This window comes from Vicia villosa, linkage group LG7, assembly GCF_029867415.1.
Source record: "Vicia villosa cultivar HV-30 ecotype Madison, WI linkage group LG7, Vvil1.0, whole genome shotgun sequence".
Lineage (NCBI taxonomy): Eukaryota > Viridiplantae > Streptophyta > Magnoliopsida > Fabales > Fabaceae > Vicia > Vicia villosa.
The window spans coordinates 81,992,287-82,064,375 of record NC_081186.1 but is presented as its reverse complement, the minus strand read 5'-3'; the positions used below and the strand labels follow the sequence as shown (position 1 = coordinate 82,064,375).

The 72,089-nt window shown below is 34.9% G+C and overlaps 6 protein-coding genes across 6 annotated transcripts in view; all 6 read right to left on the bottom strand.

The window, feature by feature from the left end:
- LOC131617603 (cucumisin-like) overlaps positions 1 to 3,481 on the bottom strand; it is a 4,625-nt gene extending 1,144 nt beyond the window's left edge. Inside the window, exons 1-9 of the mRNA XM_058888867.1 lie at positions 3,366 to 3,481; positions 2,575 to 2,577; positions 2,273 to 2,364; positions 1,936 to 2,176; positions 1,335 to 1,845; positions 1,085 to 1,188; positions 761 to 982; positions 568 to 679; positions 282 to 477 (exon numbers count right to left, since the gene is read on the bottom strand). Of these exons, the coding sequence (XP_058744850.1) occupies positions 282 to 477; positions 568 to 679; positions 761 to 982; positions 1,085 to 1,188; positions 1,335 to 1,845; positions 1,936 to 2,176; positions 2,273 to 2,364; positions 2,575 to 2,577; positions 3,366 to 3,457 (1,573 nt within the window). The 5' untranslated portion in view covers positions 3,458 to 3,481. The remainder of the gene's footprint in view (positions 1 to 281; positions 478 to 567; positions 680 to 760; positions 983 to 1,084; positions 1,189 to 1,334; positions 1,846 to 1,935; positions 2,177 to 2,272; positions 2,365 to 2,574; positions 2,578 to 3,365) is intronic.
- Positions 3,482 to 11,152: 7,671 nt separating this feature from the next.
- On the bottom strand, positions 11,153 to 18,394 carry LOC131619487 (uncharacterized). Its single transcript, XM_058890576.1, has 4 exons — positions 18,175 to 18,394; positions 16,958 to 18,074; positions 12,315 to 12,637; positions 11,153 to 12,072 (listed from the first exon to the last, which is right to left on the bottom strand). The coding sequence occupies exons 1-4, from the start codon at positions 18,392 to 18,394 to the stop codon at positions 11,153 to 11,155; spliced, it is 2,580 nt and encodes an 859-aa protein (XP_058746559.1).
- Positions 18,395 to 26,416: 8,022 nt separating this feature from the next.
- On the bottom strand, positions 26,417 to 27,769 carry LOC131619486 (uncharacterized). The gene is made up of 3 exons (XM_058890575.1): positions 27,272 to 27,769; positions 26,912 to 27,211; positions 26,417 to 26,809 (listed from the first exon to the last, which is right to left on the bottom strand). The coding sequence occupies exons 1-3, from the start codon at positions 27,767 to 27,769 to the stop codon at positions 26,417 to 26,419; spliced, it is 1,191 nt and encodes a 396-aa protein (XP_058746558.1).
- A 23,304-nt stretch (positions 27,770 to 51,073) lies between these two features.
- Positions 51,074 to 52,561, bottom strand: LOC131619485 (uncharacterized). The gene is made up of 2 exons (XM_058890574.1): positions 51,428 to 52,561; positions 51,074 to 51,367 (listed from the first exon to the last, which is right to left on the bottom strand). The coding sequence occupies exons 1-2, from the start codon at positions 52,559 to 52,561 to the stop codon at positions 51,074 to 51,076; spliced, it is 1,428 nt and encodes a 475-aa protein (XP_058746557.1).
- A 1,384-nt stretch (positions 52,562 to 53,945) lies between these two features.
- Positions 53,946 to 55,433, bottom strand: LOC131619484 (uncharacterized). The gene is made up of 2 exons (XM_058890572.1): positions 54,300 to 55,433; positions 53,946 to 54,239 (listed from the first exon to the last, which is right to left on the bottom strand). Exons 1-2 carry the CDS (start codon positions 55,431 to 55,433, stop codon positions 53,946 to 53,948), a joined length of 1,428 nt encoding a protein of 475 aa, XP_058746555.1.
- Positions 55,434 to 56,817: 1,384 nt separating this feature from the next.
- Positions 56,818 to 58,305, bottom strand: LOC131619483 (uncharacterized). The gene is made up of 2 exons (XM_058890571.1): positions 57,172 to 58,305; positions 56,818 to 57,111 (listed from the first exon to the last, which is right to left on the bottom strand). Exons 1-2 carry the CDS (start codon positions 58,303 to 58,305, stop codon positions 56,818 to 56,820), a joined length of 1,428 nt encoding a protein of 475 aa, XP_058746554.1.
- Positions 58,306 to 72,089: the final 13,784 nt, after the last annotated feature.

The window sequence follows — 72,089 nt, the reverse complement described above, 5'->3', positions numbered from 1 at the left end:
TCGGTAATATATATTCGACAATAAAAAAATAATTGAAACATAGATAAAAGTTTAATTTTATAAAAATGAAGTGAAGTATATAAGTATAAAAAAAAAAGAGAAGAAAAAGTGTAATTCAATCTCCACATGGATAACTTTCTTAATTGGTTACGATAAATATTCACTTTAAAAAGGACAATTTGTTTTAAAAACAATAATCAAAATTAAATATGTGCTAACTTTATTTTCAATTTATTGATGCAAATGTATATCAGTATGCACTCCAAGTGTGATCGTATTACCTGTTGTCATCAGTGTTGATCGGATAGCAGCAGGTGACCAAGTAGGATGGAAGGATTTGATGTATCCTGCTGCACCGGATACATGTGGACATGCCATTGATGTTCCGGACACAATGTTAAATCCAGAATTTCTTCCTTCGAGAGAAATTGGAGACCAACTAGCCATGATATATACACCGGGAGCAATTAGGTCCGGCTACAACATTAATCAATAGGAAAAGAGTTAATCATAATATTTAAAATCAAATAGTTGTTTTTAATTTAGTGGTGAATAAAAAAAACAAACCTTAAGAATATCAGGGGTAACTAGATTTGGACCTCTCGATGAAAAGGATGCAACAACAGGTGCTAAAGTATTTTCTAATTCATCCGATTTAAATATTGTTGCTATAGGAGTTCTGCAAAATAATTTATTGAAAGAAGTTAAAATTTTTAAAATGATTGTAAGTAAGTGGATATAGAAATTGCAGTACATTTACCTCACAGAATTTATGTACTTGTGTATCCTAGAGGCATCTTTTGAATGAAGGTAACTTGCAGCTAAAGGGTAAGAGTCAGCAACATCTCTAAAACTTTCCCCTTGCGTCAAAACACCAATAGCACCAACTCTTAATGCCTCTAAGGCTCCTTTGCTGCCGCCTTCGCATAGGACAATTTTTCCTTTCGCCAACTTAGTATCAAGGGAATTGCTAGTACAAAACCTACATTTTTAATTACAGTATTTTTGTTAACAAATTATAAACTAAGTTTTCATCTGTATTTAATAATACGTTGTTATACAACTATGAATTTAAATTAGTTACCTGGATTCATCGCCATTTAAGTGAGCTTCTTTATTTGGAACATCTCCACTGTAGACAATAGGATACATTTTTCCCAAGAGGTCAAATGTATTCACGGAGATCCCCTAACATTAAAAATTAAAAAGAAACATTAACATAGTATATTATTAATTTAGTTATGAAGTATGCATTACAAACCAAATTTTGAAGTCAGAGAAGATGAAATAAAAACTTATTTTAGAATATGATAGAAACAAAATTATAGATTTACCTCATAAACCTTGTTGTTTCCTAATTTCACCTTGGTTACAAATTTCCTATTTAAAGTTCCAGCTCCCACAATAATAGACCATGGTGAAAAATTCGATAATGAAGCAGGTTTTGGGCCATCGTTTCCTCCAGCAAATACAGTTAAAATTCCATGTGACATTGCATGAAAGGATCCAAGCGACAATTCATCATTAAAAATCATAAATTGAATTTCTGTTTCTCCACCAATGGACACTGATATTATGTCAACTCCATCTGCTACCGCATCATGGAATGCATCAAGAATACTCGTTGAGTAGCACGTTGAAGTTCCACATACCTTATATATAGCAATACAGGCTGATGGAACCACACCTCTAGATGTTCCTTCTCCTAAGCCAAACACACTTGCATGTTCGATAGGATTTCCAGCTGCGGTAGATGCTACATGCGTTCCATGACCGTAAACGTCAATGGGAGAGAGCATTGCATTATCATTCAGAACACCATAATATCTAGCCCCAATTAACTTACTACAAAAAAAAAATATTATATGAACAATTGTTTGTGATATACTCTCTTATAAATCAAATATTTTAATGAGTTCCAAAATTACTTCTTACTTGTTGCAAGTGAAGTTATAGATTTGACAAACACCCTTCCATTTCTTTGGAGGTGGTCCAAAGCCTTTATCATTAAAACTCTCGGATCCTGGCCAAATTCCAGAATCTATTATTCCAATGATAACATCGGATTCATATGATTCTCTCTTCACATTCATTGGAAAACCGATAAAATCCCAGGATTTTGTTGTAAGGAGATGTCTCTTTTTATTGGGAAATACAGCCACAACTCCATCCAATCCTACAATATCAATTTTCGTAATTAAACATAAAATTATTAAGTATAATGAATAAATATAATTTAGTTTTCAATAGTTAAAAATTAGTGTCTACACACCTTCCATTCTTTCTGCTTCTGCCTTGGTTAGTTTTGCAACAAACCCTCCAAAGCTAGGTTTGTAATGATGTAGTAAAGCTTTTGGCTCTTGACTGTTAAAATTGAAAATAAATATAATGAGTAACAAGCCAATTATTAATAATATAGTTTTATGACTAATTTCATATTTTGTTATGATCAAATAGAAGGGAGACCTAACAAAAAAAATAGTAAAAGTTTAAAATAAATTATCCGAGACCTATCAAAGAAAATATTAAATTGCATGTAACTGTAACAAACAAATATATCATAAACTAAATGACTTGCTTAACATATGTCACTTTATTCTACTGTATTATAATTTTAGACCATTATTTTAAGAGAAAACCACTAATATACCACTTTAAATTTTGAGTTTGTTTAAAAAATTATATAGGAGAAAAATCAAAAAGGTTAAATGATATATTATGAAAGGCAACAAATTTAAATAAGGGATAAAAATGAAATTAAATAAATAATTTTTTTTGAAAAGGCTAAATCATATATAATCAAGACCTTGCTTAAGAAATGCCAAGTCTAAAATGGTCCAAAGTGTCCAAAAAGATACCGGCCATAGAGATAACAAAAGCAGAATTAAGATGCCAAACACCCCAAAACAGAAAAAGGAAAACTGGAGCACTAAACCAGAACACAGAGCTAACAACCACCCAAACAAAACTCCCTAAATCAATTAATTCCTCATCTGGCAACTAATGAGCCTTTAAGACAGCACCCAAAAAACACAAAGGAACTCCAACAAATGGAAAGAATTCTTGCAACTGCTAAACACCAACCAAACCAGCAGTAACTAAAACCGACAACCGACCGGTCGCACTTGAGTTGCACGCTTAAAAATACCAACCAATTCGGTCTGTACAGCCCCCAAAAACGATAAAACTTAAGTTATAGAAATGACTTTAGCTTATCCATATTTGTTTTCCAGTTGGATTGTTAAAAACTCAAACCTAAATAGGTTTATGTGATGTTGGATGACTTAGAAAAATAATTTCTTCAACATCCTTACCCTTATTTATTGTACTATTAAAATTTTAAAACTCTAATTTAAATATGCAACCTATCAGAAGCTTGGTGTAGCATGTTTTTGTAGTGGACCAATGCTGAAACTTCATCTTTCATATATCCCGTATATACTATGTATGTCTGCATTTACAAAATAACATATATTTATTCGAAATATGAAAGATTGTTTTATTCTAGTCAACAAAAACATATATCATAAAACTTTTATAAAGAAAGATGAAGTGTATTTACCTTCAACTCATCTTGGGAAGATGAGTTAATAAAAAGCGAAGTAAGAGTAACAATGAAAGGCAGGAGACTGAACAAAAATCGGCTGTCCATTGTCAAGCTAAAAAAAGTTAAGAAGTTAATAATAATGCTGTGGTGAATGATTCGGAAGATTCTCACAAGTTCATTGATTCGGCAATAGAAACTTCACTTAGCTGTTTATATAAGCATTATGAGTAACTTACTTTAAATTCCTGACCTAGCTTTACCTCACTCCTAAGTAAGATGATTACTATTTTATCTTTTTTATTTTTTTAACCAACGATTAATTAGGCTACAAAAGGAGAAAATGACAAAAAACAAGAACATGCACCGAAAGCCGGTGGTACAAAATGGCCCCAAGCAGTGGTATCCGAATCACAACAAACCGTTTCTCACAGCTGTACACTCCAGTACTATGTGCCCTCACTCCCTCACCAAAATTTGAAAGCACCAAAATAATTATATCACCAAAATCAAAGTATAGATAATACAATGACTTACAAATTTTCAGTTGAGCTCATAAAAGAAAGATAGTTGGTTTTGTGGATGAGTAGCTAGCTTTTGCTTTTTCCTGTTTGCTTGCAACGGCAGTTTTGTTTTGTTTTGTGGCTTTTTCCTGTTCTGCTCTCAGTGTTATGATGTTGGGTATATGCTTATATAGGAGAATATTTGATCTTACTCTCAGTGTTGGATTCTAATGTGTTATGATATGCTTATGCTTATATAGTAGAATATTTGATCTTACTCTAGTGTTGGATTCTAATGTGTTATGATGTGGGACTTATTGTACTTTTTCATTGTTTGTACTCATGTTTCTTTTTGTTCAAAGATATTTTAGTGTTCACTTTAAGTTGAATAGTTTTATTTTTCCTTTATAAAAAGGTAATATGGAACATAAAAATTAGGTGCAATACTCCTCTAATTCATTAACTAAAATAATTTTAGTTTTCCTTTATAAAGGATATAGCAGAACTACATTAAAAAACAACTAGATTTTGACCATATAAATTATATAAGTATGTATTAGAATTTAATAAAAAATTATTATGAATAAGTAAACAAATTATATATTAAATTTTATTTTTAATAGTAATATGTAACTGATTCTATAATTTATGTTTAATGTCACAATATATATTTTTTTTATCACATGTCACAATATATTGTGTTCTAAGTATTTAACTTCTCTTATATTTTTATTTGGTGAACTATATAGCGCAAGACTTTTTGAAATATAAAGACAAAAGTGTCTTGAAACATTTTTAGAAGACTAAAAAAGAAGATTAAAAAAATTGAAAAATTAAAAAAGATAAAGAATAAGAAAATATAAAGAGAATTAAGATAAAATATCATATAAGAGATAAAACAAATTAATAAATGTTTCAATATAAGAAACATTTTAATAGAAAAATAACTTCATAGTATCAGTACCAACCCCTTATAAGAAACATTTTCAAGAATATAAAATCCAATGTGGATATTTTTACGTACGCGGCTTTGAAAACAGAAAATTAGAGCATATCATGTAGAGTACATTGAACTAATAATCTAAGAAATATATTTACTAACATGGCTTTGAAAAGGAAAAATTAGAATATAATGTGGAGCACATAGCACAAATGTTAGAAGAATTATATTTACAAACGTGCTTTGAAAAGGCAAAATTATAGTATATAATATGGAGTACGTAGCACAAATGATAGAAGCAGACAAATGATATAAGTTGCAGTTTTGAATGGGAAATGGTCAAATTAAATAATTAAAAACTTATTATAACAATTGTAACGGCTTGATGGTGAATGAATATTTAATATAAAGGTATAGAAATAATTGTCATGAGTATGTAACATATATCATTTTAAAAAAATTTAATCATTATGAAAATTATTTAAACCTTTAACATATATTTAATTTGACAGTTTCAAAACTTACTTAAATCTTCCACTTGAGTGTAACATTTTGTAAATATTTAGTAACTCTTATTTATTAATTTTATATATAAAATGAAACATATCAAGCTTAAGTATTTTTAATGCTTATAGTTCAATTGATAAATATATATTACATATGTTAAAAAATTTCTATTTAAAAAAAATATATTTTTTATTTAAAAGATATACGTAACAAAATTAAGTTCAAATATATATTTTTTGGTTGAAAAAATTGAAAGTTTCACATCAATAAAAATATTTAAAAGTTTTTCTTGATTTCAATCGTAACAAAATCTTCATAGTTGACTATAATGATTAAAATTAATATTTATAGTTAAATGATAAATATGTAAGCTTTTACCAATAAATCTACTTGGTGCAAAATCATGAAAAAATCTACTAAATAAAAAAAAAAACAAAAGTAAATGGTTTTTAATACAGTCTTTAATACGTGATTTTGTAAAGAATATGATATATATCGATCTAATTCTTGTGAAGGTATATTTGACAAACATATGCGTGTGTGCGTGTGTGTGAACCAACACTTCTAAAATAAATTGTTGCCTAAAGTGCACTTAAGCCAGCGTTTTAAACATAAATCGTTGTATAAAGTGCATTTAAGCCAACGCTTTTAACAAAGAGTGATGTTTGAAGTGCACTTAATCCATTGCTTTTAATAGGAAGTGCTGCCTCTAGTGCAATTAAGCCAACGTGTTTAACAGGAAGCGCTGCATAGAGTGCACTTAAGCCTGTTCTTTTACATTAAACAAAGTGTTGTCTATACAAATAACATCGCTAGAATAGACAACGCCTCTGGTAAAAAACGAGATGCCTAACGTGTTTGTTGGCATAGTGGAAATCAAAATTTTAATAATTTGTGGAGTGTGTAAATCATGGTTAAGGTTTAAGGGTTTGTGTTTGTGGATGTAGGATAAGTTGTGTAACTTGACATTTGAATTGAAATACCATGTCAACTTCAAACAATAAGTCTCTGATATAAATGAATCAAATTAGAATAAGACGAGATATTTCCTTGTAATGCTGTTGTATGGGTCGATGCTCTGGTGTCCATGTACCACATGTTATTTAGAGGATTACGGGACATGGTGGGCATAACAGTAACGATGTCAGTGGGAGCTAGAGAAGATGTGGATGTGTGAGACTGAGGCACGCTCCAAGAAGGTGGGTTCCATCCCTAAGGAGACGAGGGTGGATACTGCTTCTATGGCTGAGAGCTCGGAGATGGAGCACCTGATGGAGGACCATCATAGCACGAATTGTAACACCCACGTAAACCTATATATATATATATATATATATATATATATATATATATATATATATATATAATTTGCATATATTCTAATAATTAAATAAACACTAATCACCAACTAGAGTTTCACCTTCATAAAAACTTCATAATAAAACGGTCTCCTCCGTAACACTGGTTTTCAAATTATTTAAACAATATACTTCTTCAATGATAACAAATCTAATTCAAGTTCTCGTAGCGGAATTCATAATTCAAAACATCTTAAATACCACAGCAGGTAATCCAAACTTCAAAAGAAATAACAAAACGATATTATTCCAACTAAACGACCCCAACCCCGATATAACATATGAGAGAAAGACACTCTTTATTCAAAATAAAGAGCTAAAAGACTCCTTGAAGCTATCATGTAAGCTTCAATGATTAACAATACAAATCGCAAATCACCAAGCATCTTATTCATCATACTTTCATCATATCATCATCAATCAACCAAAACCCAAACCACAAACCCAACCTATAATTTTCTAACTCTTGTATTAATTATAAGAATTACGATAACTCCCCTTACCTTAGATTGCTAGCAATTGATTCGCGTTCCAGGTTCTACAGTTGGTTCTCTTCTCTCCTATTTGTGCCTTAGCTCTCTCTTTCATACTTCTCCCAATTTTTCCATTTCCCTTTTGTCAAACTTACACCTTGGGCCCCTAATATGATCTTTCTATTATGCCCAAATGGTATAGTAATCTTCCTCATATCTAGCACAAAGGGACTTTTGCTTTTGATATTAGTGATAACATGGGCTGGGTGAAACTTCTGTCTATTGGAAGAGAAGAGCAACTTGGTGGGGTAGTCAACCTTTGTAGAAGTATGCTCAGATTCATCAGTGAAAAAAACATGGTGATTGATATAGAGAGAGGGAAACGTAGCACAATGAGAGAGGGAGGGAGGCGCGGCGGTTGTTGAACGTCGTAATGGGAGACATGGCTGAAGAAGGTGGTGGCGCGGCTGACAGCACCGCGAAGAAGGCCTTGTGTTGAAGGAATGATTACCTCGTCAATGTATTATCGTTCAAAACTTCATATAAATATTTTTCTCTAAGCTTTATTGGAAAAGACATAAAGAAGAAGGTTGTTGGTGTAGTCATTTGTTTCCCACCATAACCTTCTCTAGCATTGTCCCAAGATTTACAATTGTTTGAAGATCTCTTTCCATGTTTCCAGCACCTGATGCCACCCTTCGTCTGCTGCTGATTCCATCTTAAAATTTAGACCTTAAGTTAACGATGATGATTGAAGTTGAGGATAGGTGATGAAATTTTCATAGGGTTAGGGTTATGGAAAGTTAGAGATACGGTAGTGTTTCTTTAACATAGTCATTTTTTGCAGGGATTCGTCCAAAGAAAAAAATAAAATTGAGTTATGTGTGTTCCACAAATAAAAGGGAACACGGGAAATAAAAATGAGTTAGTTTATTAACACGTCTTTGTTTTTAGACAAATTGAGGCTTGCCTTTTTCTCAAAAAAATAAATAGTATAAGCTGATTTTGTGTAATGTTAATCTATAATGTAATATAGTTATCTGTCAAATTCATTAAGTATGATTAAGTATGATTCATATAGAGATACTTTTAAAGAGAAAGAAAAAACAAATCAACCATGATATGAGTTGTCCGTAAAGTATAAATTGATGAATTAAAATAGTTATTTTAAAAAGAAAATAATAAACTATATTCATTTACATTTGTAGTGATAAGACTATTTCATTTCTATTTGGGTGTAACAGAGTGAAAGAAGGACCTTTAAATTTCAAAGTACAATAAGAAAAATTTTAAATCTAAAAAATCTAAAAGAGATGAAATGGCCCGAATGAATGATTCCCCCAATATTCACTTTTCATTTGTATAGATGCACTGCATTAATGAATGAGAAAAAGGCTTTCGGGTGGAAAAAGCTAAGCATTTGCTATTCTATGTCCGTACCATTTCTTTTTTTTTCTTTCTGAAAAGCTATGTACATTTTCTATAAACAGGCAGACTATAATATTCATGCACAAATAGTAAACGCATGCATAAATAGTTAAGTTTATCAACAGCCAGACTATAATATTCATTGAGTTGTTTCTTTTTCTTTTACTCAATTAGCTACTTATTCTATCGATGTTCTTTATACAGTACAGATTATATATTGAATTATTATGAACATTTAAATTAGAAAAACTAAGCTCCAATTAATTTGACAATAGTCTCAATGACTTACACTTGAAGAGCATACGTTGAAGTATGATGCTTTAGTAGCTATGAATTATAACCATACCCCTCCCATGTTTTTATTATTTTAGCTTTTTTAACCAATCATTTACTTTTTTCCATAATAATTATATTAAATATCTTTTGTTATATATATATATATATATATATATATATATATATATATATATATATATATATATATATATATCAGGGTCGGTTCAATCAATTTAAAGACTATGTTATAATTTTAAAATTTATATAAATTTTTTTATATTTAAAATTTGCTTTTAAAATTTTTTTATAAATTTTATATATTATAAATTTTTTTATATAAATTTTATATATTTAAAATTTGCTTTTAAAATTTGTTTGTCTAACCATAAAAAAAAATTGGGCCCCTAAAATTTGAGGTTTGGTACTCGGTGCTGTACGGCTGGACTGTTAAATTCTTTTAAAATAATGATGAAATTCAATTTATTTGAACTTAGTTTGGTATCGATAGAGATTCTGTTCCAACCAAATCATGATCAAAATTCATTTAAATTGAAATGAGCAATTTTTTTATTAGAATTGATCCAACTAAAATTATTGGTTTATTATACCTTTTAAAAGTTTAAGCCGTACCGAATCGTTAAAAATATATTTTTCCCAAACCAAATCTTTAAATAAAGAGACGAATCATTTAATTCTTTTTCATATTCTTTTTGAAATCTTTAGAACTTATTTTTAGCATTTATTATTTTCAATTTCGATTTTGTTTGGTTTCAATTTTGATTTAGTTCGGTTTTAATTTTGATACAGTTTTAAAATTGTTTGTGCCATATGGTTTGGTTCACTTACCAAACATAATAATTTAATTATTTTAACCACAGTTGGATTCTGTTTGAGGGTTCGATTAAATTTTTTATTTTTTTAATAGTCCTAGAAATCGGCACCCTTAACTAATCAAATAGTATAATTCTTTATCATGTCATTTTTTAAATTTATTTCATTTTTAAAATTTTAAAACAATTTATACTAATATACTAATACCCAACTTTATCAAAGAATTTATCTAAAATAATACAAAACTTAAACAAAGTTACTTCATAAGTAAGAAATAGTATATCATTATTATTAAATGAGAAAGAGATTGGCGGGAGGAAAAAAACCAAGCCATTGCTCTTTTTGTTTCTATATATAATGCTATACACATTTTCCATAAATTAAAGGCTGATGTATTGATATGGACTTAACTTTTATTTTTTATTTATTTGCAAAATTTAATTAAATTTTAGTCCATAAATTTTTATTTTTAATTTATTTAAAAATTTCTCTTAAACTTTAGTCCATATAAGTTTTATGTTACTAATTTTAATTTTGATTTAATAATTTAATAATTTAACTATTTAATTGTTTTAAATTTATCTATAATATTGAATTTAAGATTAAATAGTTATGTTACTGATATTTTAAAGTTTTAACATATTGCTTAACACATCTTCTATAGACTTTAGAAAAGAAATTACCATAACACCAAATATATCTTATCGCCTTTAAAAAAGAACTTATTGCCTTTAAAAAAGAACTTATCGCAAACACCAAAAGTCTGCAATAGACTTTAGAAAAGAAGTTACCACAAAAATACATGCATAATTTCCTCTAGTTTTTAAATTTTAACACGTACAAAATATTAAGAAATTGTTGGTATTTGTATTTGTCATATATTTTTCATGCATTCTTATTTTCTCACGCTGTCAATAAAGTTAACTTCTCACGCTGTCAATAAAGTTAACGTTGGAATCTCTATATAAACTTGAGAAAACTAAAGACTATTAAAATTACTAAAAATCTTTATAAACCATTCTTATCTTTAAGACACATATTCTTCTTTTGTGGTAAATTTGTATTTGTACATAAAACACAAATATTTTAATATTAAAATATCTATAGAACTACTTTTCAATATATCCATAAAATTTACATATTATTAATCTTCTATTACATTTTTTTATTGAGTAAAAATTGTTCTTATTTTAAAAAAAATAATAAGTTTTTTGGAACAAATATTAATTTTATTAATCCCAAAACAGTGTAATACATCCGATCCTAGGATCCAAGAAAACAAAGAATACACATCACTCTATGCAAAGAGTATTAGCATCAAAATGTGGATTAAGTAATCTATTGCTAGAACACCTAGTGTAGACTATGAACTTAATACTCCCGATAATCTGATCATCAATTTGTTCCTTGCTAAAAATAATAGAGTTTCTATGATACCGAATCGCATACATGCACTCTGCTGCTGCAACCTTCAAGATGTTCCTTCTCCATCCTTTCTTCGACACTTCGCAGGCTAACCACAATTGCTCCTGATGCCACGGTGCAGGATTCCTATGATATCCCAGCCATTGCAGAATACTTGTCCAAACACTACCAGTCCAGTTGCAGCCAAAATACAAATGGGCAATAGTCTCTTGTTTTGTACAGAAAACACACAGTAAATCAGTATGAATGCCAAATTTTTGAATGCGACATTTGGTACTAATCCTGCCCGTCAAAGCCAACCACATGTGAAATTTAGCTCTTGGTCTTGCCAAGTTCTTATACAGGATTTTCCTCCAAGGGACTTTTGCTCTCTCACCCCTAAGGCATTGGTACATCTCAGTGGTATTGTATCTTCCACTCTGCACAGCTTCAGCCCAGTGGTTAGTGTATAATATTAGGTCCCTGCATGTGCACAGGCTCTTCATCAAGCTTGAATATCCAGCTCTAGCTTGCCAAGCCATAAAGTTTTGGTTCTTCAGATAGTAACTGTTGACCCACTTCACCCATAACTTGTTTGCCTTTGCCTGAATATTCCATGTTAACTTGCCCAGAGTAGCCACATTCCATTCATTAAGAGCAGTGATGTTCAAATATCCTGAATTCTTGGGTTCACACATCTTGTCCCAAGCAACAGGAGCTTTTCTAGTGATCTCAGCCCCACCACTCCAAATGAAACTTCTACAAACTGCCTCAATGTGTTTGATAACACACTTAGCATAGGAAACACCTGCAGCCAATAATTAATGATGGCAAATATGACACTCCTCACTAATTGGTGTTTACCTGCATAGCTTAAGAGCCTAGATGTCCAGTGAGTAATTTTTTATACAATGCGATCAATTAAAGGCCTGCACAGAGAAATAGTTAATTTTTTGCTCAGTAGAGGAACCCCTAAGTATTTCAAGGGCAAGGTCCCTACTGCAAATCCAGTAGCCTCAAGAATTTGCTGCTGAACATCCTTAGCCATACCCCCAAAATGCACTTTACATTTAGTGGGAGTAGCTCTAAGACCAGTGGCTGCAGAGAAGTCCTTGAAGATTGACATCAACAGGGTACCAGAAATCTTATCACCTCTTGTAAAGAGCATTAAGTCATCAGCAAAGCAAATGTTAACAATGCCTAGTTTGCCACATTTTGGATGGAACTTAAAGTCAAGATTTTGCTGCAGTTTCCTTAAGCATCTATGGAGATACTCCATGGCTATCACAAATAATAAGGGAGATATTGGGTCACCTTGTCTAAGGCCCCTCTTTGCTGGGAGATAATCACTATAGTGCCCATTAATATTGTACCTATAAGATACAGTCTTGACACAAATCGTAATCCATCTAATGAATTTTCACTATGCCAAATTTGTCTTTTAGCAGCACCCCTACGAAAGCGCTTTTAGGAAAAAGCGCTGGTATAGGTTTCGCTAAAAACAAAATTAAAAAATACGCAAAAAAAACGCTCTTATAGGGGGGTTACGAAAGCGCTTTCAAAAAGCGCTGGTAAAGGCATGGGTACGAAAGCGCTTTTCCAAAGCGCTCTTATAGGGGGAATATGAAAGCGCTTTCAAAAGCGCTGCTATAGGGGGTAGTATAGCCTTAGTTACGAAAGCGCTTTTCAAAAGCGCTGTCATACCTTTTTTAAAATTAAAGTTTTTTTAAAAACAAATTATACTAAACGCGCTTCATCGTTTCCAAATCCCTAATTCCTCTTTCTCTGCCATTGCTGCCCACAGAAAACTGAAAATCTTTGAAATCCCTAATTCCTCTTTCTCAGCATTTCAACTCAGAAAACATCGAATTCAAATCGTTTCCATCATTGCCCACCATTTCAACTCAGAAAACTCACCATCTCAGAAAATTGTGAGCCACCATTCTCCGTTCTCAATCATCTTCTTCTCATTGTCTTCTGCTCTTCGCTTGTTCTCATCGTCTTCTTCTCAACGGCTTCTGCTCGTCGCTTGTTCAACTCTGGGCTTTTGTTCAAGAAGCGATTAATCGAGAGACACATACAGGTAAAGGTTCTTTCTCTTTGGCTGGGTTTAGTAGCTTAGGTTTAGAGGTTGGGAGTCAGTCACTAAGTCAATTTAGTTTGAAAGTTCATATTCTGTTTAAGTGACAATGAGATTGATTTGAGTTTGATAGATTTTTATGAAACAAAAATTGTAGCTGAAATTGGAATGTAGTACATGGAATATAGTTTGAAAGTTCAGATTCTGTATGGATTTAGTACATGGAATGTCATTTTTTATTATTGGTGTTTAAGATGCTGCAATTGTGGCTGTTTTGTTAGTGATTTTTTATAGGATAACATTAGTGTTTACTAGTATTGAAGTAAGACGCTTATATGCAGGAACATCTGTGCTTGCTTAAAGCTATACAAAGGTTTGATTAGCTTGTACACTTGGCTAGGTTTATAGATAGGGAATTTCATGGTGGTTTTGTCATATAAACATTTTCATCTAATTTTGCATCTAAGAAATCATTGAAAAGTCTAATTAATGGATAAACCAATAACTGTTGGTTGTTAAAGCAATGACAAGTCTGAATGTAGTCATTTTTTCCATAAGAGAATATGTGTCAAGGTAATTGGTACAAGCTCCAATAAACGCAATACATCTATATCAACTCATTATGGTCCTTCTGAAGTCGCCAATTTTGCTTGTTGGAGAACATATTTGAGCATTTCGGTTTTGTAAATTCGGGTGTTTGTAGTTTCTAGCTAATTGATAATTGATTTCATATCATTTTAAATAATTGAGTTCTAGATTGGGGTTTTTTTGATATTGTGTTAGTAGTGGTGTATTTAACTGCATCGTGTGTGTTTAATTTTACAGTTACTTTGAAGTCTCTAGTTTCTACTTGTACAACGCCGATTCAAACCTACCCGTCTCCCACATCAAGTCCAACTCAGGTTACTAGCCCTTTCTTCTTGCTTATAGTTTGTTGTTTTCTGCTTATAGTTTATTGTTTATGGTTCTATTTAATTTCAATTTAGTGTCTCTCAACCATTTTTTTGGTTTGTGGACTTATACTACCTTGAAATAAGGTAATGTCTTCTTTAAGAAATCGGGGGTAGGCTGAAATAAGGTATTGTCTTCTTTTAGAGACTCAAACAATCGAGACAACTGTAACTTCCAATCTTTAGCTAACTACCAACTTAACCAATAAGAAAGCTATAGGATCTCATTAGGTATTGCTTAAGTGTTGCTTATTCACAGCACAACACTTTGGGAGATTTACTTCACCATAGACCGCTCCCGGATGGACACCTGAAAGTATCGGTGGATGTTGTATTAGATCATGATGCGGTGCTACCGGTACCTGACATGGTCTCAGAGACGACATTGCTGCGAGATGCCATAGGATCATTTGTTGCATGGCCCTCGGAGCTTATTACCATTAGTGATGAGTTATATTGAAAACGATTATGAATCATTTAGTTTTCAAATGTGAATTCTGCACCGTTTATTAATTATTTTTTACATTTTAATTTTAGACTGCTCCTACAAAACCCGCAATTAAGGGTAAAGGGATTTTACAGGAGGAGGAGTCTATTGCATCACTAAAAGAGGTACATTTAAAGTGTTAATATATAATCTGAATCTAAAACTGCATGAATTTATATTTTACCTAACTTATATGATTTTTAGGCATCTGCTCGGGGGTCACAACAAGTGACGTAGCCAGTTTGTAGCGTACCGCCCAATGGTCCTCCGAAACCAGCGGCAGAAAAAGGTGGTGCTTTTGTGCCTCGATACCGGACGACGCTCGGAACAATTGTTGATATGTCCGATTTGAAGGATGGTGCTTTACGTGAAAATCAATATGGATGGAGGTGTCTTTGGTAATGAATTCATGTCAAATATTGCAATAGATGACTTGGAAGAGATTTTTACGCATGAACAACTAGGCGTCGGTAATATGCACTCATACATCCGGTAATATTCACTCATCCGATATATTATTTAATTAGTCCCACAATTTATTTACACATTTCAATAAAAATAATCTAATGTTTATTATGTTTTTATTTAAGTTTGTTGTATGACAGAGTGTTGCGCGGGACTGCATTGTCAAACAGATTCCGTTTCGTGTCTTCCGCCCATTGCAGCGGAATGACAATTGCTTCGGAACCGGAATCAGTTAGACAGCGCTTAGTCGATAGATTCATGTGCACCGACAATACAGAAAGTCTGATTCTTTGGTCGTATAATACCCGACCAGTAGGGTTAGTTTCTCATTCTTGGTTCATCTAATCTCTGTTTCTTTTGTGTAGCAAAATTTTCATATAACCTATTGTTTTAATTTTAGAGCACACTGGTTGTTGCTTGCTATCAACCTTATAAGAGAAGTGGTATATTATCTGAATTCGGTAAATGGTGACTGGACCAATTATCCGGCTATGAAGGAAATGATTGATTTGTAAGTGGGATCGTTCTAAATATTCGTGTATATTTATATATTTAATTATTTGTGAGACTGATCTAAACATATGCTTTTATATTTTTGTTAGATCAATACAAGTGTTCCGAAGTCAACGAGACGCACAGGTATCCCGGACAAAATCAAACAACATTACTTAGATCAAAGTGCAGGTACATTATTTTTCACAATTTTGCTTATAATATTTATGCTACTTGATAAAACAAGACAACTATAAAATCTTATTTGTTTTTCTATGTAGTGTCTGCAACAGCGAAACAGTTCAGATTGCGGATACTATGTTTTGAGGTTTATGAAAGAAATCCTTCTGGCGAATCAATTAGAGATTCCAATCACGGTATGAATTTATAATTTAAGATAATTTCTTATAATTTATTACATTTAACTAAATCATTCATATTATGTTTTTGTTTTGTAGTACTTTGACGAATTTCGTGTTGTTTCTTACACGAGACTTAAGTTGGAAGAAATCAAAGAGAATTTGTGTCAATTTTATATTCAGCAACTATTCATGTAGGATTTGTGTCGATTTGAAGTATAATATTGTTGATGTTACTGATTTAGTTTGTAATGATGTATATATATAATTTTGGATATTATAATGGTATTATATTGGTATATATATTTTGTCCTACCTATGGTTGAAAATATATCGTCGAAAATATATTACAGGTCGAAAATATTACAGGTTGAAAATATATTACAGGTCAAAAATATTATAGGTTGAACTGGGAGGCTTAAATTACAGGCTGAACTTTAAAAATACCTCATTTAGCAACGACAGCGCTTTTAAAAAGCGCTCTTAAAGGGCCATCTACTAAAGCGCTTTATTACTAAAAGCGCTGCCAAAGATTAAAAAAAAGCATAAAAAATAAAAAAATAAAAACGCAACCTACGAAAGCGCTTTTGGAAATGCGCTCTTATAGGGGAGCTATCAGAGCGCTTTTTCCAGAAAAAGCGCTCTAATAGGGGGAGATACCAGAGCTCTTTTCCAGGAAAGCGCTCTTATAGGGGCGTCTACCAGAGCGCTTTTCTAGAAAAAGCGCTCTTATAGGGGGTCTACCAGAGCGCTTTCAAAAGCGCTTTTGTTACCTACGCCAGCGCTGGCCTTGGCAGCGCTTTTAAAGCCCAAAATAAGCGCTTTTAAAGCCCTTCCGTGTTGTAGTGTTTGGGGGAAACCTCATTTCTCTCATGATATCCTCAAGGGCCTGCCATTCTAGGGTTTCATATGCTTTCTGACTATCAAGTTGGATAGTGCACTTAGGGGATATGTGCTTCCTAGTATATCCTCTGATAAGCTCTTGGGCAATAATAATGTTGTACTGTATCACTTTGTCAGGGATGAATGTTGACTGGCTGTAGTCTACCACAGTGTTTATTACTTTGTACAAGGTAGTGCAACAAGCAATAGGCCTAAGGTCCTTCATATGTTTTGCAGCAGGGAATTTGGGAATGAGAGTTACTAAAGCACGGTTAATAGGCCTATATATTCTATTGTAGTTAAAAAACTCATGAACAACATCTCTAATATCACTACCAATAACAGGCCAAGCAGTTTTAAAAAACATAGATGTGTAACCATCTATACATGGAGCTTTGTTCTCCCCAATACTTTTCAAGGCTTGGAGGATCTCAAGGTTTGAGACAGGAGCAGTCAAGGACTCAACATGGTGATGTTGTAATTGGGCTCCTTTTCTAATAGCATCAATGTCAATGTGGAGGAGTGAGTTGCTGTTAGTGCCAACAAGCTTTGTATAGAATCTCAACACTTCAGCCTCAATGTCTTTAGGTTCACTCATAGTTCTCCCTACATGATCTTCCAAAACAGTTATACCTGTAGCTTTGTTCTTCCCTTTAATAATGGCATGGAAATAAGAATTATTCCCATCCCCAAGTTTCAACCAACTCACCTTGGCCCTCTGGCCCAGAATCTTCTCTTCAGTCTCCATAGTCTTCAGGATCTCTTCCTTACACCTCTTTACCTCTGCTACATATTGTGTGTTGGTGAGGTCAGTGGCTAGCAGGATTTTAGCTTGTTTGAGTTGGTCTCTTTTATTCTGTAAGTCTTTCAGTCCTTCAGACATATGTCTAGCAAGTTGTCTCATATGGGGTTGTAGCTTTTTTAGTTTCCACCATACTTTGTACATAGAAGTACCTTCATTTCTAGCATTCCAAATTTCTGCTACACAGTGCAAAAACAAAGGGTTAATGGTATTGTGGTTCATAAACTTGAAATGTGTCTTAGGTCTTGTCACATTTTGCTGATCTTTCAAGTCCATTTTCAGAGGGTGATGGTCTGAAATATGGGCATTCAGGACTTGCACTTCACTCCCAGGGAATTTCAGGAACCAATTAATGTTACACAGGGTATGTTCAATCCTATAATACACCCAAACCATTGGACCATGTGAAATGATTGCCACTGGTATCATGAGCATGTAATCCACTATCTGCCATCATGTCTTCCATGTCTTTAAATTCAGAGTCTTTGACTATGTTACCTCCAATTCTGTTAATATTGGTGAGCACATTGTTGAAGTCTCCAATAACAAGCCATGGATCCTGCAAATTCTGAGCCAATCTTCTAAGGTCATTCCATAATAGTAATCTTTGCATAAATGGTTGTCAATTTCATTTCTTTGTTCGCCAATTTATCATACAAATTACTTTTTATAAATGAAATACTAAAAAAATCATTTGCTCCAAACAATTCAAATACAAGATAAATATTTGACTGTCATAAATCGGTAAATAGATTTATATTTTATTTTATATTTTCAAAATAAAAATAAGAAAGTAATTATATAATATACTAATTTGAATTTATTTTATATTTTTAATAAAGTTTAGATTTTTAACATAATAAAAATAAATTTGAGAAAAATTATAATGGACTAAAAATACATTCTTTTACACTTGACTTCTTTTTCAAATTGTTCTCTTTAAAAATAAATCACTTTAAAAGTCCTTGACGCTTACAATTTACCTTAAACATTTTGCAGTCCTTGACGCTTACAATTTACATGAAACATTTTGCTAAATGTTTAACTACTAATGCTTTAAAAATAATTATAATATGTTGAATATAGTTTTTTAACTATATTTTCAATTAGTTCAATTTATTTTGTTATCTTCTAAATAAAAATAAGAATAACTTGAATATAAGTAAGACTTAGTTATAGTATTGGTCACTTTATTTTATCTAAAAAATTAGTCTCGCTATTTTAAACTTAAATAGTTTTAGTTCATTTATAATATTTTATATTTAAATTTTACGATATGTTCAGTTTTTATTTTTAAAGTTTTAATAAGTTCCTGTATGATAATTTGTCACAACTCCCAAATGACAGGATAATTAAAAATCGAAACATTATCAAATTTTAGAATAAAAATGTGAAAAAAGATCCAATGTTATTCAAATTTAAAATAAAAAATATAATTTTGTGAACCATCTAAAATGGAGGACCAAACTCTATTTAAACCTATAATTAGTTATACCTTAAAAAACATTCATACATATAATAAATAAATATTTCTTACAAGCTAAAAATTCATTAAAAAATAGAAGAAAAAAAACATAAACCCTGCACAGAAAAGAAAGTAAAATATAATTAAAATAAAGATTTCAACATAAATTTTATAATCTTTGAACGAATATCTTGTATGCTTAATGTTAAGTTTGGTCCCGTATATTTATACTAAGTTCATTTTAGTATTTTAACTTTCATCAAATTACGTGACTATGATACTTTGAGTGGTTTGTAATGGCTATATTTTGAATTCATTACTAAAGGAGTAAATAATAGTAACCCATAGCCACTGTTATGAAGGCAACCATTGGCGGAGCAGCTACTTAGGACTAAGGTGTGCTAAACTGTAATTTAAATTTTTATAATATGTAAACAACTAGTTATACTTAATGTTTTATATAAAAACATATAATTTATACTCAAGAAATACTTATTTTTCTCTAAAACATTAGTAAAACTTAATATTCTACGTATTTTTTTAATTAAAACAAAAACAAGAGTAATTATAATATATATTTTTTATTATTATAAAAACAAGACACATGATTGATGCTTTTTTTGAAAAAAAATAGTGGTTAGATGATAAATTAACTAATAACTTATAACTAATAATTTATGGCAGGTGATCGATAGTTTATATTTAATGACTGGTGAATATGACTTATAGTTGATAAATTAACTGAAGTGTTTGATAAAATTAAGGGTTTAGTTAATTGATATATTAAAAAGATATAAAATATATTTAATATATAAATATTTTATTTTAAATTAAAATAAATTATAAAGAAATGTAGTAGATTTTAGTTAAAATGATAAGGGTAAAAGTGGAAGAAAATATGAAAAACTATAAACTATAAGTTAAAACGATATTTTAAATAATGTATGAAAATAAGATATACGTTAATAAAATAAACTATAATTTTTTGATGAAAAAACAGTTACCAAATATATTTTTTATTATTATATGAGTTTATAAACTATAAGTTCAAAAAATGTCTTGTCAAAAAGGAGTCTGAATGTTTCTTACTAAAAATCAGTTAAAATTAGTGTTTTGAAAATTTTTAACTAATTAATATAAAAAATATTGGATAAATATTTATTACAAAAACTTAATCCTAACAATTTGATATATGTATCCAAAACAAAATATAATGAATGTAAATACTTTATACAATTCTGTTAAAATTGTATAGATATTTAATAAACAATATTTCAACTACTATTTATGTTAAAACTATATTGATTAATTCATTTCTACATCAAATTTATTTAATGAATAAAATATATTATATATACATCTTATTAATATTTAATAAATATATTTATAGTAAACCCGTGGGAAAGCACGGGTGTTTAGCTACTTTAAATGGTATACATACACAAATAATGTACACATGCATAAATAATTATCTTTATCAACCTATTGTTTAGCAAACCTTCACCTATAGACTTTTAGAAAAGAAGTTACATACATAGTCTTCTTGTTATTTATTTTTTATTATATATTTTATAACAATTTTAATAAAAATGGATTCTTATTTATTAACTTTGTTTTCTTCATTTTATTGTTTTTGCAATATCTTTTACAAATTAATCGTCAAAAATATCGTTAAAATCTATAATTTGTATATAAAATAATTGTTTATCACAAATCAATTATTTTAATTTAATTTTTTTATATGCAGTTAGTAAAGTAATATTAGAATATTATAAATTGAACAAGATATTCAACATAAAGAGATCTCTAAAGAGTGAAATACTCCTTGAACTCCTCCAAAGAGATTTCCTTAATGTGACCAAGCCACTCGTAAATTTTTTCTAAATTCCTGCCGCTACCACACAATTCCCTAAAATATATGGTAAAGATTTCTCCTCCAACAAACACAAGACACAATATAAATCTCTATTATCACCAAAATTTCACTCTTATGAAATTGATCTTTGGTTGCATTTTTATTGTGAATAGATGCCATCTGAAGAAAAAAAATTTAGACGGAGATTTTTTTTTCATAAGCAAGGAATTATATATATAGGAGAACTAAGGGTTCTCAAACCCGATTACAATGAACAACGGGAAACCCTGACAAAAAGGAAGATTACAAACCAATTACCCTTATGAAAGGAACAACAATGGGTCCTTACTAAAATCGTAAAAATTGTAATTGAAATTAGTAATATTCCCACAAAAAGACCATCTCCACACTGTTAGTTTTATGTTCCAAACAATATTGTTGACGCTCCAACCATCATACCGGAAACACACTCCGTTTCTAGCTAACCAAAGACACCACGTAACCGCTAACCACACCACACCCAATTTACACCTCTTAACTTTCTTGAATTTAAAGGAGTGCCACTCCATAAAACTTGGTAAACACTCTTCCTCCACCCTATCTCCTATACCAACCCAAGAAGCTATTTCATTCCAAATCCTTTTTACCACCCAACAAACAAAAAAAGTATGCCAACACCTTTCTAAGTCAACACCACAAAAAAGAACAATATAAATTATCTAAAGGAAGAGAGATACCTCTAAAAAGACCCGGAAATAGGACTTTCAAGGAGACTCCTCCCAACCACTTAGCATGCCAAAAAGAAGTATTGAAACCATTATTGATGGAGAACCTACTACAATCAACAATCGGATCACAATAAAAAGAAGGGTTAAATATACGATGCCCCCCTACCATTAGGGCGAGTTTCGGTTTTGCCCCCCTGAAGTTTTTTTTTTTGTAAACTGCCCCCTATAAAACACAGATTCTGTTTTCAGAAGCCCCTATCCCTTGTTTGGCTGACTGGACATGAGGGATCTGCTTATGTGGCACCAATTTTGCTGATTGTGTATTAGTTTCCCTTTATTTAAATAATGACATGTCAATATTGTTTGAAAACATAGAAATAAAATGTTAAAAAGTATCCTCCTATGGGATTCGAACCCAGGAGTGTACCCATATATACAAAGCTCCAAACCATTAAGCCAACTGTTTTTATTTGTTAATACATGCATTGTAATGTTATCTATAAATTGATTATTCTAAATCTCAATTTTTATAAGTTTGAATTTTTTTCTAATTGAACTTTTAAAGTTTTTGGTTTTTATAAATTGATAATTCTTTTATGAATTAAATTTTTGTAACACTTTCAAGTTTTTAATATTTTTTTTAATTAACATTTTTATATAATTTTTTAATAACGTTTTTAATAAAGTTTTGCATTAATGTTTTTTAATAATGTAATTTAATTAACGTTTTAAATCAACGATTTTATATATATACTGAATGTTTACATTTAATTAACATATAAAATAAAAAAAGCTTTTTTAATCAACGTTAATATATATACTGAAAGTTTTGTTAATATATACTGAACGTTAACATTTTGTTAACATAAAAAAGTTTAACATATATATAAAACAAAATAAATGTTAACTATATATATAAAACAAAATAAATGTTGTTAACGTTATTATAATTTTTTTTTAACATATATATAAAACAAAAAAAATGTTAACATTTATATTAGGAGACCTTAAAATATTATAAACTAAGTATTAATATATAAAGTATATTTTAGTATAACTAATATAAATTAATATAAAAAGTTAGTATAACTAATATAAATTAATATTGCTTAATTTTTTATAGGAATTGCTCAGTTTTTTTAAAATTTTATAAATTTAAGATGTTAATATATTATATAGGAATTGCTCAGTATTTTAAAAATTCAGTTATATATAAAAATTAATTGTGTTAAATTAATTGTGTTATAAATCATTTATATATTTTTTTTATAATGATTCTAATATATATTATATAAAACAAACAAAATTATAAATTAATATGTATATTGTCTAAACAAACAAAATTATAAAAATGTACGGTTTTTTAAAAAAAATATTCATTTTATATGTACAGTTTTCTTAAAAAAAATTATTCATTTTATATTACAGTTTTAATATAAATATATTTTATATAAAAGTATATATATTAATAGTTTAAAAAAAATTCAGTAATTAATATGTACTGTTTTTATTCAGTTAAAATATTAATAAGAAAAGTAAATAAAAAACGGAAGGTTTCAACAAAAACGTGTAGCTTAGTTGGTTGAGATATTACTCATTGACATGCTTGTATTAGGTTCGATCCTTGGTTGAGCCAAAAATTTTAATTGATTTTTGCTTATTAAACATTTATACAATAAGTAAGCAAGTCCAGTCAGCCAAATCCCCCACGTCCAGTCAGCCGAACAAGGGATAGGGGCTTCTGAAAACGGAATCTTTGTTTTATAGGGGGCGGTTTACAAAAAAAAAACTTCAGGGGGGCAAAATCGAAACTCGCCCTAGTGGCAGGGGGCATCGTATATTTAACCCTAAAAAGAATTAGAATTTTTGAAAAGGTCCCTCCACCAAAAGGAGCAACGAGAAGGGGAAGACGACCCCTTATCCCCACTAAACATCTTATAAGACAAGTCACCATAACGAGCTTTCAAGATACTATGCCAAAGAGATTCGATGCCTTGAAGAATCTTCCATCTCCATTTGTTAAGAAGGGCCAAATTAAACAAAAGCAATATTTTTAACACCCAGACCCCCCTTATCAAAAGGAAGATTGACATCCCTCCATTTCACCCAATGGATTTTCCTATTATTCTCCACTCCCCTCATAGAAAGGTACTTTGAATGATGGTAAGCTTTTTTACCACTTTCGGAAGCACTTTGTATAAGGACATAGTGAAGATAGGTAAAGAACTAAGAACGGACTTAAGAAGAGTGATTCTACCTCACAAATTTAGAAAGCGATTAGTCCACCCCTCCAAACGATTATTCATCTTCACCACAAGAGGATTCCAAGTAGATTCCTTCCTTGGACTAAAGCCAATAGGAATATCGAGGAAGTAAAAAATTGCTCTCTTCCAACTTGCAAGAAAGAACATGAGAAGCCGCATCCAAGAAATGAACATTAGAATTAATCCCAATTAGCTTGCTCTTTTGGTAATTAATTCCAAGGCCCGAAACCACTTCAAAAGCACAAAGCATCACCTTAATCGCCCAAATTTGCTTCCAACTACTTTCGCCCACTAGAAGAGTATCATACGCAAATTAGAGAATATCCACCCCACAAGATCTCTTAATATCGAACCTTTGAAATTCTCCAAGTTCAATAGATCTTTTCACCAAGCCCGATAGTCCTTCGGCCACCAAAACAAAAAGAAAAGGAGAGAGAGGATCGCCTTGCCTCAAACCCTTTGAAACCATAAACTCCTTAGTAGGACTCCCATTAACAAGAATCGACATGTTGCTATTAAATATCAATAACTCCATCCACTTCAACCACCTTTGACCAAATCCCATCCTTTTCATCATGTACCTTAAGAAATTCCAACTCACTTTGTCATACGCTTTCTCAAAGTCAACTTTAAAAAGAATGCATTTACTAACTTCTTTTCTAGTAAAATCGAACACTTCATTCGCCACCAAAACACCGTCTAACAATTGTCTACTGGGAACGAACGCACTTTGACAATTAGAGATAATCGAATACAACACCTTTTTTAGTCTCCCCGCCAAGAGCTTAGTAACCACTTTATACATGCAACCAACCAAACAAATGGGTCGGTAGTCTCCCAAAGATACCGGATTGGATTTCTTCGGAATCAATGTCAAAAAAGAAGAGGTGATCGCCTTAGAAATAGAGTTCCCGTCAAAGAAATACTCGAAATAGCGAAAAAAATATTCTTTAATGAAAAACCAACACTTCCTTATGAAAATAAAGGAATAGCCATCCGGACCCGGAAATTTGTCTCCGCCGCACTCCCACACCGCCTATTTAATTTCGGCTTCTAAGAAAGGTTTCTCAAGATCCGCCGCTTCCAAACCATTGATAGAATTAAATGGAATACCATCCAAAACCGGCCGAGCCTCTTCCGTTTCTATAAATTTGTTCTCGAGAAAATTAAACACCGCCTCTTTAACATCTTCTACCGAATCCGCCACACCTTCCGGAGTAATTATGGGTCCTAAATGATTTATCCTTCTCCTTTGTTTCATCACCTTATGGAAAAAACCGCTATTTGAATCTCCCTCCTTAATCCACTTCACTCTAGATTTTTGAAGAAGCGTATTCTTTTTTAACCTCATATTCCTCAAAAACTTAGCACTAGATTCCTTCCTAAAAGAAAGATTATCACCAAAAGAAGCAACGTTATCGGAAACTAACCTTTCATCGGTAATATTCAAGTATCGGACTCCATCTTCCATCTCCAACTCTATCTTCCCAAAAACCTCTTTGTTCCACCTTCTAAGTTTATCTTTTAATAAGCGAAGCTTTTCCTTAAAAAAAATCACTTCTTCCTTCCACCTTCAAACTTTTCCATTATTTCTCCATAAAAGGAAGGAAAGAATCAAGCGAAAACCACTCATTGTTGAATCTAAAAGGTGTAGGTCCCCAATCCAAATTATCCATCATTAACCAAACCGGGCAATGGTCCGAGATGTCTTTATCACCAATGAGTTGGCCAACCACACCCCAATTAGAGACAATACTACTAGAAACAAGGAAACGATCTAAACGAATCATAGATTTGCCGTCACCACTAAACCAAGAGAACTTTTTACCTTTACACGAAACATCCACCAAAAAAATTTTATCAATAAATTCCGAAAAAATATCTGTTTCATTAAGGTTCGCCACTGCCATCCTCCCCTTCCTTTCTCTAGATTTTTTTATAGCATTAAAGACCCCTCCCATTATCCATTCACCATCTTTGAAGATTTCTTTCAACTCTAGAAGCTCCTTCTACAACTCCTTCTTCTTGCTCAATAAACAAGAAGAATATATGTTTACAATGTAATAATTATTATTCTTCCACTCCACTCCACTTTTGTTACTATTCCATAGAGTAATCAAGCCTCCCGACCTTCCCGAAGAATTAGAAAAAGAAAACCTAACCTCCGGAGTGTTCCAAAAACATTTCGCCAAACCATCTGTCATGTTAGTGATCTTAGTTTTGTGAATCAAAAACATATTCGCCTTAGATTTTTTAATAATAGCACTAATTCTCTTCCTCTTAAGAGAATTGGCACCCCCAATTATGTTCAAAGAGCCGATGATCATGAGTCTCCGTTAGTAAGCTCCTTCTGTCCTTCCCGATTCTCACAATCTCCCTCTTCTATGCCTTGACTCAAACAAATTTTCTTTCCACATCCCTCCACATCAACCACACCCAATGCCGCTATAGCATCCCACAAATTTCCACCAAAATCATTCTCCAAATACTTCCATTGACGCCCGTTATTTCTAACTATATCGGACTCCTTAATATGTTCTCCATAGAATACCGAACATTGGGAACCTTCTAAACTCCCCGACCCTGCTGTGAAATTTAACAGTAAGGTTCCCCTTTGTTCCCCGTTGTGCTCACCTTTCCGGCTCTGCCCTTTGCTGCTGTTATTCGACTTTTTTAATATCCTACCTCCATTACAACAGAATTTGTTCCCTTCACCCTTATATAAATTTCCCCACCCATTAACAGACTTCTTCCTAAGTATCTTTGGGCACCGTTTTTTGTACAACACTGGTTAAGGGTCTGCTAAGGAACACTTAACAGCAGATTTCAAGGAAACAGAACCAACACCTATCGCGCTCCCAGAAATGTTATTCGAGTCAAAATTCAAAGAAGTTTCTGCCCGAAAACGTGATACAGCCTCGTCGAAACTCCCCAATTTTGCATCCTTCCAAGCAGTAGCACTGTTTTCTTCCCTGCCCAGCAAAACCGAAATCGAAAACGAGCCCTTGAAATTTTCTGATCCTCCACCTCCGCCTCCCGACGAATCTCCCTTGTCAATTTCTCCGTGATCACGGAACGGAACGTCAACGCCATGGTTCAAACTTCCCTTCAATGAAAACTGTTGAATAGAATCAGTTGAAAATTATGTTCCTAAATCCTCTTCTTCAACTCCATTAACATCCTGCCAAATTCTTTCAGAGTCTGCTGATGAAGAAGCAGAATCCCTATTTCCCGATGGCTCAACGTTACTTCCAAACAACCCTATCGCATCCTCTCGCATCACTAAATTAAACATCTTACCGTCAATGGTAACAGGAAAGACATCAAGTATTTTGAGATATAAATTAACCTTCACCATAATCCTTGCGACATCAAAAGCTTTTCCTTTCGCTGTTCTCTCGTCCACGCAAATGAATTTCAGCCACACCTCCGCCAATGCCACAAAAAAGTAAGACATCCACACGTGAGCAGGGATACCAAAAATTCTCAGCCAAACATCCCTACTCTCACCAACCGTTCCTTCCTCCCACCTCTTAATCTCAGAGAACCAGTTTTTCCACCAGGTTTCCCCTTCTACAATCAAATCTTCAATAAATCTCGACTCCCTATCCTTCGACAGACAGACATCCCCTCCCAATGGAATTACTCTCACTGGGTAGACCCCATCCATCTCCATATAAGATTGAATGTTGTAAGCTGACCTTGGAATGAGAACTCTCCCAACATAAGCTTTCTAAAATCTCTTTTTGTCTTCATCATTAGACTTGAAACAGAAATTTATGGACACTTCCCCTGTAACATCTTTGCAACCAGAAACTCCCCCTACCGCTGCCGCGAATGTTCTGATGCCCCTCCTAGATCCCATTCCATCTCTGAAATTCCCCTCCGCCGCCTCCTTACCCACTTTGGAACCCCCTCCTCCGATACTCGTATTCACAAACCCTGAGTCTCCTACCAGCTTACTCCTTTGAAAACGAGGAAGATTGGCGTGAATTTGCCTCCCTGTTATAATGATATTATCGAGCCTGACCGCGAACAACCTTCCATCTTCTATGCCTGGAAAACACGCAAAACCGAAACGTTTTCCCCTACTTTTCCTCCTCGGTGAGATTGAAACTTCCACCGCCTTCCCTACACATCATAACAACTCAAAAAGATCCTTCGCGCTTGAGTAATCTGGGAATTCCGAAACATAAAAAGAAGTTATCTCCACTCCAGACGACTGGTGATTGCGGTTACTCCCCCCAAAGGGAATGTGTCCCATTTGAAGCTCCACCTCCTCTGATTCCGACGGCCAGAAACTATTTTCCATCCTTCCTTATCCTTTGATTGCCGGTGGCCACTCATCAGCTAGATTGAAAACCCTAACCCCCTTCTAGAGAGAGGTTAAAGCGACATTTTAGAGAGAGATATTGATTTTGTCGCTTGGTGTTTTGATAGTTTTCTTAGACTGAGCTTTTACCTTCCACAGATGATTGGTTGCATTAACAATTACCAAATTAAAAGGAGGTCCAGAGAGTTTGACTTTGAACCTATCGTAACAAGTGTCATACCCCTAAATTTGCCCTCCATGTTCCATTCACAATGATTCAAGGTTCAAGATTCAGTGCCAAAGCTTTGCTCAAACAATCCCCAAGATCCACAGTCAACTGATTCAAACTTGAAGGTCAACTGCAATCAAAGCATGATTCAAACTATGATCATTGGTCAAACATCAAGTATAGAGGTGCATAACTATCATTTGATCAAAGATTGATCATGATTCCATTAACAGAAACTCAGAGATGAACAAATGCAAAAAGGTTCAAATTAGGGTTTCTTAGGAGAAAGTCAACCCAACTTTGACTGGGCATAACTTTCACATGGAACATCAAAAATTCCCCACTCAAAGCCTATTTTGAAGGAAATTGGATTCCCTACAACTTTGTCTCTCACAAGCCAGGGCTAGAAATGATTCATTTGAGAGATACAATACAAAAGATTACAGGTCATTTTCAGGCATCCTCCAAAAGCAGTTTTTTCCCAAAGAGGATATGATCAAGATAAAAGCTCCAAATGAAAAATATATTCCAAAGTGGCTTATAGAGGACCTCTTGAGGTTTCCAAAAAGTCTTAGAACTCCCTCATAGCTTAAAAATTGAGTGAGATATGATCGATCAAAGTTGGGCGATTTTGGAGGACCAAATGTGAAATAAAAGGGGTCAAAATGGAATTTTTCACAAGTGGGCCTATGTTTTGCAATCCAAACTTGATCCATAAGATATCTAGGCTGCCCAAGACACATGCCACGAAGTTAAATATTTTATTTGAATTTTTAAGGATTTTATTTCATTTTTTAATGATTTAATCAAGATAAAAATCAAATATTTTTGTTAAAAGGTGCATATTGATCAAATTCAATCAGCATTTATGTCAAAACACAATATAATTTTCGTGCACAAATGATTGAAAAATATTGGCATGAGATTTGGCAAAAAATAGAAAGTTTATATTCAAGATTTGAATCAATTTTTACAAACTTGGCAAGAGTGGATTTAGTGATCATTGGGCCTCAAATTCTTGACCTAATACAAGCCTATAAGTAGATGGAGGTATGCATACGAATCAGGGTTGCAGAATCTGGAGAAGAGAGAACTTGCAAGAACTTCAAAAGTCATTCAAAAACTTAGATTCGGGTTCAGAGAATTGAAGGTTTTCAGGGAGATTTAAGGGTGCCAAAAGCTTCCTCAGGAGATTTAGAACGTGTCCGGATCATTGCTCTGCATCAAAACCCCCAGAATCACCTCCGATTGACCAAGGTAAGTCGCTCTGAGCATTGGATCGATTGGCATGATTTGTGCATTATCAGGTTAAATTGTTTGTGTAGCAACCTGCCTAAAAATTTAACTTAGAGAGTCGCCACCTATTTTGAAGGGCGAATAGGAAACCCTACGCAGATGTGAGATTCAGGGTAAGTTACTATATTCAGGTCGAGGGAAGGTGTTAGGCACCCTCAACCCTTTCCTATTGGCTTTGAATCTAAGGCAAAGGTTTGATGGCTAAGAGTATTAAGGTAAGGTTTATGCTAAAGAATTGAATAAGGGGAAAATTGAGATTTTGAGGAAGGGGACTCGCCTTGTTGCCAAGTGCCTACGTATCTCCTTATGGAGAATCAGAGTCAACGTAGTTCGGGCACAGGATTGTACGCCTTAGAATTGAATTTGTGGTTTGAAATTGATTAAAGGCTCTTTGAGTGGCCTATTCGCAGTTCTGAATTAGGATGAAAATCCGTAGTTTGATTTGAAGTGTTTTGAATGTTTTGAGTGTTTGGGCGTACAACCCTGATTATGGCACTATTAACCGCAATGATCAATAGATTCGATCACCATAGTTAACAGATTAGTAAAGGATTGCTGGCAATTCTAATCGATTGATTCGATTATCACTTTTAGCAAATTGAAGTGTTTTAATTATTAATTTATTAATTTATCGTTACCCCTCATAATCGATAGATTCAATTACAAATAATAACGAATTGATAAGGGAAAATATGCTAATCATCGTAACCAATAAGATGGTTAAAACCATTTAGCAAAATAATTATTATTTGAATTTATACTTAATTAAAGAATTAAATAATTAATTGATTATTACTCACCGCGATCAATTGATTTAATCGAAGCGAATAATAAATTAAATCGTTTGGTTAAATACCTAAGTTGTCTAGAAAACCCTAATCCTAATTTAAATCTATTCTCCTAATCCTAATTTAAATAAATTAAATTAAACCATGTTTAATTATCATCTAATCACCTAATTCTAAATAATTAAATAATAATAATAAAAATTATATAAAGAACCTGGCTATGATCATATGTTGTTGGCCTTGAAGTGTGCATGGTATACCCCCTCAATCTGGATGCGTTAGATTCGGATCATAGGAGATCCTATGGCCGATAATGAGGGCACAACCTAGGTGTGTATGCAAGCATAGCACTGAATCAAATGTTAGATTTAATTGGGAAAAAAACGCAGCTTTGGCCAGGATTCGAACCGGTGCCTTCTATATCATCCATGTTTGTTTGCTACCAAGTGTGCTGCATTCAAATAGTCATTAGTGGAATGGATGGAAAAAATTATATAGGAAAGACAAAGCGTTAATAGCCCAGTCAGAGAATCATTCCGCGTGGGTCCCAGCTTCTTCTTGTCAGCCAATAGCGATGGGAGAGAAGGGACTGAATTGTTGACTGTCCAGTCACCATGCGCTGCGTGTGGAGAGAGAGTGAGGGATGCTGCGTAGCCAATCTCGTGACGACACATAGTCGTCTTCTTCATGGCAACGCATGTTGTTCGTGAACCACCCCCAGCAAACCGTGAACCGCGACTCCACCCTCCACCTTTCCATGTCCATAACTCCTTCGATTCTCCATGAAATCCAACAAAGTTTGAACCAAAATTGTAGAGCTAAATGCCACGAACACAACCATCATACATTTGAAACAAATAGAACGTTGCATCAAGTATAAAATCAAGCTTAAAGACACGGTTTCAATATGTTTCCATAACATAAACACATAATTAAATTAGAACAAAACACGATTATTATAACAAAGAGATCACCCGGATCTTCTAATTAAAGCATGGTGGATTTAATGGCGTGGTTCTTTCGTTCTAAAAGCGCCTGAACCGTGAGAACCGAAGTGAGCTCCTTCCTTGCCCTAACAATGGTGCTTCGTGGTTAGGGCTTCAAAGCTTCAAAAGGATGGCTCCCTTCTGTCTTAATTCATGTCATAAACTCAACAAAACACTCAAAACACGTTAAAATCCACTGGTGCCTTACAAACGAAAATCAAGAGTGTAATGCAATTATGTTAATCATGAAGCATGGATTTTAAGCATTATAGTATCTTATGAACAATGCAAACTTACTCTATGATACCTTAGGAATGTGTTGAGATGATTGAGAAAGCTTGAAAGTGGCTGTAATGGGAGCACGAATTTTCCACCTTTCCTTTGATTTTTTTTTACTTTCAAACCCTAGCCCTTGCAGCCACTTTTCGTCCCCCTTGCCTCCTCCATCATTTAGAATATATATGGATCACTTTAGGGTTTTGAGAATTGGAAAGAAATCATGCTTTGATTAGAAGAAAGTTTGATTTGATTTTTTGTATAAAATCTTTCCAAGTTTAACTCCAATCTATTTTTTGATCTTTTTGCCACAAGTCTTCAATCAAATACTATGAGTGTATTCTTAATATTTGATAAAATAAGCTTAACACCAATCTTTGATTTTTCTTTATTTATTTTAACTAAAATTGAATTGAATTAAATCCAATAAAATAAAATAAAATAAATAAAAGGAAATCATATAGTTGGGCTTAGAGGTTATGGACCATGCTAGAAATGAGTTTTAGAACATGAAAGGATTGGCCCACTTGAAAGAAAATTCAATTTTGCTCAATATCTCTTTCATGCATTTTCTCAAAAATTAGTCAACCTTAACAAGTCATAACTTCCTTGATCTTAATTCCATAGAGGTGATTCTTGGCTCTTTAGAAAGCTTAAGGTGTCCTCTAAAGGCTCTCTTTAGTTTCATCTCAATTGACTCTTCTTGAGATCCATTTGAGACCTTAGAAATTCAAAAATCCTTTGATAAAGTGCAAACCCTAGCTTTGAGACCATCGATAAGGAGAGAGTGACTTGAATGATCCTTTGAACCTATAGCCATTGAAGATGAATAGAGGAGGGCAAATTTTGGGGTATGACAGCTGCCCCTGTTCAATCTTCTTAAACCTGAAGAATCGGATAGGCACGTCTGCCTATCGTGATCTAAAGGTGGAAGATGATTGGACACTGAGAATGCCCCAAAATTTGCATTTGTTTGGGAAGAAGTTCTGTGGGAGATGGGCTTAACGATGCCACCCAAGGTAAATACCATTTTCAGAATGGGAAGCAAATGCTTTTCAGGAGGAACCGGGTGCTTTGATTGTAGCATAGCCTAAAAAGGCAACCTGAATATTATGCAATGGTATGATGCATGCGATGTATGATGCAGTAAGCTTCTCAAAATAAATGAGAGCGATGTTTGTATATGCATTATGTATGAATGAGATATGCAATTGAATGATGCATGATTGTTAGTTATGTTAGTTGAAGTATGTTAGTAGCTCTGAAAAGAAAGATAACACCTTTGATTGTTGGGTGAAGTTTTGAAGAAGATCACTGCCGAGGGACTAACGTGATAAACCCAATTTGAAGAACTGTTCGAGAAATCTTGTATGCCTGGAAAAGCTCCTAGAAAGGATGGAATACGTCTTGAAGAAGACTTCCTGGAAAGGTTCCTGAAAAGGAACAGCGAGGACCTTCTGTTGGTTGTGTAATTGGCTTGCTATGGTCAGCAAGCTTCCGCAGTTTGTGAACCCCCACTTACTATAGTTCTAGTATGTTTCCGTAGTTTGTGAACCCCCCACTTACTATAGTTCTAGTAAGTTTCCGTAGTTTGTGATCTCCCACTTACTATAGTTCTAGTAAGTTTCCGTAGTTTGTGAACCCCCCACTTACTATAGTTCTAGTAAGTTACATCGCAGTTTGGACCCCAATAGGATTGCTTGCTATAATTCTAGCAAGTTCACCTGCACCGACAGGGTTATCGGTGAATATCATCGCAGAATTTACCTGTTTCACCAGGGTTATCTGCGAGTGTTATCGCAGAATTTACCTGTACCACCAATAGGGTTATTCGCGAGTGTTGTCGCGAAATTTACCTATGTCACCAGGGTTATCTGCGAGTGTTGTCGCAGAATTTACCTGTACCACCAATAGGGTTATCCGCGAGTGTTGTCGCGAAATTTACCTATGTTATCAGGGTTATCTGCGAGTGTTATCGCAGAATTTACCTGTACCACCAATAGGGTTATCCGCGAGTGTTATCACGAAATTTACCTATGTTATCAGGGTTATCTGCGAGTGTTATCGCAGAATTTACCTGTACCACCAATAGGGTTATTCGCGAGTGTTGTCGCGAAATTTACCTATGTTATCAGGGTTATCTGCGAGTGTTATCGCAGAATTTACCTGTACCACCAATAGGGTTATCCGCGAGTGTTATCGCGAAATTTACCTATGTTATCAGGGTTATCTGCGAGTGTTATCGCAGAATTTACCTGTACCACCAATAGGGTTATCCGCGAGTGTTATCGCGAAATTTACCTATGTTATCAGGGTTATCTGCGAGTGTTATCGCAGAATTTACCTGTACCACCAATAGGGTTATCCGCGAGTGTTATCGCGAAATTTACCTATGTAGAATTTTGTTTTGTAAATGCGTATGCATCATGCTTATGCGTTATGCACATGCCCCTGTTGTTTGTGTAATGCGTATGTGTGAATGCTTACACATGTATATGTCGTATGTATACTGATGAAACGGTCAGACGAGGACTGACTACCAGACGGGAACTGGACTTTGTAATGGTTTGGATTGCCAATAAAAATTGGGCTTTTGTGATATGTATATGCTAATGCTAATGCGTATGCATGTATGCTAATGCTGATGCAATCTCATGGTTTTATCTCCTCAAACCCTTTGAACTTGTTTATTCCATGCTTGCACCTATACCCTGACTATGCTTATGCTGGCTTTGTAATGTTTATGTATGCTTATGCATATGCGTATGCTTGGTTGACGTAATGAGTGGAACGAAGTAATGTCTTCTGTAAGATTACCTGAAAAGGTCTTTTTGGAATGGAAGTGAATGTTTGTCTTAAAGAAGACTATCTGAAATGATTTATCGAAATGGTAGCAATTTGTCTTAGAGAAAACCACCTGTAAAGGCTCTTAGAGTAGATAGAAATTTGTCTTAAAGAAGATTGCCTGAAAAAGTTCTTAGCAAGGAATGAAGAATGTCTTTAAAGACGACTACCGGAAAAGGTTGAAAGATGTCTTAGAATGACTACCTAAAAAGTTTCTTGGAGAGGACAGTGAATGTCTTAGAAAGTTTATATTCAAGATTTGAATCAATTTTTACAAACTTGGCAAGAGTGGATTTAGTGATCATTGGGCCTCAAATTCTTGACCTAATACAAGCCTATAAGTAGATGGAGGTATGCATACGAATCAGGGTTGCAGAATCTGGAGAAGAGAGAACTTGCAAGAACTTCAAAAGTCATTCAAAAACTTAGATTCGGGTTCAGAGAATTGAAGGTTTTCAGGGAGATTTAAGGGTGCCAAAAGCTTCCTCAGGAGATTTAGAACGTGTCCGGATCATTGCTCTGCATCAAAACCCCCAGAATCACCTCCGATTGACCAAGGTAAGTCGCTCTGAGCATTGGATCGATTGGCATGATTTGTGCATTATCAGGTTAAATTGTTTGTGTTTTATGGTTCATATGATTAGGGGTGGAAATAGGCCAGGCCCATAACAGGGGCCTACAGGCTAGCCTATATAGGCTCAGGCCAGGCCACACATTATTTTTTAATAGAAAAGGCCTAGGCTTTTTTATAAGCCTATTTAGTTAAAAAGGCTAGGCCTCAGGCCCTAAAAGAAGCCTTTTAAGCCTATCAGGCCGGCCTATTTAAATAAATATAAATACTTTTTTTATTATCATTATGTTATGTTTTATACTTTGAATTAAAATACATAAATAAAATTTGGTTATCTTGAAGAACTTTTGAAAATAAGATGAAAATGTCCGATGAACATTGTTTTCATAACTTCTCTTAAACAAATAGTCTCTAGAACTTATACTAAGAGGTAAGTTAAAATAAGTCAATGCAAACAAATTTTTAGTCTATTGGTCTTTTAGTTAGTTAATCTATTTAAACTTTATTTTAATTGTTTATATACATATTTCTAAAATAAATAGGCTTTTATATAGGCTATCAGGCTAACCAGGCTTTCGAAAAGGCCAGGCTCAGGCCTAAAAAATAGGCCTACGACAGGCCATAGGCCAGGCTTAGGCTTGAGTTTTTTTGACAGGCCAGGCTTAGGCTTGACCAAGCCTAGCTCGGCCCAGCCTACTTCCACCCCTACATATGATTACTGCGAACGTTTCTGGATCATTGGGTTAAAGTTTATGTGGTTGGATCTCGCTTTGCCATTAATGTCCGTTTTAAGCTCTTAGGGTTTCAATTGGGGGTTTTTGTTAGGGTCAAAATTAGATTAAATTAGGGCCATTGTGTGATTCGCATGAGGTTGACGAAGAAACCCCCATGGTCGCGAAGCATTTATATGCATCTATGCCCTATTCGCTATTTTCGTATTCTGGGTTTGCTACGAATGATTCGTAGCTAATTCGTAGCTACAGTAGCAGAGGTTTACAGGTCTGGGTGGGGAAGAAGGTGGCGTGGCGTCACGACACTGGTCCGTTTGAATTTCGCGCCAAAGTTCCATACGTTCTTTTGATATCCCACATATTATATTATTCGTATTACTTAAACAAAGGAACAACGCAGCTGAAGTGGTAAGACTGCGCGCATGTGAGCAAAGGGACGAGGGTTCGATCCCTCGCTCCCTATTATTTTTTATAAAAAGACTTTGGCCCTTGATCACATGCTGCGCTGAACTTTAAGCTTACCATGGTCCCTCAGATCTAAACCCTCTATGTATCACTAACTCAGATCCTGCGCCCCAGATCTGATCTCCCATAACATACACCCCCAAACCAACCATATGGAATCAAAATCACTAATTAACTTATTTGTTTTTATTAATTTAAATATTTTGGTTAATTATATTTAATAGTTATTTATATAATAATTTATTTTTATAAATAAGTTAATATATATTATAAGTGTTAAATTTCTAACTTATTGATTCGTTCCGATTAAATTCATTAGTCGTGATGGGCAATAATTAATTTTCTTAAAATATTTATTTAATTAAAATACAATTAATTCCTATTTGGTTAAATGGTTTCGACTATCTTATTAGTCGCGATGATTAACCTTTCTTATTTTCCAGACGTCAATTTGTTATTATTCGTAATCGTATTAATCGGTTATGAGGGGTAACAATACAAAAATAAAATGCATAAAAAATAATAAAACACAATAATTCATTATTAGTGATAATCGAATCAATCGATTTGAATTGGTAATGGTACAAAACCCCTAATCTTTTGACTATGGTGATCAAACCTATTGATCATTGCGGTTAATTGTGCCAAATCAGGGTTGTACGCCCAGAACATCTAAAACAACTTCAAAACATTTTTTTTTCAAACTTCAAACTCCAAATACAGATTTTTATCTACGACAGGCTATTCAAAGCCTTCAAACCTTCAAATCAAATTTCAAACCTTAAGGGCGTACAACCCGTCCCCCGAACTACGTAGACTCTGATCCTCCCTAAGGAGGTACGTAGGCACTTGGCAACAAGGCGAGTCCCCCACCCTAAAATCTCAATTCACTTCAAATCTCAATTTTGCCCTTTTCACTTCCTTAGCTATAAACCTCAATTTTAACCATAAACCTTTATCCTTAGATTCAAAGCCAATAGGAAAGGGTTGAGGGTGCCTAACACCTTCCCTCGACCTGAATATAGTATCTTACCCCGATCTCTAAACTGCGTAGGGTTTCCTATTCGCCCTTCAGAATAGGTGGCGACTCTCTAAGCTTTAATTTTTAGGCAGGTTGCTACAGCTGGCGACTCTGCTGGGGATACACTATAACGGTGAGTTACTATGCTCCTATAGGTTTTGGCAGGGTTTAGGTTTGGCGCATTTTCAGGGTTGACAAACCTGCCATTTTTTAGGGTTTAGGGTTTGGGGGAAGGTTTATCTTTTTTTAAAAAAAATATATAAATAATGTTTAATTTTTATTTATTTATCTATAATTTCATCTATTTATATCATTTAAAATAAACATCTGTTTACTTAAATAATATCTGTACATTTAAATATTTGCTGTTATTTGCATTTTTTTAAATCGTAAGCAGCCGGATTTCGAGCTTAGTATAAATATTTAAATTTTATTTATTTATTTTCCTCTGCGATTTCATTACTGCAATGTAATTAAATATTTATTTAAGTGAATATTCTATTTCTATTGCATCTGTTGGGTATATTATATTGTTGTTAAAACCTAAGTGTGGGAGTTAACTTTGAGACCAAAAGGGGACATGAATCGCCTTACGAGTCTCACTGATAACTCCACTCGGAGTGGGTTAGGTATTTGGAAAGGTCCGAAACGAAGCTTGACTTTGTGGAGGGCTGGACTGGATACTTAGCTGATCTCTCCGGGAACCTACCCCAAAAATTCGAACCTCATGGATAAAATGAGTTGTTCCAAAATCCGAAGAGACAAAAAGTCTCGGAGGCTACGAACGACCCCATGAGACCTTCTAGAACACCCCCTATTAAAAGGTTGGCTCCCAAGAGCCGCTACGTCGAACCTATGAACTTATGTGATTTGTCCTATATGTATATATTGTGTTGATCATTATTTTTATTATTTCTTTCTTTTTTCATTCATCAAACATCATGTGCATTCTTGCATCGTATTTTATTCAAAAAAAAATAAGAAAGAAAAAAGGATATCATACGCATCATGCATGGCATACACATCATTTTCATGACATTAAGAGAAGATTCCTCTTCTATCTCCAGAGCAAGGGACCATTGGGAAGGATAACCTAACATCCCGACCGTCTTATCAAACCAGATTTCAGCAAAAGAAATCGATGGAGCAGCTAGAACAAAATCAAACTGCCCTTCGTGAAGATGTGGATCAACTAAAAGTTAGTATGGAAGAGGTTAAAGGAGGTATGGCTCAGATGCTAGAATTCATGAAGGCCCTCATGGACAACAAAGAAAAGGCAAAAGAGGTTCAGTCTGGGGATACCCTGGTTCAGGATGAGATCCCCAATGACGAAAACCCGCTGCTAGGATTTGTTCCAGGCTTTGGCCCTGCTAAGGATAGACCTCGAGTCCGATCTGTTAGGAGAGCTATTCAGTTCCAAGAGAAAGGAGAGACCTCCCAAGAAGGATTTCTCCCTCCTTCACAAACAAAAGGGGCAACCCGCACAGTTCGCATTCCTGCTGACAATGTCCCTAAGGACGATGATTACCTGGATCAACAATACGGAGTGCAAAAGGTGGACAACTCAGACCAAGTACCTCAAACACAACAGTCTATTCCTAACTCCAGGGAAGACTCCAAGGGTAGTGAACAAATCAAGGCACTGGAGGAGAGACTAAAAGTGATAGAAGGATACGATGTCTTTGATGTGGATGCCTTCGAAATGAGTTTGGTCTCAGACTTGACTATCCCTCGCAAATTCAAGATTCCCGACTTCGAGAAATACAAAGGACTCACATGTCCGAGGAATCACTTGCGCATGTATGTGCGGAAAATGGCTGCTTACGCCCACGATCAAAAGCTAATGATACATTTCTTTCAAGAAAGTTTAAGCGGAGCGTCTATTGACTGGTACATGCAATTAGAGAAGTCCTCTGTCCGAAGCTGGAATGATCTGGCCAACACCTTCTTAAAGCATTACAAGTACAACCTGGACATGGCACCCGATCGGATGCAATTACAAAATATGTCACAGAAGAAGGATGAATCATTCAAGGAGTATGCCCAAAGGTGGAGGGAGATGGCTTCTCGAGTCCAACCTCCCCTAATGGACAAAGAACTGGTGGACATATTTATGAGCACTTTGCAAGGACCATACTACGACAAGATGGTCGGAAGCGTATCTTCAGGGTTCTCGGACTTGGTAGTCATTGGTGAGAGAATTGAAGATGGAATCAAAAATGGGAAGATACAAGGGGCATCCTCAGGTTCCTATCACACAAAGAAATCATATGATGGGAAAAAGGAACCCAACACTGTGGGGGCAATCCTGGTTAATCAGACCCCGGCACTACAACAAAAACAACAGGGCGGCCAACGCCCCTGGAGGTCCAAGCCAAAACGGTCATTCACCCCGTTGCACATGCCACTATCTCAAGCTTTGCAACATTTGCTCAGTCAAAACTTGATAACTCTGCTGCCTCCATACTCAGCTCCGGCTAACCCCGCTCCCGGGTACAAGCATCATGCTAGGTGCGCTTATCATTCAGATAGTCCTGGTCATGATACAGAGGATTGTGGGCCGTTGAAGCACAAGATCCAAGATTTGATTGAAGAAGGGCTCATTGAGTTCGAAGATCCTAGCAAGTCTAACACCATAGGTGGCTAGAAGGAGGATTTCTTAGATCATTAGTTTTGTTTCCATTCGCAATTTCTTTCCGTTTGTTTAAACATTAGTCTTATGACATATGCTATGTACTTTTCAAAAAAATCATTAATGCATTGCTTACGTTTGTCTTGATTCATTCCTAGTGTTCTCACTATATTTAAAACGGTGTTTTTCGATTTTCTCATTTGTGATATTCAACTCTAGTGGGAAGTTTTACACCTTTTGAGGGAGAATGACGAAAACGATACCACAATTTCATACACTACGCTTTCCAACAGACCGTGTTGACGATGTACAGGCATTTATTCAATTCCTAAATAATGGAGATATAAGGATGTTAATCCCTCGTCAACCCCTTTGAGCCCAAAGAAGTAGGAGTTTTCCTTCATACAAAATAAAACCCGTAATATATAACCTGGGGTAGGGTAGCCGCTCAGTTAACTTAATTATTCCAAACTGTTCCTTTGAACATAACCACCGATGGTTCTCCGTCATGATTAAGCCTGGCAGTCAATATCCGCAAAGAAAAAAAGAGAAGGCAATGCAAAAGCCCACTAAGTCAAAACCTATTAAGGAGACTTAGGCAAAATTGGGGCATCCCGCTGACTGTAGTTTTAAAACGAACAGTTCAGGCAAAAGTTGGGGATAACAAAGTCAAAAAAAAGGTTACTATGAACCTCCGACAAAAAGGAAATACTACAAAAAAAAAGGAGAATGACTGCCTTTGCAGATAAACCTTTGGTTTTTGAACCATCATAAATGTCAATGTCACAGTTCCCAAACTCTTTTGGAGACTAAACGCATAGCTAACTGAGCATAGGACTGAAGAACATCACGAAGATTGGGATGGGTACAAACAAACTTTGAGCCTCTATCTTTTGTTTCTTTAAACCGTGAACCAGGCCACGTTACAACCTTTAAAAGTCCTAACTGAAGCATGGTTAGTTCGAAAGCATAGCGTTACTAAAGGTATCCCGACTCCTTAAGGTCTACTATAACTCTTGAGTTGATATCACTTTCTTACAAAAAAAAAACCTTGTTTTACTCAAAAAAAGATGTTTTCAAACTTTCAAGACAGACGTATGCATTTGCATTTCATTATAAAGTACACTTGTCTATATAGATTTAAATGTTAACATCAGGGAGAAGTTGCATGGGGCATGGTTAATGTCTAAAAATCCTACTGATCGACGAAGTAGCTTTTAAAAGCTTGTCAAAAGAAGAAGCATCTCTCACACATGACTGAGATAGCTGAAATGCACACGGGGCATAGCTCGTCATTTATCCCATTTACATGGGGCAATCAAATCAAGATCCATGGAATCTCTCAAGGACGCTGAATAGCCCATGGGGCAAGCCCATTACCTGGGGGCACGTTGCAAAGGTCGCTCAGTATCAAATGATGTCAATGCCACTCTCACATCCTTTTCAGGAACATTTATAGGGTACTTTTCAATCTGTCCATATAGTCTTCTTTAAGACGTGTTCAAATACTTCTTACCCTTTCTAGGAACCTTTTCCAAACAGTCTTTTTAAGACCCGCCTTCTTATCCTTTCTATTTTCAAACCCTTTCAGACAGTCTTCTCTAAGATATATTCATTTCCAAGAACCTTTTCTAGGTAGTCTTCTGTAAGACGTTTCTTAACTGTTTTCAGTTAGTCTTTCAAGACATATTCAAGCTTCTCTTACGCTTCCAAAAACCTTGTCAAACTTTATTTAAGGTACAGAGTCTTTTCTAAGACAGTTCACCATTCTTTCTAGAGTAGTCTTCTTCAAGATGTTTTCCCTGAGTTTTGTTCAAAACCTCGCGTTCCTAAAAACAGTCTTTATCCTCTATAGGAATATTTCTAACCCTTTACACAACACATCCCTTCGAGCTTTGTTTAAAGCTCAGTCTTATTTAAGACAAGTTCACGTTTCTTTCCAAGGACCTCTTCAGGTAATCTTATAAAAGACATCATCTCATTCTGAGTACCCAGCAAATCACTATCCGTCAGGCGCGACCGAAACGCATGACTCAGCATCTGCTTCATGTTCAAACCAACACTTAACATCAAGGAGACCTCTAAATTGGTCTAATCAAAGACGATCATTCCTGATAAAAACCCTTAGATGGGGGAAACCACGTTCAGAAGGTTTTCCTAGAACAGGGGCATACAATCCAGAATCCTATTGACTGGGGGGCATATCTTTCAAGAATTCAAACACTGGGGCAATGCATATCAGGCAAGACATGGTGAAATTCGAGTTCCCTCGAAAGGTCCCTCCTTCAGATCAAGGGGCACATCTCTCAAAATTTCTGATATTCAGGAAATCACACTAGCATCATACAAAGAGCATTGTTGCATATCTGATCTTCTCACGCCTGTACTATTCACATCCCGCAGTGTGGGATAAGCATACACGCATAATTCTCATTGAGAATCTCATTACATGACACATGCATCATGACATTGCATAAAACTAACGCTGCCTTTTCAGGTCATTCCATAATTCAAAAGGATGTTATCATCCAATTACAGTACAAATGCGATCGTATCCACGATTAAATCTCAACGCACACAGATACGATTCCAAATACCTCATTCCAAGTCTTTCTTCAAAGACAATCCAGAAGCAACCAAAGATTTCTTACCTCTCCAGGTAGTCTTGTCCAAGACAATTATATCAATCTTTCCAAGCCGTCTTGTTTAAGACATATCATCTCCCGTCTAGGAGCCTTTCCAGGTCAATCTTGTCTAAGATGTTTCATATCTTTTTAGAAGCCTTTTCTAGGTAATCTTGTTTAAGATGTTTCATATCCTTTTAGAAGCCTCTCTAGGTAATCTGGTCTAAGACATTCATATCTTTATAGGAACCTTTCTAGGTAGTTTTGTTTAAAACGTCTCACGACCTTTATAGGAACTTTTGTAGGTAGTTTTGTTTAAAACATATTGTGCCCTCTATAGGAATTTTTCTAGATAGTTTTGTTTAAAACGTTTCATATCCTTTATAGGAATCTTTTTAGATAGTTTTGTTTAAAACGTTTCATATCCTTTATAGGAATCTTTTTAGATAGTTTTGTTTAAAACGTTTCATATCCTTTATAGGAATTTTTTTTAGATAGTTTTGTTTAAAACGTTTCATATCCTTTATAGGAATCTTTTTAGATAGTTTTGTTTAAAACGTTTCATATCCCTTTATAGGAGTCTTTCTAGATAGTTTTGTTTAAAACACATCATTCCCTTTATAGGAATCTTTCTAGATAGTTTTGTTTAAAACATATCATTCCCTTTATAGGAATCTTTCTAGATAGTTTTGTGTAAAACGTATCAAAAAAAAAACTTTCCCAGGTAAGTCTGGTGTAAGAAGTGTCCTAATCTCTCTAGATAGTCTTGTTAAGACGTTTCATATCCTTTATAGGAACCTGTCTAGGTAGTCTTGTTAAGATATCTCGTATCCTATCCAGGAGCCTTTCCAAGTGAGTCTTGTGTAAAGACGTATTACATCCATTTCAAAAAAAAACCTTTTCTAAGTTAGTCTTAAGACACATCATGCCTTTCTAGGTAGTCCTCTTAAAATATTTATTCAATCTTTTCTAAGATACACCTAGTTCTTTTATAGAACTCTTCAGTTAGTCTTCTCTAAGACATTCTTCCTAGGCATTGTTCAAAGCCTAAGTTTCTCCGCGTCAACCTTCAATACACCCTATTCAGGAATCTCTTCAGGTAACCTTATGCAAATGGATGGCATCTATAAGCCCATCTCCCACAGATCTCCTTTCCGATGCAAGCAAATTTCGGGGCAATTCAGTGTCCAATCATCTTCTACCTCTTCAGGTTCAAGAAGATTGAACAGGGGCAGCTGTCATACCCCAAAATTTGCCCTCCATGTTCCATTCACAATGATTCAAGGTTCAAGATTCAGTGCCAAAGCTTTGCTCAAACAATCCCCAAGATCCACAGTCAACTGATTCAAACTTGAAGGTCAACTGCAATCAAAGCATGATTCAAACTATGATCATTGGTCAAACATCAAGTATAGAGGTGCATAACTATCATTTGATCAAAGATTGATCATGATTCCATTAACAGAAACTCAGAGATGAACAAATGCAAAAAGGTTCAAATTAGGGTTTCTTAGGAGAAAGTCAACCCAACTTTGACTGGGCATAACTTTCACATGGAACATCAAAAATTCCCCACTCAAAGCCTATTTTGAAGGAAATTGGATTCCCTACAACTTTGTCTCTCACAAGCCAGGGCTAGAAATGATTCATTTGAGAGATACAATACAAAAGATTACAGGTCATTTTCAGGCATCCTCCAAAAGCAGTTTTTTCCCAAAGAGGATATGATCAAGATAAAAGCTCCAAATGAAAAATATATTACAAAGTGGCTTATAGAGGACCTCTTGAGGTTTCCAAAAAGTCTTAGAACTCCCTCATAGCTTAAAAATTGAGTGAGATATGATCGATCAAAGTTGGGCGATTTTGGAGGACCAAATGTGAAATAAAAGGGGTCAAAATGGAATTTTTCACAAGTGGGCCTATGTTTTGCAATCCAAACTTGATCCATAAGATATCTAGGCTGCCCAAGACACATGCCACGAAGTTAAATATTTTATTTGAATTTTTAAGGATTTTATTTCATTTTTTTAATGATTTAATCAAGATAAAAATCAAATATTTTTGTTAAAAGGTGCATATTGATCAAATTCAATCAGCATTTATGTCAAAACACAATATAATTTTCGTGCACAAATGATTGAAAAATATTGGCATGAGATTTGGCAAAAAATAGAAAGTTTATATTCAAGATTTGAATCAATTTTTACAAACTTGGCAAGAGTGGATTTAGTGATCATTGGGCCTCAAATTCTTGACCTAATACAAGCCTATAAGTAGATGGAGGTATGCATACGAATCAGGGTTGCAGAATCTGGAGAAGAGAGAACTTGCAAGAACTTCAAAAGTCATTCAAAAACTTAGATTCGGGTTCAGAGAATTGAAGGTTTTCAGGGAGATTTAAGGGTGCCAAAAGCTTCCTCAGGAGATTTAGAACGTGTCCGGATCATTGCTCTGCATCAAAACCCCCAGAATCACCTCCGATTGACCAAGGTAAGTCGCTCTGAGCATTGGATCGATTGGCATGATTTGTGCATTATCAGGTTAAATTGTTTGTGTTTTATGGTTCATATGATTACTGCGAACGTTTCTGGATCATTGGGTTAAAGTTTATGTGGTTGGATCTCGCTTTGCCATTAATGTCCGTTTTAAGCTCTTAGGGTTTCAATTGGGGGTTTTTGTTAGGGTCAAAATTAGATTAAATTAGGGCCATTGTGTGATTCGCATGAGGTTGACGAAGAAACCCCCATGGTCGCGAAGCATTTATATGCATCTATGCCCTATTCGCTATTTTCGTATTCTGGGTTTGCTACGAATGATTCGTAGCTAATTCGTAGCTACAGTAGTAGAGGTTTACAGGTCTGGGTGGGGAAGAAGGTGGCGTGGCGTCACGACACTGGTCCGTTTGAATTTCGCGCCAAAGTTCCATACGTTCTTTTGATATCCCACATATTATATTATTCGTATTACTTAAACAAAGGAACAACGCAGCTGAAGTGGTAAGACTGCGCGCATGTGAGCAAAGGGACGAGGGTTCGATCCCTCGCTCCCTATTATTTTTTATAAAAAGACTTTGGCCCTTGATCACATGCTGCGCTGAACTTTAAGCTTACCATGGTCCCTCAGATCTAAACCCTCTATGTATCACTAACTCAGATCCTGCGCCCCAGATCTGATCTCCCATAACATACACCCCCAAACCAACCATATGGAATCAAAATCACTAATTAACTTATTTGTTTTTATTAATTTAAATATTTTGGTTAATTATATTTAATAGTTATTTATATAATAATTTATTTTTATAAATAAGTTAATATATATTATAAATGTTAAATTTCTAACTTATTGATTCGTTCCGATTAAATTCATTAGTCGTGATGGGCAATAATTAATTTTCTTAAAATATTTATTTAATTAAAATACAATTAATTCCTATTTGGTTAAATGGTTTCGACTATCTTATTAGTCGCGATGATTAACCTTTCTTATTTTCGAGACGTCAATTTGTTATTATTCGTAATCGTATTAATCGGTTATGAGGGGTAACAATACAAAAATAAAATGCATAAAAAATAATAAAACACAATAATTCATTATTAGTGATAATCGAATCAATCGATTTGAATTGGTAATGGTACAAAACCCCTAATCTTTTGACTATGGTGATCAAACCTATTGATCATTGCGGTTAATTGTGCCAAATCAGGGTTGTACGCCCAGAACATCTAAAACAACTTCAAAACATTTTTTTTTCAAACTTCAAACTCCAAATACAGATTTTTATCTACGACAGGCTATTCAAAGCCTTCAAACCTTCAAATCAAATTTCAAACCTTAAGGGCGTACAACCCGTCCCCCGAACTACGTAGACTCTGATCCTCCCTAAGGAGGTACGTAGGCACTTGGCAACAAGGCGAGTCCCCCACCCTAAAATCTCAATTCACTTCAAATCTCAATTTTGCCCTTTTCACTTCCTTAGCTATAAACCTCAATTTTAACCATAAACCTTTATCCTTAGATTCAAAGCCAATAGGAAAGGGTTGAGGGTGCCTAACACCTTCCCTCGACCTGAATATAGTATCTTACCCCGATCTCTAAACTGCGTAGGGTTTCCTATTCGCCCTTCAGAATAGGTGGCGACTCTCTAAGCTTTAATTTTTAGGCAGGTTGCTACAACAAGATTTAACGGTGAAGATCCCATCCAGATTCTTACTTCATCCAAACGAATCCATAACGTCCTCCTTCATAAACTAATAAATAGTGAGAAATAATTGAAGCTAATTTTAAGCTATGAATGAGAAACCCAAGATACTAATTAATATTAAATAGTGAAAACTAATAGAACATCTAAAAGAAAAATAATAACATTCAATTATTGAATGTAGAAAAATTATGGAATATCTAAAAGAAAATTTTATTTGCAAATTGAGAAAAAAGAACAAATTTTATTTGAAAATTTTATAAATATCATTAATATCTAACAAAAGCATAAGTACAAATTTCCACATTTAATTGTAAGATATATGTACAATTTATACATGCATCTTTATACGTCCATCCAAATTGCAAGAAAGGTACATTTGCACTCCCATTTGACAATTCCATATATAAATTGCAAAACTCTACCAAAATAATAATTAAAATTTATTTTTTAGAATTTGTAAATAAAATAGATTTGAATAAATGTAAAATATCTATAGTTTTAAAGGCAGCCTCTTCCCCAAATTCAAAGCTGCCTTGAAGTAACACACTCATTGCAAATCATGAAGAAAACCACTACTTTAGTTTTGAAAAAAGCTAACATTTATTGAATACATGATAATAGTAAGAGAATATCCCAACATGCACCAAAAGATATATGCATGTGTTTGTGCTTAGTTAAGCATGAGTAACTATCTATAAGTTTTGGTGCAAAATCATGAAAACAATCTACTAAATAAAAAAACAAAAGCAAAAGTAAAAATAAAAGGTGAATTGGGATTTGGTTCATCTTAATTTGCCTAATCGTCCAAATCCATGTCTCTGAGCTCATTTTGTTGCTTTGCCTAACTCTCTAAATTCTTGTCTCTTTTTCACAATCATATCCTCCCTCTAAAAACACAACAATTCTCTATAAGATCTTACAATACAATCTTCCTCTCTCACAATATGTCACTCTTACGTACTCTTTTTTGTTTCTATTTTTCTTTTTTAAATTAATAGCCACATCATTTTATCTATCATTCATTCTTTCTATTTTTTTTTTGTATTATTTTGTAATATAAATAAATTGATTTTTATTGAAAATTAATTAACACTGTATTTTATTACCAATAATCACCACTTCTTCCACTAATTTATTTTATTACCAATAGTCACCACTTCTTCCACTAATTTATTCGAGTCAAAATTCAAAGAAGTTTCTGCCCGAAAACGTGATACAGCCTCGTCGAAACTCCCCAATTTTGCATCCTTCCAAGCAGTAGCACTGTTTTCTTCCCTGCCCAGCAAAACCGGAATCGAAAACGAGCCCTTGAAATTTTCTGATCCTCCACCTCCGCCTCCTGACGAATCTCCCTTGTCAATTTCTCCGTGATCACGGAACGGAACGTCAACGCCATGGTTCAAACTTCCCTTCCATGAAAACTGTTGAATAGAATCAGTTGAAAATTATGTTCCTAAATCCTCTTCTTCAACTCCATTAACATCCTGCCAAATTCTTTCAGAGTCTGCTGATGAAGAAGCAGAATCCCTATTTCCCGATGGCTCAACGTTACTTCCAAACAACCCTATCGCATCCTCTCGCATCACTAAATTAAACATCTTACCGTCAATGGTAACAGGAAAGACATCAAGTATTTTGAGATATAAATTAACCTTCACCATAATCCTTGCGACATCAAAAGCTTCTCCTTTCGCTGTTCTCTCGTCCACGCAAATGAATTTCAGCCACACCTCCGCCAATGCCACAAAAAAGTAAGACATCCGCACGTGAGCAGGGATACCAAAAATTCTCAGCCAAACATCCCTACTCTCACCAACCGTTCCTTCCTCCCACCTCTTAATCTCAGAGAACCAGCTTTTCCACCAGGTTTCCCCTTCTACAATCAAATCTTCAATAAATCTCGACTCCCTATCCTTCGACAGACAGACATCCCCTCCCAATGGAATTACTCTCACGGGGTAGACCCCATCCATCTCCATATAAGATTGAATGTTGTAAGCTGACCTTGGAATGAGAACTCTCCCAACATAAGCTTTCAGAAATCTCTTTTTGTCTTCATCATTAGACTTGAAACAGAAATTTATGGACACTTCCCCTGTAACATCTTTGCAACCAGAAACTCCCCCTACCGCTGCCGCGAATGTTCTGATGCCCCTCCTAGATCCCATTCCATCTCTGAAATTCCCCTCCGCCGCCTCCTTACCCACTTTGGAACCCCCTCCTCCGATACTCTGATTCACAAACCCTGAGTCTCCTACCAGCTTACTCCTTTGAAAACGAGGAAGATTGGCGTGAATTTGCCTCCATGTTATAATGATATTATCGAGCCTGACCGCGAACAACCTTCCATCTTCTATGCCTGGAAAACACGCAAAACCGAAACGTTTTCCCCTACTGTTCCTCCTCGGTGAGATTGAAACTTCCACCGCCTTCCCTACACAGCAAAACAACTCAAAAAGATCCTTCGCGCTTGAGTAATCTGGGAATTCCGAAACATAAAAAGAAGTTATCTCCACTCCAGACGACTGGTGATTGCGGTTACTCCCCCCAAAGGGAATGTGTCCCATTTGAAGCTCCACCTCCTCTGATTCCGACGGCCAGAAACTATTTTCCATCCTTCCTTATCCTTTGATTGCCGGTGGCCACTCATCAGCTAGATTGAAAACCCTAACCCCCTTCTAGAGAGAGGTTAAAGCGACATTTTAGAGAGAGATATTGATTTTGTCGCTTGGTGTTTTGATAGTTTTCTTAGACTGAGCTTTTACCTTCCACAGATGATTGGTTGCATTAACAATTACCAAATTAAAAGGAGGTCCAGAGAGTTTGACTTTGAACCTATCGTAACAAGATTTAACGGTGAAGATCCCATCCAGATTCTTACTCCATCCAAACGAATCCATAACGTCCTCCTTCATAAACTAATAAATAGTGAGAAATAATTGAAGCTAATTTTAAGCTATGAATGAGAAACCCAAGATACTAATTAATATTAAATAGTGAAAACTAATAGAACATCTAAAAGAAAAATAATAACATTCAATTATTGAATGTAGAAAAATTATGGAATATCTAAAAGAAAATTTTATTTGCAAATTGAGAAAAAAGAACAAATTTTATTTGAAAATTTTATAAATATCATTAATATCTAACAAAAGCATAAGTACAAATTTCCACATTTAATTGTAAGATATATGTACAATTTATACATGCATCTTTATACGTCCATCCAAATTGCAAGAAAGGTACATTTGCACTCCCATTTGACAATTCCATATATAAATTGCAAAACTCTACCAAAATAATAATTAAAATTTATTTTTTAGAATTTGTAAATAAAATAGATTTGAATAAATGTAAAATATCTATAGTTTTAAAGGCAGCCTCTTCCCCAAATTCAAAGCTGCCTTGAAGTAACACACTCATTGCAAATCATGAAGAAAACCACTACTTTAGTTTTGAAAAAAGCTAACATTTATTGAATACATGATAATAGTAAGAGAATATCCCAACATGCACCAAAAGATATATGCATGTGTTTGTGCTTAGTTAAGCATGAGTAACTATCTATAAGTTTTGGTGCAAAATCATGAAAACAATCTACTAAATAAAAAAACAAAAGCAAAAGTAAAAATAAAAGGTGAATTGGGATTTGGTTCATCTTAATTTGCCTAATCGTCCAAATCCATGTCTCTGAGCTCATTTTGTTGCTTTGCCTAACTCTCTAAATTCTTGTCTCTTTTTCACAATCATATCCTCCCTCTAAAAACACAACAATTCTCTATAAGATCTTACCAATACAACCTTCCTCTCTCACAATATGTCACTCTTACGTACTCTTTTTTGTTTCTATTTTTCTTTTTTAAATTAATAGCCACATCATTTTATCTATCATTCATTCTTTCTATTTTTTTTTTTGTATTATTTTGTAATATAAATAAATTGATTTTTATTGAAAATTAATTAACACTGTATTTTATTACCAATAATCACCACTTCTTCCACTAATTTATTTTATTACCAATAATCACCACTTCTTCCACTAATTTATTCGAGTCAAAATTCAAAGAAGTTTCTGCCCGAAAACGTGATACAGCCTCGTCGAAACTCCCCAATTTTGCATCCTTCCAAGCAGTAGCACTGTTTTCTTCCCTGCCCAGCAAAACCGGAATCGAAAACGAGCCCTTGAAATTTTCTGATCCTCCACCTCCGCCTCCCGACGAATCTCCCTTGTCAATTTCTCCGTGATCACGGAACGGAACGTCAACGCCATGGTTCAAACTTCCCTTCAATGAAAACTGTTGAATAGAATCAGTTGAAAATTATGTTCCTAAATCCTCTTCTTCAACTCCATTAACATCCTGCCAAATTCTTTCAGAGTCTGCTGATGAAGAAGCAGAATCCCTATTTCCCGATGGCTCAACGTTACTTCCAAACAACCCTATCGCATCCTCTCGCATCACTAAATTAAACATCTTACCGTCAATGGTAACAGGAAAGACATCAAGTATTTTGAGATATAAATTAACCTTCACCATAATCCTTGCGACATCAAAAGCTTCTCCTTTCGCTGTTCTCTCGTCCACGCAAATGAATTTCAGCCACACCTCCGCCAATGCCACAAAAAAGTAAGACATCCACACGTGAGCAGGGATACCAAAAATTCTCAGCCAAACATCCCTACTCTCACCAACCGTTCCTTCCTCCCACCTCTTAATCTCAGAGAACCAGCTTTTCCACCAGGTTTCCCCTTCTACAATCAAATCTTCAATAAATCTCGACTCCCTATCCTTCGACAGACAGACATCCCCTCCCAATGGAATTACTCTCACGGGGTAGACCCCATCCATCTCCATATAAGATTGAATGTTGTAAGCTGACCTTGGAATGAGAACTCTCCCAACATAAGCTTTCAGAAATCTCTTTTTGTCTTCATCATTAGACTTGAAACAGACATTTATGGACACTTCCCCTGTAACATCTTTGCAACCAGAAACTCCCCCTACCGCTGCCGCGAATGTTCTGATGCCCCTCCTAGATCCCATTCCATCTCTGAAATTCCCCTCCGCCGCCTCCTTACCCACTTTGGAACCCCCTCCTCCGATACTCTGATTCACAAACCCTGAGTCTCCTACCAGCTTACCCCTTTGAAAACGAGGAAGATTGGCGTGAATTTGCCTCCCTGTTATAATGATATTATCGAGCCTGACCGCGAACAACCTTCCATCTTCTATGCCTGGAAAACACGCAAAACCGAAACGTTTTCCCCTACTGTTCCTCCTCGGTGAGATTGAAACTTCCACCGCCTTCCCTACACAGCAAAACAACTCAAAAAGATCCTTCGCGCTTGAGTAATCTGGGAATTCCGAAACATAAAAAGAAGTTATCTCCACTCCAGACGACTGGTGATTGCGGTTACTCCCCCCAAAGGGAATGTGTCCCATTTGAAGCTCCACCTCCTCTGATTCCGACGGCCAGAAACTATTTTCCATCCTTCCTTATCCTTTGATTGCCGGTGGCCACTCATCAGCTAGATTGAAAACCCTAACCCCCTTCTAGAGAGAGGTTAAAGCGACATTTTAGAGAGAGATATTGATTTTGTCGCTTGGTGTTTTGATAGTTTTCTTAGACTGAGCTTTTACCTTCCACAGATGATTGGTTGCATTAACAATTACCAAATTAAAAGGAGGTCCAGAGAGTTTGACTTTGAACCTATCGTAACAAGATTTAACGGTGAAGATCCCATCCAGATTCTTACTCCATCCAAACGAATCCATAACGTCCTCCTTCATAAACTAATAAATAGTGAGAAATAATTGAAGCTAATTTTAAGCTATGAATGAGAAACCCAAGATACTAATTAATATTAAATAGTGAAAACTAATAGAACATCTAAAAGAAAAATAATAACATTCAATTATTGAATGTAGAAAAATTATGGAATATCTAAAAGAAAATTTTATTTGCAAATTGAGAAAAAAGAACAAATTTTATTTGAAAATTTTATAAATATCATTAATATCTAACAAAAGCATAAGTACAAATTTCCACATTTAATTGTAAGATATATGTACAATTTATACATGCATCTTTATACGTCCATCCAAATTGCAAGAAAGGTACATTTGCACTCCCATTTGACAATTCCATATATAAATTGCAAAACTCTACCAAAATAATAATTAAAATTAATTTTTTAGAATTTGTAAATAAAATAGATTTGAATAAATGTAAAATATCTATAGTTTTAAAGGCAGCCTCTTCCCCAAATTCAAAGCTGCCTTGAAGTAACACACTCATTGCAAATCATGAAGAAAACCACTACTTTAGTTTTGAAAAAAGCTAACATTTATTGAATACATGATAATAGTAAGAGAATATCCCAACATGCACCAAAAGATATATGCATGTGTTTGTGCTTAGTTAAGCATGAGTAACTATCTATAAGTTTTGGTGCAAAATCATGAAAACAATCTACTAAATAAAAAAACAAAAGCAAAAGTAAAAATAAAAGGTGAATTGGGATTTGGTTCATCTTAATTTGCCTAATCGTCCAAATCCATGTCTCTGAGCTCATTTTGTTGCTTTGCCTAACTCTCTAAATTCTTGTCTCTTTTTCACAATCATATCCTCCCTCTAAAAACACAACAATTCTCTATAAGATCTTACCAATACAACCTTCCTCTCTCACAATATGTCACTCTTACGTACTCTTTTTTGTTTCTATTTTTCTTTTTTAAATTAATAGCCACATCATTTTATCTATCATTCATTCTTTCTATTTTTTTTTGTATTATTTTGTAATATAAATAAATTGATTTTTATTGAAAATTAATTAACACTGTATTTTATTACCAATAATCACCACTTCTTCCACTAATTTATTTTATTACCAATAATCACCACTTCTTCCACTAATTTATTCGAGTCAAAATTCAAAGAAGTTTCTGCCCGAAAACGTGATACAGCCTCGTCGAAACTCCCCAATTTTGCATCCTTCCAAGCAGTAGCACTGTTTTCTTCCCTGCCCAGCAAAACCGGAATCGAAAACGAGCCCTTGAAATTTTCTGATCCTCCACCTCCGCCTCCCGACGAATCTCCCTTGTCAATTTCTCCGTGATCACGGAACGGAACGTCAACGCCATGGTTCAAACTTCCCTTCAATGAAAACTGTTGAATAGAATCAGTTGAAAATTATGTTCCTAAATCCTCTTCTTCAACTCCATTAACATCCTGCCAAATTCTTTCAGAGTCTGCTGATGAAGAAGCAGAATCCCTATTTCCCGATGGCTCAACGTTACTTCCAAACAACCCTATCGCATCCTCTCGCATCACTAAATTAAACATCTTACCGTCAATGGTAACAGGAAAGACATCAAGTATTTTGAGATATAAATTAACCTTCACCATAATCCTTGCGACATCAAAAGCTTCTCCTTTCGCTGTTCTCTCGTCCACGCAAATGAATTTCAGCCACACCTCCGCCAATGCCACAAAAAAGTAAGACATCCACACGTGAGCAGGGATACCAAAAATTCTCAGCCAAACATCCCTACTCTCACCAACCGTTCCTTCCTCCCACCTCTTAATCTCAGAGAACCAGCTTTTCCACCAGGTTTCCCCTTCTACAATCAAATCTTCAATAAATCTCGACTCCCTATCCTTCGACAGACAGACATCCCCTCCCAATGGAATTACTCTCACGGGGTAGACCCCATCCATCTCCATATAAGATTGAATGTTGTAAGCTGACCTTGGAATGAGAACTCTCCCAACATAAGCTTTCAGAAATCTCTTTTTGTCTTCATCATTAGACTTGAAACAGACATTTATGGACACTTCCCCTGTAACATCTTTGCAACCAGAAACTCCCCCTACCGCTGCCGCGAATGTTCTGATGCCCCTCCTAGATCCCATTCCATCTCTGAAATTCCCCTCCGCCGCCTCCTTACCCACTTTGGAACCCCCTCCTCCGATACTCTGATTCACAAACCCTGAGTCTCCTACCAGCTTACCCCTTTGAAAACGAGGAAGATTGGCGTGAATTTGCCTCCCTGTTATAATGATATTATCGAGCCTGACCGCGAACAACCTTCCATCTTCTATGCCTGGAAAACACGCAAAACCGAAACGTTTTCCCCTACTGTTCCTCCTCGGTGAGATTGAAACTTCCACCGCCTTCCCTACACAGCAAAACAACTCAAAAAGATCCTTCGCGCTTGAGTAATCTGGGAATTCCGAAACATAAAAAGAAGTTATCTCCACTCCAGACGACTGGTGATTGCGGTTACTCCCCCCAAAGGGAATGTGTCCCATTTGAAGCTCCACCTCCTCTGATTCCGACGGCCAGAAACTATTTTCCATCCTTCCTTATCCTTTGATTGCCGGTGGCCACTCATCAGCTAGATTGAAAACCCTAACCCCCTTCTAGAGAGAGGTTAAAGCGACATTTTAGAGAGAGATATTGATTTTGTCGCTTGGTGTTTTGATAGTTTTCTTAGACTGAGCTTTTACCTTCCACAGATGATTGGTTGCATTAACAATTACCAAATTAAAAGGAGGTCCAGAGAGTTTGACTTTGAACCTATCGTAACAAGATTTAACGGTGAAGATCCCATCCAGATTCTTACTCCATCCAAACGAATCCATAACGTCCTCCTTCATAAACTAATAAATAGTGAGAAATAATTGAAGCTAATTTTAAGCTATGAATGAGAAACCCAAGATACTAATTAATATTAAATAGTGAAAACTAATAGAACATCTAAAAGAAAAATAATAACATTCAATTATTGAATGTAGAAAAATTATGGAATATCTAAAAGAAAATTTTATTTGCAAATTGAGAAAAAAGAACAAATTTTATTTGAAAATTTTATAAATATCATTAATATCTAACAAAAGCATAAGTACAAATTTCCACATTTAATTGTAAGATATATGTACAATTTATACATGCATCTTTATACGTCCATCCAAATTGCAAGAAAGGTACATTTGCACTCCCATTTGACAATTCCATATATAAATTGCAAAACTCTACCAAAATAATAATTAAAATTAATTTTTTAGAATTTGTAAATAAAATAGATTTGAATAAATGTAAAATATCTATAGTTTTAAAGGCAGCCTCTTCCCCAAATTCAAAGCTGCCTTGAAGTAACACACTCATTGCAAATCATGAAGAAAACCACTACTTTAGTTTTGAAAAAAGCTAACATTTATTGAATACATGATAATAGTAAGAGAATATCCCAACATGCACCAAAAGATATATGCATGTGTTTGTGCTTAGTTAAGCATGAGTAACTATCTATAAGTTTTGGTGCAAAATCATGAAAACAATCTACTAAATAAAAAAACAAAAGCAAAAGTAAAAATAAAAGGTGAATTGGGATTTGGTTCATCTTAATTTGCCTAATCGTCCAAATCCATGTCTCTGAGCTCATTTTGTTGCTTTGCCTAACTCTCTAAATTCTTGTCTCTTTTTCACAATCATATCCTCCCTCTAAAAACACAACAATTCTCTATAAGATCTTACCAATACAACCTTCCTCTCTCACAATATGTCACTCTTACGTACTCTTTTTTGTTTCTATTTTTCTTTTTTAAATTAATAGCCACATCATTTTATCTATCATTCATTCTTTCTATTTTTTTTTGTATTATTTTGTAATATAAATAAATTGATTTTTATTGAAAATTAATTAACACTGTATTTTATTACCAATAATCACCACTTCTTCCACTAATTTATTTTATTACCAATAATCACCACTTCTTCCACTAATTTATTCGAGTCAAAATTCAAAGAAGTTTCTGCCCGAAAACGTGATACAGCCTCGTCGAAACTCCCCAATTTTGCATCCTTCCAAGCAGTAGCACTGTTTTCTTCCCTGCCCAGCAAAACCGGAATCGAAAACGAGCCCTTGAAATTTTCTGATCCTCCACCTCCGCCTCCCGACGAATCTCCCTTGTCAATTTCTCCGTGATCACGGAACGGAACGTCAACGCCATGGTTCAAACTTCCCTTCAATGAAAACTGTTGAATAGAATCAGTTGAAAATTATGTTCCTAAATCCTCTTCTTCAACTCCATTAACATCCTGCCAAATTCTTTCAGAGTCTGCTGATGAAGAAGCAGAATCCCTATTTCCCGATGGCTCAACGTTACTTCCAAACAACCCTATCGCATCCTCTCGCATCACTAAATTAAACATCTTACCGTCAATGGTAACAGGAAAGACATCAAGTATTTTGAGATATAAATTAACCTTCACCATAATCCTTGCGACATCAAAAGCTTCTCCTTTCGCTGTTCTCTCGTCCACGCAAATGAATTTCAGCCACACCTCCGCCAATGCCACAAAAAAGTAAGACATCCACACGTGAGCAGGGATACCAAAAATTCTCAGCCAAACATCCCTACTCTCACCAACCGTTCCTTCCTCCCACCTCTTAATCTCAGAGAACCAGCTTTTCCACCAGGTTTCCCCTTCTACAATCAAATCTTCAATAAATCTCGACTCCCTATCCTTCGACAGACAGACATCCCCTCCCAATGGAATTACTCTCACGGGGTAGACCCCATCCATCTCCATATAAGATTGAATGTTGTAAGCTGACCTTGGAATGAGAACTCTCCCAACATAAGCTTTCAGAAATCTCTTTTTGTCTTCATCATTAGACTTGAAACAGAAATTTATGGACACTTCCCCTGTAACATCTTTGCAACCAGAAACTCCCCCTACCGCTGCCGCGAATGTTCTGATGCCCCTCCTAGATCCCATTCCATCTCTGAAATTCCCCTCCGCCGCCTCCTTACCCACTTTGGAACCCCCTCCTCCGATACTCTGATTCACAAACCCTGAGTCTCCTACCAGCTTACCCCTTTGAAAACGAGGAAGATTGGCGTGAATTTGCCTCCCTGTTATAATGATATTATCGAGCCTGACCGCGAACAACCTTCCATCTTCTATGCCTGGAAAACACGCAAAACCGAAACGTTTTCCCCTACTGTTCCTCCTCGGTGAGATTGAAACTTCCACCGCCTTCCCTACACAGCAAAACAACTCAAAAAGATCCTTCGCGCTTGAGTAATCTGGGAATTCCGAAACATAAAAAGAAGTTATCTCCACTCCAGACGACTGGTGATTGCGGTTACTCCCCCCAAAGGGAATGTGTCCCATTTGAAGCTCCACCTCCTCTGATTCCGACGGCCAGAAACTATTTTCCATCCTTCCTTATCCTTTGATTGCCGGTGGCCACTCATCAGCTAGATTGAAAACCCTAACCCCCTTCTAGAGAGAGGTTAAAGCGACATTTTAGAGAGAGATATTGATTTTGTCGCTTGGTGTTTTGATAGTTTTCTTAGACTGAGCTTTTACCTTCCACAGATGATTGGTTGCATTAACAATTACCAAATTAAAAGGAGGTCCAGAGAGTTTGACTTTGAACCTATCGTAACAAGATTTAACGGTGAAGATCCCATCCAGATTCTTACTCCATCCAAACGAATCCATAACGTCCTCCTTCATAAACTAATAAATAGTGAGAAATAATTGAAGCTAATTTTAAGCTATGAATGAGAAACCCAAGATACTAATTAATATTAAATAGTGAAAACTAATAGAACATCTAAAAGAAAAATAATAACATTCAATTATTGAATGTAGAAAAATTATGGAATATCTAAAAGAAAATTTTATTTGCAAATTGAGAAAAAAGAACAAATTTTATTTGAAAATTTTATAAATATCATTAATATCTAACAAAAGCATAAGTACAAATTTCCACATTTAATTGTAAGATATATGTACAATTTATACATGCATCTTTATACGTCCATCCAAATTGCAAGAAAGGTACATTTGCACTCCCATTTGACAATTCCATATATAAATTGCAAAACTCTACCAAAATAATAATTAAAATTAATTTTTTAGAATTTGTAAATAAAATAGATTTGAATAAATGTAAAATATCTATAGTTTTAAAGGCAGCCTCTTCCCCAAATTCAAAGCTGCCTTGAAGTAACACACTCATTGCAAATCATGAAGAAAACCACTACTTTAGTTTTGAAAAAAGCTAACATTTATTGAATACATGATAATAGTAAGAGAATATCCCAACATGCACCAAAAGATATATGCATGTGTTTGTGCTTAGTTAAGCATGAGTAACTATCTATAAGATTTGGTGCAAAATCATGAAAAAAATCTACTAAATAAAAAAAACAAAAGCAAAAGTAAAAATAAAAGGTGAATTGGGATTTGGTTCATCTTAATTTGCCTAATCGTCCAAATCCATGTCTCTGAGCTCATTTTGTTGCTTTGCCTAACTCTCTAAATTCTTGTCTCTTTTTCACAATCATATCCTCCCTCTAAAAACACAACAATTCTCTATAAGATCTTACCAATACAACCTTCCTCTCTCACAATATGTCACTCTTACGTACTCTTTTTTGTTTCTATTTTTCTTTTTTAAATTAATAGCCACATCATTTTATCTATCATTCATTCTTTCTATTTTTTTTGTATTATTTTGTAATATAAATAAATTGATTTTTATTGAAAATTAATTAACACTGTATTTTATTACCAATAATCACCACTTCTTCCACTAATTTATTTTATTACCAATAGTCACCACTTCTTCCACTAATTTATTCGAGTCAAAATTCAAAGAAGTTTCTGCCCGAAAACGTGATACAGCCTCGTCGAAACTCCCCAATTTTGCATCCTTCCAAGCAGTAGCACTGTTTTCTTCCCTGCCCAGCAAAACCGGAATCGAAAACGAGCCCTTGAAATTTTCTGATCCTCCACCTCCGCCTCCCGACGAATCTCCCTTGTCAATTTCTCCGTGATCACGGAACGGAACGTCAACGCCATGGTTCAAACTTCCCTTCAATGAAAACTGTTGAATAGAATCAGTTGAAAATTATGTTCCTAAATCCTCTTCTTCAACTCCATTAACATCCTGCCAAATTCTTTCAGAGTCTGCTGATGAAGAAGCAGAATCCCTATTTCCCGATGGCTCAGCGTTACTTCCAAACAACCCTATCGCATCCTCTCGCATCACTAAATTAAACATCTTACCGTCAATGGTAACAGGAAAGACATCAAGTATTTTGAGATATAAATTAACCTTCACCATAATCCTTGCGACATCAAAAGCTTCTCCTTTCGCTGTTCTCTCGTCCACGCAAATGAATTTCAGCCACACCTCCGCCAATGCCACAAAAAAGTAAGACATCCACACGTGAGCAGGGATACCAAAAATTCTCAGCCAAACATCCCTACTCTCACCAACCGTTCTGTAATACGGTGAACTGACTTTTTATCGATCGAAAATGTCGCGGTTAAGCATGAGTCGCCACCGACTTTTATTTTATCCAAACAAATTCAGAAAGGCTAAAAGAAACAGAAAAAAAACCTTTTAAAGAAATCTAAGTTCGGGGGGTAATTTATGCAAAGGGAATGTGTAAGGCACCCTTTGCATCCATGGTTTTCCATGGGCTCTTAATTGCTTTGCTTGCTCGTTTTCAGAAAATATAGATGAAAGAGGAAAAATGGACTTTAGCTCGTAAATGAGCGTAGCCAGCTTTTGAAGAATTTTGAGAAAGAATATAGAAAATAGAGCATGGCAAGGCAATTAGGGGCAATTACCTTAAACTCAGATGATAGGTCTCTTTTTAGCCTTTCAGAATGAAAGGGTCAATCCTTGCCATAAGAGGGCGGGAAGCCTTTCGTTTGGAGGTAGAAGGGTCATCGAATTATCATTCGCTCAAAGACTGACCCATGCCATAAAGAGGCAGGTAGTCTAAGGGGAAGGATCAGAATAGCCTTTCGTAGGCAACCAGAAGATACCTCAGCCGTTTCCGTAGGCAACTTCCGAGGGTCGAGGTCATGTTAGTGTATCGAAGGCAGCATCATTAGGGACCATGACCTTTAATCGAGGCAACATGGCTGAGGTATCCTCGTATTCGAGGGACTGGCTATTCTGCACAAAATACAAGGCAACAAGGCAACGGGCAACAAGGCAACAGAGAGTTACCCAGAAAAGTGTGCGTGGGTGCAACAATCACGTGATTATATTCAGTTATATTATCTTGTAAATTTAAGTGATGCTAATTCAGTTCAGAGTTGCACTCCCTAGGGTTACTAACCACAACAATTAATATTAACAATTATGGGGAAGGGAAATTGCAACCAGCGGAGGAGAAGGGAATTGAAACCAGCGGGATAAAATAAAGCAAATAGGTTTGAAACAAGTAATAATAGAGATTAGGGTTTAGGATTACCGATATTCGTAGCTTTGGCAATTTGGCAAACCCTGAAAAAGTGGGAAAAATAAACAAAAATAGGGTGAGTGTGTGGACCTCCGATTTTTTTTTAATACCGGGCCATACCTCTGATCTGTAGAGATACGTGAACTGACTCTTTTTTGTCGCTTAATGCTTTCGCATTTTTTGAAAATTCACAGAGTCGCCACCGACCTTTTATTTTATCCAATTAAGGAAAGGTTTATAAAAGAAACAGAAAAAAGACCTTTAAGAAATTCTGGGTAAGGGGGTAGGTTATACAAAGGGAAGGTGTTAGCACCCTTTGTATCCATGGTTATCCATGGGCTCTTAAGTTTGCTTAGCTCACTTGTTTTTCGATGACTTTTCAATTGCTCTGAAATTGCTCATATGTGGCTTCAAATACTTTTGTAAATTGAATTTTGTAATGATCCGTTTGTGGATGTATACAAAATGCTTGTTTATCTTTCGAAAGATGTTTTGAAAAGAACGTTAACTTTGTAATAATCCGTGTTTGGATGTATACAAAGTATTGTCTTTTTTGAAAGTTTTGTTTTGAAAAACAACAGTGTATGAGAATTTTGTTTGTTTTGATTTGAGCAAGCAAACTAGGAGGTCTACCCTGAGTTGTAAGGTCTTTATCCTGTTTCCTTTAAAAATCTATCCTTTCACCGGATATAAAAGCAAGGTTCGATTTTGTACTCAAAATAGTAGAATTTGACTTTGATTTTGAAAGAATGAAAAGGATTACCTGAAGAGGTGCAAGTGTGATTGTGATTGGATTCAGATATTTATCTTTGAAGTTAGTGATCTAACGGTTCAATTTTATCTTTGACATACACGCAGTTTATATTTGCTGGAAATTAAAGTGCGGAAATGTAAAGTGCGGAAAGTAAATCTACGCTATTACATCAATTGTGCGGGAAATGTAAACTAGCCTATTTACATGAATTTGACATCCTATACATTTATCTAGGAATTTTAAATTGCAAGAAAAATAAAAGGCATGTTTTTGGAATTTTTATGATTGATTTTAATTATAATTAATGCATGATTAATTAAATTAAAATGAAGAAAAAAGATGAAAATAGGTTTAAACCTAGAAATTAAGTTTAAAATATGTACAAAATATTTGTTAATTAATTTTAAAACAAAACTAATTTTTTTGGGATTTTTGAAATTGATTTGAAATTGATTAAGCTAATTAATACATAATTATACAAATAATTAAAACTTAAAGATAAAATTATTCAAAATATGTACAAAATTAGTTTATAATATATAAACAATATTTAACATAAAGAACAATTTTTTTTATGATTTTTTGATTGGTTAGAATAATTAAAAAGCAAATATATAAATATATACTAATTAATTATGCAAAATATTGAAATTATGAAGAAAAATAAAATATTTTTATTTCAGAAAATAATATATTATTTTAGAAGTCTAAAAATATTTTTTATGTATTTTTTGGATTTTTAAAACTATTTTAAATTAATTTAACAAAGAAATTAAAATAAAATAGAAAATAAAATAGAAAATAAAAGGATACTGATCCTGTGTGGTAATCAGTGAGGGCGCATGGTGGGGAAGAGTGATCTGGCGCGTTGAATCATTCATTAAATGAGATCAGATGGTCCAGAAATTGAGGCACGTGGTGATCAGTACACCTGCAAAGCACTGGATTAGTGGAAAGTTTAAAAACACGCGCGCGCTTCTGGACCAATGAGGGGGAGACACCTCATCGTCTTCAACCTTCAGACAAGGCCTTTTACAGCGCTTTTGTAAAAAAGCGCTATTGTAAGTGAACCCTAAATCTGCAAAATAACGAATAGGGTCAAACAAGCATAGAAATCAAGCGCGATGGTACCATTGGATTCGTCTTGTTCCACTGAATGTAACCCTGCCCTTAATTTGTTTTAATTTTGGCCCTAATGAAGAACCCTAATTTTGAGCTAAGAAAACCCTAAAATGGTATATGCTACAAACATCCATTAAAATCCAATTGAAGCTCCAGAAACGACCAGAGCTTCAAACCAAACACAATTATGCATCTACATCTTGTTAAATATGCGTGTGTTATGAGATATAAGTTGGTTTTAGTTTGAACAAACCGTGGCCTATATAGCTCGATTCAGTGATGTTTAGGACTTGCAATTGATTGGAATAGTTTCAGTGAAGCTCAGAGATGATGTTTGAATGCTTAGTTTGTATTGAAATGGACTGAAATTAAAAACTCGAATTTGAATTTTCTTTGAATTTTTTTTAAGTGATTACAAGTGTATATGAGCAAGGCTTTGTTTCTGATTCGTGTCTCTTTTGGCTCTCCTTGTTTATGAAATATGCAGCTTCATTTATAGGCCTTGGAGTGCTTAAATTTGAAGCTAAAAGCAATGATTGCTTTTGTTGAATTTTTGACTTTCAAGCTTGGAACTCAAGCAACCTTGGCTTGCTCTTTCCTTAGCCTTTCCTTGCAGCTTTCTTGCTGCATAATTAAGCCACATGTGTGAGCTTTTAGCTTAGAAAATAAGCTATGATTTATCCTTCCTTTTTTTCCTTTTTAATTTAATCTTAAATGATAAAATTAAATCAAAAAATGGAGAAAAATGATGTGGGCTTTGTCTTGGTCGTGGGAGGCCCATAACATCATGGAAATGATGTTTGAATGCTGAAAACTTGGCCCCATTTGGAAAAAACACATTTTTGAGCAATGTTGATTTCATGCATTTTCCCAAAATTTAGCCAACTTCAACAAGGTGTAAATCCTTCAATTTTTGTCATATGAAGGAGATCTTGCACTTTTTAGAAACCTCAAAGAGTCCTCTAACCAATGTCTTTGGTCTCATGTCAAAATGATTTTTGAAGCTCCTTGTGTGTCCTTTTGAAAAAAGTGTCTTTTTGTTGACTTTGAAAATGACCTGTAATGTCTTTGATCATATTTTTCAAATGGTGAATCCAATGACCATGGGATCAATGGCATTTGAAAGATAATTGAATTTCCTTCAAAACAAGCTTTGGTTTGAATTTTTTGGATGAAGGATGAGAGAGTTATGATCAGTCAAAGTTGAGTTGACTTTTCAGGCAAAAACCCTAATTTTGAATCTTAGGGTTTTGTTGATTTTTGATCTTTCCTTGATGAATTAAGATCATCCAATGATCAAATGATGAATCCTTTGACAAAATATGGACTTTGACAAAAAAATTCATTTTTGACTGTCTGTTGACTTTTTGGTCAAACGGGTCGTCTGTTGACTGTTTGAGCTGCTGACGGTGCGTCTGAGTGAATTGAAGTTTGAAAATTTGTATGATGGTACTTTGAGATATATGGATGTGTATGAAATCCATTTGAGCTCTCAAAAACTTGTTGCTCCTGTAAAAACAAGAAAAAACCCTGATTAGGGACTGTTTGTGTAGGAGACAGTTAAGCGTACCTGATTTTTGTGCAGTGTTGAGTCTCTGCTAATCGCGTGATATTCAGAGGACTTCTAGAACAAAAATCTTGGAATTTTGAATTGTGAAAGATTGATTTGATTGATGGTACAAAACACTGAGAATTGTACCGCCAGCAGTTTGGCTGTCAACTGACTGTTCAGGTATTGACGCAGCAGTTAGAGTGAAAAATCAACAGTCAAAGTTAATTTTATTTTTTTGTTATTTTTGTTTTTTTGTTTTATGTGAAAAATGAAAGTTTATTTACATGACTTGTTAAAAAAACAAAGACATAATAAATAACTATTATTTACTGTTACCAGTACAGTCTGAGTTTCCTGATTCTGCGTCTGCAAAAAAAGTTTTAACTCTGTACCAATTGTGTCAGTACTATTTATCTGTAAATAAATAAATAGCATGTGTGAAGTAATGAACAGTATTTGGCGTTTGCGTAAGAATAAATTCAACTGCAAGCCAAATTACTGTATAAGAAAAATTCTAAAAACTAAGTGTTTCATATGTTAGGATATTTGTTGAAATAATCCATAATTATATGAGACTTTTAATTTTCAGATTGGAGTTTTCTTGAAAAATATGTGGGCAAATTTTGGGGTATAACAGAGTGCATTATCGGTTCGGAGGCAAACCTTGCTAATCCTAAAAATACAAATATAACGAAATTTAAAATAAATAGATAAAATAAGTACTTAGCTTCGAATTTGATTGACATGGTTGGCGGTCGGAGGAAGCCTCGGGGTCAACCTTCGGATTTTGAAGGCGCGTGGTCGAAGGTCTATGATGGAGCAGCGCGTTCGGGCTCTTTAGATATGGAATTAGCGAGATCCAGTGGAGGAGATAGAGGATGAATTTGCAACTATCCACGAGAATAGATGAATAGCTCGAATGTACCTCACAATGAACAAGAAAAATGTTAGTAATAAAAGGTAAGATAATGTACAATAAAATGACGAAAAATACTCGCAACTATTAACTACAGTTAATAATAATAATAAAAACATAAAGTTAAATATTAAGTAACAATTATTAAAATGTTTTTGGGATTTTATAAACCAATTTAAATATCCTAAAAAAATGCAATTAAATATTGGTTTATTTATTTATTTAAGATGAAGAAGAAATTAAAACAACAAACCTGATATGTCAATTTAAATATCCTGATATGTCACTAGTGAGAGGCGGCCCCCTTTGATCTCATTTGCCTAATTTCCGGCCACTCAATCATTGACACGTGGCAAGGGAAAAAAATAAAAATAAAAGAATAGCAACAGTAATACATCGTATGAGCATTCTAAGTAGTGAACCAAAACACTCAATGAGACTTTGTCTCTTTCTTTCTTCTGCAATCCGAAGACCTTTCTGCAAACACTCAACCACTTTGAAACTCCACCAAAATTAAAAAAAACAAGGTTTAACATCAATAATTTTTTTTCTAAAACCCCAATCAATTCTCAAAGCCTCAGACTCAGCACCATACATAAAAATGTTCATGAATCTTAAACGTTCAAACCGAAATCAAACACCAGTTATTGATGGTTATTGGCAATTTGTAGAGGGGTTTGCATCGATGAATCATGGAGAATACTGTAGTAACAAAAAAATCATAAAAAGGGATCAAGAGAAATACCAAATTGGAGAAGACTCTCCGACGATGAATCCGGCGAGGCCTTACGTTTCGTAGAGATGATTGGTAAGCTCGAAATTGATTCTTCTTCCATTTTTCTAGTTTCTCTCTGATTTCCCTCTTCCTCTTCCATGTTATGCGGATGTGAGTGATTTTCCTGCTGTGGACGGTTGAGTGACTATTCGGAGGCGGAGAGAGATTAAGCGGTTCAGCCGCTGTGTGTTACACCGTCGGTGGTGTCGAGGGCGCTCTGCTGCCGGTGTTGTTCGTGAAGAGCTTGATCAGAAGCCGGAGCGTGTGCCGCGATGATATGAATGGATGTTATCTTCTGATCGTGGCCTGGGTTCATAACATATTGTTGTTGTTCGTTGGTGAATGTTGTTGTAATTGTATTTATGGCTTTATGGTTGTGTGGACTTCACGATTGCAGGAGAAACAGGCTTGGCGGAGTCGATTCGGCAGTAGAGAACTGCGGTTGAATTGCTGTCATCACTACAGGCTTGTTTTGGTTTGTGTAATAAAAAACATGAAGAGGGAATCGATTAATGAAGATGATGATTTTGGATGTTAGTATAGGATGAAGTGGTTCGGTACTGTGTGTGAGAATTGTAAAGGTTGCAGATGGTTTGTTGTACCGACAAAGCTATTGTGTGTATGGAATTGTAGAAAAAATAAGGGTCACTGTGTAGATATGTACATGAATAGGGTACGTTCAAGACAAAAAATAAGGATTAGGAATCGGTCCCCCGTTTTGTACGCGAATGTTAGTTTATATAAGAATAAAAATTAGGTTAGAATAAAATAGAATAAAGTTAACTTCAATCAACATAATTAAAATCTTAAATCAAAATTAATTTGATTTTAGATTTTTACTATATTAATCAAATTATATTAATCTTTTCCTAATTTATTGTTACTAAGACAAAAATACATGAAATAACCAATAAAAATTAAAACTTTCCCTTTTTTGATTTTTGAACTATAAAATGCACAAAGTTGTGATTCAAATGAATATATTTTTTTCTTTTTTTTTTAAAATACTCTTTAAATAAAAACGAAAATAATAATGAAAAACTTATTTTTTGTGATTTTTGTGATTATTTAAATAAATGGAAATAAAGTTAGGACTAAAATTAAAAAATAAAAAATAAAAAATAAAAAAAGAGAAATGTTAGAAGTGATATTCGAACCCGGGACCTCTCGCTCTTGCGCCTTTTAACCTTAAGTCCTTACCAACTATGTTGCGTCACTTATTCAAAATAAAATGACATTTGCAAATATATGAGGGCAAATTTTGGGGTATGACAGCTGCCCCTGTTCAATTATCTTAAACCTGAAGATGTAGAGTGGTTTGTATGCCAGTCGGTATCTGAAGGTGGAAGATGATTGAACACTAGAATACCAAGAAATTTGCCCTAGCTGAAGCAGAGACCTTTGTCGGAGATGGGCTTGAAGATGCCATCTAGTAAATCATGCACTAGATTATGTTTGGATTGTTGTTTGAGTGTTGATCGTTACGGAACTGCTTTTAGATTTTGAAAAGTTGATTGTTTAAGGAATCGTCTGAGATATCGACTTAAATCTGAAGGTGGATTGTTAAGGAACCGTCCAAGGCATCGACTTAACTCTGAAGGTGGATCATTAAGGAACCGTCCAAGGTATCGACTCAACTCCAAAGGTAGATCATTAAGGAACCGTCCAAGGTATCGACTTAGATCTAAAGGTATATTGTTAAGGAACCGTCCAAGGTATCGACTTAACTCTAAAGGTGGATCATTAAGGAACCGTCCAAGGTATCGACTTAACTCCAAAGGTAGATCATTAAGGAACCGTCCAAGGTATCGACTTAGATCTAAAGGTAGATTGTTAAGGAACCGTCCAAGGTATCGACTTAACTCTGAAGGAGGATCATTAAGGAACCGTCCAAGGTATCGACTTAACTCCAAAGGTAGATCATTAAGGAACCGTCCAAGGTATCGACTTAGATCTAAAGGTAGATTGTTAAGGAACCGTCCAAGGTATCGACTTAACTTTGAAGGTGGATCATTAAGGAACCGTCCAAGGTATCGACTTAACTCCAACGATAGATCATTAAGGAACCGTCCAAGGTATCGACTTAGATCTAAAGGTAGATAATGTTTATTTGAATGCAGCAGTAACCTGAAAAAGGTAAAGTTAGTTTTTTTTATGCCATGTCATGATGCATGTAATGCGTTTATGTAACGGGATTCTCAAAATAAATGATAACCTCGCATGTTATGTATGCACTTGTCGCGATGCTTTATGTATTATGTATGAACGTGTATGCAATTGTATGAATATGTTTATGACATGTGATATGTGAATATGATTTATGTTGTCTTGATTGAGAAAATAAATCTCTATGTCTTTGTGATTTTATTGGTCGATCTTGTCTTGATAGATGCTCAGCTGGGGATTTATGGTTTTTGCTTGGGGATGATCAGTAACTTGATGTACCCTGATTGGGACTAAAAATTATTAGTAACCCATGTTAGAGAAGAGCAAAGTGTCGGGGAACCGGCAATGTTGAAGATGTAAACTCTGTTGGGGAGATATGTCTTTGTTGAGTATGTTTGAAGATATCTTCTTAATGATTACTCTGTGGGGATATGATCTGGTGAACACGGCTCTGTGGGGAGACATGGGTGTCTTGAAAGTTGCCCCCGGTATTATAGTAACTACCATTCCTGGATTTGATTAGGACACCCCGCTGAGTATTGATCAAGATATCCAACTGGACTTGCATAGATTTTCCCCAGTTAGCAGGAACTTTGGAAAGATTCGTCTCGCGAGAACTTTATGAGATGTTTACTATGGGCGATATGCCCCAGTAATCATAGGCTCATGACAATGTCTCACGTTGATTGGGGAATAGCTTTAGATATACTTGGATGCATGCCCCTGATTGTTCGAGCATCCATGAGAGATTCTCAGAATCTTGACTTGATTGCCCCAGATTGATTGGACAAAACATGTCATGCCCCTTGTATGCGTAAGAGACATGGCTTCTTGGAGTAATCTTGTCTGTCGAGATAACTTCTGGTCATTAGTTGTACCCTGCGCAAGTTCTTTCTGATGCTAACATTTGAAATTATGTAGCAGAATATGTTTAATAATGAATTCATGAGATGCAATGCATACGTTTGTCTTGAGTTTTTTTTTTTTTGAAAAAACATTAAAGCAAGAGATGTAAAATCATGATATTTGTAAAAACATGCTATTTTTGTAGAAGCGAAATATCGACTCAGCATTTTAGTAAACCTTAAGGAGTCGTGATACCTTTTTGGTGACAGTATGCTTTCGAACTAACCATGCTTCAATTAGGACTTTCAAGGGTTGTAACGTGGCTTGGTTCACGGTTTAAGAAACAAAGGATAAAGGCTCAAAGTTTATTTGTACCCACCCCTCTTCGTGATGGTCTTCAATCCTAAGCTCAGTTGATTCGACTTATGCATTCAGGTTCCAAGAGACTTTTGGATTTGTACCTTTGATAATGATGATGGTTCACAAGCATAGAGAACTTTTGAGATGGCAGTCACTTCTTCCTTTTGGTAGTCACAACTTTGAGTTGTTCAAGAATTTATTGACTCTCTTTTTTTTTCATCTTTTTGATATCCCTAATTTTTGCCTGAACTGTCTACTTTGATATTACAGTCAGCGGGATGCCTTGATTTTTGCCTAAGTCATCTTTTGATTTTTTGACTTAGCATGCTTTTCTTTGTATATATGTTTTTTCATTTTTTTCTTTTTGAAAGATATTGACTGCCTTGTTTGATGATAGATGAACCGTCATTGTCTTTTGATTGACATTTTCAACAATTCTTTGATGTGTGCGGTTGAACATTTGTGATTGAAACCTTTGTTGAAAGGTGTACTGATTGATTCTCTTAAAATAGAATGCACAACCAGATTAACTGAGAACTACCCTGCCCCAGGTTATGATCAAGGGTTTTAATTAGCATAAGAAAGAAACTTCTACTTCTTAGGCTCAAAGGGGTTGACGAGGGATTAAAATCCTTATATCTCCACTGTTTAGGAATTGAAACAATGCCTGTACATCGTCAGCATAGTCTGTTCAAAAGCATCACTGTATGAGGTTGCGGCATCGTCTTCGTCATTCTCCCTAAAAAGGCTTACAGCTTTAGCAGGAGTTGTATCATAAAATATATGCAAAGTAAAGATGCAGTTTTAGATGAGTGATAGCGAAATAAATTATTCAAGACAAATATATGCAATGCACTGATGATGATTATTAAAACAGATAATGTTTATCATAAGCCGAATGTTTAAACAAACAGAAAAGAAACTTGCAAATGAAAGTAGATCTAATGATCCAAAAGTTCGTCCGTCTAGACGTCAATCAGTCTTGTCATGACTAGGCATGGGAGCGGTGATCACCACAGGAGTTTCGGGAGGGTTGAATTTGATTTCCCCGTCATCGATCAGATCTTGAATCTTATTCTTCAATGTTCGGAAATTGTTTGTGTAATGTCCAGGATTGTTGGAATGGTACGCGTACTTCGCATTGAGTTTATAGTCAGGAGTGGATGGGTTAGGATTCTTAGGAGGGCCCCTCAGTGTAATCAATTTGATCTTCGACAAATGTTGTAATGCTCGGGACAACGTCACATTAATCTTGGTGAATTGACGCTTAGGTGCATCTGGCTTGAAGGAGACAAAGCTCGAGAAGAATTGTCTCGTAGAAGATTAACTTGAGAAGCTCCTTGAAAGGGCAAGAGGTGTCTTAGAAAAGATTGGATAAGTGTTTTTAAAGTAAGATTACCTAAAAAGGTTGAGATGTGTCTTAAACAAGATTAGCCTAGAAAGGTATGATATGTCTTAAACAAGAATGACTTAGAAAGGCTCCTAGAAAGGTTATGATACGTCTTAAACAAGACTACCTAGAAAGGCTCCTAGAAAGGATGGAACATCTTAGAAAAGATTGCCTAGAAAGGCTCCTGGAAAGGATATGAATCATCTTAGAAAAGATTACCTATGAATCATCTTAGAAAAGAATACCTAGAAAGGTTCCTAAAAAGGATGGGAAATTCTTTGATTACTTCTGAATTATCTTTGAAGAAAGACCCGTAATGAAGTGTCAGAATTGTATTTGTCTTGAATGAGTATTGAGATTGAATCGTTGATACGATTGTATTTGCACCGCACTTGGATGATAATATTCTTTCGACTTTGAAATGACCTGAAAAGGAGAGATTAGTTTTATGAATGCTAATGCAATCTTTTCAAGGATCTTTAAGGAATTTAGTTAGCAACATTAGAAAATGATTTGGTCGCATCTTCGTTTGAAGAACTCTGATTCTTGGATTTGAATGTCTTTCTTTGAGAAGCAAGCTCACCATATCCAGTGGGTCATAGCCTCTGATTCGGGATACTTGTATTTTTGAATTTGAAAGTATATGGCTAGAGGAAAATAAATCCTCTTGTCCCTTGATAGGTACTGAGTCTCCGATTTGGAATGCACGTGGCCAGAGGAAAATAAAACCTGTTGCCCCTTGATAGGGATTCAGTCTTTGATTAGGGCACCTGAAATTGTGCGCCCTAAATCCCTAAGATCCTTGAAAGGGTTAGTTAAATCGTGTTATGCTTATGATGTCATGATGTCA

What these genes read in the sequence shown, in the direction of transcription:
- LOC131619487 (XM_058890576.1), bottom strand. Translation starts at nt 18,394, where the DNA reads ATGCAAAGATTACTATTATGGAATGACCTTAGAAGATTGGCTCAGAAT. An exon ending in TCATTTCACATGGTCCAATG is followed by an intron (nt 18,075 to 18,174) that starts GTTTGGGTGTAT and finishes CCCATATTTCAG; the next exon opens with ACCATCACCCTCTGAAAATG. An exon ending in GATATCATGAGAGAAATGAG is followed by an intron (nt 12,638 to 16,957) that starts GTTTCCCCCAAA and finishes TGTATCTTATAG; the next exon opens with GTACAATATTAATGGGCACT.
- LOC131619483 (XM_058890571.1), bottom strand. Translation starts at nt 58,305, where the DNA reads ATGGAAAATAGTTTCTGGCCGTCGGAATCAGAGGAGGTGGAGCTTCAA. An exon ending in CTGAAAGAATTTGGCAGGAT is followed by an intron (nt 57,112 to 57,171) that starts GTTAATGGAGTT and finishes TCTATTCAACAG; the next exon opens with TTTTCATTGAAGGGAAGTTT.
- LOC131619485 (XM_058890574.1), bottom strand. Translation starts at nt 52,561, where the DNA reads ATGGAAAATAGTTTCTGGCCGTCGGAATCAGAGGAGGTGGAGCTTCAA. An exon ending in CTGAAAGAATTTGGCAGGAT is followed by an intron (nt 51,368 to 51,427) that starts GTTAATGGAGTT and finishes TCTATTCAACAG; the next exon opens with TTTTCATTGAAGGGAAGTTT.
- LOC131619486 (XM_058890575.1), bottom strand. Translation starts at nt 27,769, where the DNA reads ATGGAGATGGATGGGGTCTACCCAGTGAGAGTAATTCCATTGGGAGGG. An exon ending in CTGAAAGAATTTGGCAGGAT is followed by an intron (nt 27,212 to 27,271) that starts GTTAATGGAGTT and finishes TCTATTCAACAG; the next exon opens with TTTTCATTGAAGGGAAGTTT. An exon ending in CTGTTTCCTTGAAATCTGCT is followed by an intron (nt 26,810 to 26,911) that starts GTTAAGTGTTCC and finishes AATTTATATAAG; the next exon opens with GGTGAAGGGAACAAATTCTG.
- LOC131619484 (XM_058890572.1), bottom strand. Translation starts at nt 55,433, where the DNA reads ATGGAAAATAGTTTCTGGCCGTCGGAATCAGAGGAGGTGGAGCTTCAA. An exon ending in CTGAAAGAATTTGGCAGGAT is followed by an intron (nt 54,240 to 54,299) that starts GTTAATGGAGTT and finishes TCTATTCAACAG; the next exon opens with TTTTCATTGAAGGGAAGTTT.